The sequence below is a fragment of the Phocoena phocoena genome, chromosome 8 (genome assembly GCF_963924675.1).
Source record: "Phocoena phocoena chromosome 8, mPhoPho1.1, whole genome shotgun sequence".
Taxonomy (NCBI): Eukaryota; Metazoa; Chordata; class Mammalia; order Artiodactyla; family Phocoenidae; genus Phocoena; species Phocoena phocoena.
The window spans coordinates 97,803,127-97,875,215 of NC_089226.1; the positions used below are offsets into that span (position 1 = coordinate 97,803,127).

At 39.1% G+C, this 72,089-nt stretch overlaps 2 protein-coding genes and 1 pseudogene across 2 annotated transcripts; 2 read left to right on the forward strand and 1 right to left on the reverse strand.

Annotated features, from left to right (window-relative positions):
- Positions 1-11,080: 11,080 nt before the first annotated feature.
- On the forward strand, positions 11,081-12,011 carry LOC136126309 (olfactory receptor 4B1-like). Its single transcript, XM_065881347.1, is given in 3 exon segments — positions 11,081-11,216; positions 11,219-11,644; positions 11,647-12,011. Coding segments are annotated over 3 exon segments (924 nt in total). The 5' UTR covers positions 11,081-11,083.
- A 21,973-nt stretch (positions 12,012-33,984) lies between these two features.
- Positions 33,985-34,900, forward strand: LOC136127010 (olfactory receptor 4P4-like; annotated as a pseudogene).
- Positions 34,901-39,785: 4,885 nt separating this feature from the next.
- On the reverse strand, positions 39,786-40,718 carry LOC136126833 (olfactory receptor 4P4-like). Its single transcript, XM_065882301.1, is given in 1 exon segment — positions 39,786-40,718. A coding segment is annotated over 1 exon segment (933 nt).
- Positions 40,719-72,089: the final 31,371 nt, after the last annotated feature.

Consider the following 72,089-nt stretch of genomic DNA (forward strand, 5'->3'; position numbering starts at 1 on the left):
TTCCTACAGTTTTTTTTTTTTTGGCATTCACATTCAGGGATTCCATGAAGTACTAGTTGGGGGTCCAAAGCGAATTGTGGGAAGGAGGCCCTCGTGTTGTGATTTGAGCTCATAGTAATATCTTCCAGGCTCTCTATCATTTTACTCTCATGTCCTTGTTAGATTTCTCTCATTGGTGCTTTATGTTAGAGGAGAAAATTCTACCTAGTTAGGGTCTAGACCATCATTTACCTGTCTAGAGTTTTACATGCAACCCATGGATTATCTTGTAATCCTTGATCCCATGGTAAGGGTTTTATTTGGAGAGGTGCTAGAGGGAAGAAGAGGTCACCAACTACCTGTCTTTCTCTTGAGCAAGAGGGAAAGAGAAAGCAGAGAGAAATGTAAATAAATACCAGGAAGTCTGAGCTAATAATATTAGCTCCTATCTTTTGAGAGCTTCCTATTTGCCAGGCAACCCTGTTAAGTGCTTTATATATTTTATCTTGTATCTAATTGTTGCAACAACAATGCCAAATATGAATTGTTACCCCATTCTAAGAAAATAAGAAAACCTGTTCCCAAGGACATATGCTATGTAGTGACAGAGCTAAGAACTGGCTGCTAACTGCACTGCTCGCTTTTATAACCACTAACCCAGACCCATCTGGGAGGAAAGTGAGTCAGCTCAACTAGGTGTCCTTACAGTATTTTGTTTTCCTCAGTTCTTCAGAGGTCCATGAACCTGAAACTATTTCCTTCAGTAAAAGATCATAATGGCATAGATTCTATGTCCATATCAATATGGACATATCAAGCCAAACATTTTAACAAGAAGTTGATCACGTTTAGCTGTAGTTTATTGACAGTTCTATCCTATGCCGAGACATTACATGTTGGTCAGGACCCTAGAATGATTCCTGACGGTCCCTACAGTGTCCTACATTCTGCAGTTGAGAAACACCAAGACAATGGAAGAGAGGTGGGATAAGTGGCCAGGGAAAGAGCAAGGGCCACATCACATAGACCATGGGAGGGACTCTGCAGCTTTTTATTTTTTTCTATGGGAGCCAGGAAAGACATTGGTAGGGATTCTTTTTTTTTTTCTCCTTTTTTGAGGATGTGAGTGTGAGACACAATCTGACTGATCTTTTAAGAGGATCTTGCTGACTGCTATCTGGAGAATAAACTTGAGGAGAGAAAGTGGGAGCAGGGAGAACAGTTAAGAACATACTGTAGTAATCCAGCCATGAGATAGTGGTAGCTTGGACTCGGTTAAATAGACATACAAGGCACATGGGACTGCATCACTTTGTATGAAACCTGGGTGTTGCTTTTTACCTCTGGGGGCAATTAAGACATTTGATGTTACTTACTTTACTATTTACTCCATTGCCCACGAATAAGAGGCTCCAGGAATTCCCCCTGAGGAGTTAATATTGCCTTCCTATCTCTTCCTCCAATTTTGTTGAATACCAGAAGAAAATGGAGTGGAATAGACCCATGCCTTTTTGGACTATCTTTGTCCTGTCTTAGTGTTCACTACACCAAGACTCTGATGTCTGTTCTGGACTGTAAGGAATATAGACATACTTCTTCACCCAAGGATCAGGCACTCATAAGTATATTGTGGCATGAGACACTGAACCAATAGCTAAGGCTAGGTTTTTCTTGAGCCACATGAGGGCGGGTACTGTAGTACTTTGATCTTCACTAGAAAAATGTCATTCACGTATTATGCTCTTTCCTTATTTGCTCTCCTTTCTCAGGTTCATCCCATACTCATGTTGAGGGAGGCTCTTCCTCCCTTTCTAGATTGGCCTGAGTTTCAGTCTTGACTCAACCACTCACAAATTGTGTTTCTTTGGGTAAGTAACTTAACCTCTCTGAGCACAGTTTCCTCATCTATCAGTTCACTACCTCAAAGTGTTACAGGAAGAATTAAATAAGGAGAGGACTATAACATGTTTACTGTAGTCCAGCACACAGAGGAAGCTGAAAACAGCACAGCAGTATCTGCTGTTTTGGTTGTCGGGTTGACAGTGAACATCAGGTAACCACATGCCTCAGTTTCTTTTAGGCCACCAGCCTCTTTGGGTTGTTTTCGATGCCTTCCTTGTTTCCATTTCCCTGCACCAGTAAGGGATCCCCATCTTGCTTCATCTCTCCTGCTCAGTTGTTCTTCCAGGGTACACACCATCCCCCTTTTATAAAAATTTTGAAATCTGATTTTTATCAGAAGTTTATTTTGATTTTATTATGTTTGATGCTAGTGAGGGATAAGACAGACATGAAAGCTTTGGAGTATAGATTTTTAGAACTGAGAGATGAGCAAAACTGACAATTCATATTCTTATCAAATCCTTTTGAGTCTTACAAAATAGAAGTTTTCTTGAATTTTCTGACATCTTCACATCTCATCCTGCCCCAAACTTGGAGGCTCTAACAAACATAAAAAAAATTTTTTTAACATCTTTATTGGAGTATAATTGCTTTACACTGTTGTGTTAGCTGCTGCTGTATAACAAAGTGAATCAGCTATAGGTATACTTATATTTCCATATCCCCTCCCTCTTGCTTCTGCCTCCCACCCTCCCTATCCCACCCCTCTAGGTGGTCACAAAGCACCGAGCTGATCTCCCTGTGCTATGCAGCTGCTTCCCACTAGCTATCTATTATACATTTGGTAGTGTATATATGTCAATGCCACTCTCTCACTTGGTCCCAATTACCCTTCCCCCTCCCTGTGTCCTTAAGTCCATTCTCTACGTCTGTGTCTTTACTCCTCTCTTGCCCCTAGTTTCTTCAGAACCTTTTTTTTTCCTTTAGTTTCCATATATGTGTGTTAGCACACGGTATTTTTTTTTCTCTTTCTGACTTACTTCACTCTGTATGACAGACTCTAGGTCCATCCACCTCACTACAATAACTCAATTTCGTTTCTTTTTATGGCTGAGTAATATTCCATTGTATATATATGTGCCACATCTTCTTTATCCATTCATCTGTCGATGGACACTTAGGTTGCTTCCATGACCTGGCTATTGTAAATAGAGCTGCAATGAACATTGTGGTACATGACTCTTTTGGATATTGGTTTTCTCAGGGTATATGCCCAGTAGTGGGATTGCTGGGTCACATGGTAGTTCTGTTTTTAGTTTTTTAAGGAACCTCCATACTGTTCTCCATAGTGGCTTTATCAATTTACATTCCCAAACAGTGTAGGAGGCTTCCTTTTTCTCCACACCCTCTCCAGCATTTAATGTTTGTAGATTTTTTTTTTTTTTTTTGGTACGCGGGCCTCTCACTGCTGCGGCCTCTCCCACTGCGGAGCACAGGCTCCGGACGCGCAGGCCCAATGGCCATGGCTCATGGGCCCAGCCGCTCCGCAGCACGCAGGATCCTCCCGGACCGGGGCACGAACCCACGTCTCCCGCATCGGCAGGCGGACTCTCAACCACTGCGCCACCAGAGAAGCCCTGTTTGTAGATTTTTTGATGATGGCCATTCTGACTGGTGTGAGGTGATACCTCACTGTAGTTTTGATTTGCATTTCTCTAATGATTAGTGATGTTGAGCATCCTTTCATGTGTTTGTTCGCAATCTGTATATCTTCTTGGGAGAAATGTCTATTGAGGTCTTCTGCCCATTTTTGGATTGGTTTATTTGTTTTTTTGATACTGAGCTGCATGAGCTGCTTGTAAATTTTGGAGATTAATCCTTTGCCAGTTGCTTCATTTGCAAATATTTTCTCCCATTCTGAGGGTTGTCTTTTCATCTTGTTTATGGTTTCCTTGGTTGTGCAAAAACTTTTAAGTTTCATTAGGTCCCATTCATTTATTTTTGTTTTTTTTTTTCCATTTCTCTAAGAGGTGGGTCAAAAAGGATCTTGCTGTGATTTATGTCATAGCGTGTTCTGCCTATGTGTTCCTCTAAGAGTTTGATAGTGTCTGGCCTTACATTTAGGTCTTTAATCCATTTGAGTTTATTTTTGTGTATGGTGTTAGGGAGTGTTCTAATTTCGTTCTTTTACATGTAGCTGTCCAATTTTCCCAGGACCAATTATTGAAGAGGCTGTCTTTTCTTCACTGTATATTCTTGCCTCCTTTTTCAAAGATAAGGTGTCCATATGTGCGTGGGTTTATCTCTGGGCTTTCTATGCTGTTCCATTTATCTATATTTCTGTTTTTGTGCCAGTATCATGCTGTCTTGATTACTATAGCTTTGTAGTATAGTCTGAAGTCAGGGAGCCTGATTCCTCCAGCTCTGTTTTTCTGTCTCAAGATTGCTTTGACTATTCAGAGTCTTTTGTGTTTCCATACAAATTGTGAGATATATTGTTCTAGTTCTGTGAAAAATGCCATTGGTAGTTTGATAGGGATTGCATTGAATCTGTGGATTGTTTTGGGTAGTATAGTCATTTTCACAATGTTGATTCTTCCAATCCAAGAACATGGTATATATCTCCATCTGTTTGTATCATCTTTAATTTCTTTCATCAATGTCTTATAATTTTCTGTATACAGGTCATTTTTCTCCTTAGGTAGGTTTATTCCTAGGTATTTTATTCTTTTTGTTGCAATGGTAAATGGGAGCATTTCCTTAATTTCTCTTTCAGATTTTTCATCATTAGTGTATAGGAATGCCAGAGATTTCTGTGCATTAATTTTGTATCCTGCTACTTTACCAATTCATTGATTAGCTCTAGCAGTTTTCTGGTAGCGTCTTTAGGATTCTTTATGTATATATCATGTCATCTGCAAACAGTGACAGCTTTACTTCTTTTCTGATTTGGATTCCTTTTATTTCTTTTTCTTCTCTGATTGTTGTGGCTAAAACTTCCAAAAGTATGTTGATAATAGTGGTGAGAGTGGGCAAGCTTGTCTTGCTCCTGATCTTAGTGGAAATGGTTTCAGCTTTTCACCACTGAGAATGATGTTGGCTGTGGGTTTGTCATATATGTCATATGTCATATATGTTATTATGTTGAGGTAAGTTCCCTCTATGCCTACTTTCTGGAAGGTTTTTATCATAAATGGGTTTTGAATTTTGTCGAAAGCTTTTTCTGCATCTATTGAGATAATCATATGATTTTTCTCCTTCAATTTGTTAATGTGGTGTATCACATTGATTGATTTACATATATTGAAGAATCCTTGCATTCCTGGGATAAACCCCACTTGATCATAGTGTATGATCCTTTTAATGTGCTGTTGGATTCTGTTTGCTAGTTTTATGTTGAGGATTTTTGCATCTATGTTAATCAGTGATATTGGCCTGTAGTTTTCTTTTTTTGTGACATCTTTGTCTGGTTTTGGTATCAGGGTGGTAGAATGAGTTTGGGAGTGTTCCTCCCTCTGCTATATTTTGGAAGAGTTTGAGAAGGATAGGTGTAAGCTCTTCTCTAAGTGTTTGAAAGAATTCACCTGTGAAGCCATCTGGTTCTGGGCTTTGTTTGTTGGAAGATTTTTAATCACGGTTTCAATTTCAGTGCTTCTGATTCGTCTGTTTATATTTTCTATTTCTTCCTGGCTCAGGCTCAGTAGATTGTGCCTTTTTAAGAATTTATCCATTTCTTCCACGTTGTCCATTTTATTGGCATAGAGTTGCTTGTAGTAATCTCTCATGATCCTTTGTATTTCTGCAGTTGTTACTTCTCCTTTTTCATTTCTAATTCTATTGATCTGAGTCTTCTCCCTTTTTTTCTTGATGAGTCTGGCTAATGGTTTATCAATTGTGTTTATCTTCTCAAAGAACCAGCTTTTAGTTTTATTGATCTTTGCTATCGTTTTCTTCATTTCTTTTTTAATTTATTTCTGATCTGATCTTTATGATTTCTTCCCTTCTGTGAACTTTGGGAGTTTTTTGTTCTTCTTTCTGTAATTGCCTTAGGTGTAAGATTAGGTTGTTTATTTGAGATGTTTCTTGTTTCTTGAGGTAGGATTGTATTACTATAAACTTCCCTCTTAGAACTACTTTTGCTGCATCCCATAGGTTTTGGGTTGTCGTGTTTTCATTGTCATTTGTTTCTAGGTATTTTTTGATTTCCTCTTTGATTTCTTCATTGATCTCTTGGTTATTTAGTAGCATAGTGTTTAGCCTCCATGTGCTTCTATATTTTACAGTTTTTTTTCCTGTAATTGATATCTAGTCTCATAGCGTTGTGGTTGGAAAAGATACTTGATATGACTTCAATTTTCTTATATTTACCAAGGCTTGATTTGTGGCCCAGGATATGATCTATGTTGGAGAATGTTCCATGTGCACTTGAGAAGAAAGTGTATTCTGTTGTTTTTGGATGGAATGTTGTATAAATATCAATTAAGTCCATCTTGTTTAATATATCATTTAATGTTTGTGTTTCCTTATTTACTTCCAATTTGGATGATTTTCCATTGGTGAAAGTGGGGTGTTAAAGTCCCCTACTATGATTGTGTTACTGTCGATTTCCCCTGTTGTGGCTGTTAGTATTTGCCTTATGTATTGAGGTGCTCCTATGTTGGGTGCATAAATATTTACAATTATTATATCTTCTTCTTGGATTGAACTATTGATCATTATGTAGTGTCCTTCTTTGTCTCTTGTAATAGTCTTTATTTTCAAGTCTACTTTGTCTGATATGAGAATTGCTACTCCAGCTTTCTTTTTATTTCCATTTGCATGGAATATCTTTTTCCATGCCCTCACTTTCAGTCTGTATATGTCCTTGTAGACAGCATATATACAGGTCTTGTTTCTGTATCCATTCAGCCAGTCTATGTCTTTTGGTTGGAGCATTTAATCCTTTTACATTTAAGGTAATTATCAATATGTATGTTCTTATTACCATTTTCTTAATTGTTTTGGGTTTGTTATTGTAGGTCTTTTCCTTCTTTTGTGTTTCCTGCCTAGAGAAGTTCCTTTAGCATTTGTTGTAAAGCTGGTTTGGTGGTGCTGAATTCTCTTAGCTTTTGCTTGTCTGTAACGGTTTTAATTTCTCTGTCAAATCTGAATGAGATCCTTGCTGGGTAGAGTAATCTTGGTTGTAGGTTTTCCCCTTTCATCCCTTTCAATATGTCCTTCCACTCCTTTCTGGCTTGCAGAGTTTCTGCTGAAAGTTCAGCTGTTAACCTTATGGGGATTCCCTTGTATGTTGTTTGTTGCTTTTCCCTTGCTGCTTTCAATATTTTTTCTTTTTATTTAATTTTTGATAGTTTGATTAATATATGTCTTGGTGTGTTTCTCCTTGGATTTATCCTGTATGGGACCCTTTGTGCTTCTTGGACTTGATTGACTCTTTCTTTTCCCATAATAGGGAAGTTTTCAACTATAATCTCTTCAAATATTTTCTCAGTCCCTTTCTTTTCCTCTTCTTCTTCTGGGACCCCTAGAGTTTGAATCTTGGTGTGTTTAGTGTTGTCCCAGAGGTCTCTGAGACTGTCTTCAATTCTTTTTTTCTTTATTCTGCTCTGCAGTAGTTATTTCCACTATTTTATCTTCCATGTCACTTATCCGTTCTTCTGCCTCAGTTATTTTGCTATTGATTTACTTCTAGAGAATTTTTATTTTCATTTATTATGCTGTTCATCACTGTTTTAGTGCTTTAGTTCTTCTAGGTCCTTGTTAAACGTTTCTTGTATTTTCTCCATTCTATTTCTAAGATTTTGGATCATCTTTACTATCATTACTCTGAGTTCTTTTTCAGGTAGACTGCCTATTTCCTCTTCATTTGTTGAGTCTGGTGGGCCTTTACTTTGCTCCTTTATCTGCTGCGCATTTCTCTGTCTTCTTATTTTGCTTTTCTTACTGTGTTTGGGGACTCCTTTTTGTAGACTGCAGGTTCATAATTCCTGTTGTTTTTGGGGTCTACCCCCAGTGGTTGTGGTTGGTTTATGGGTTGTGTAGGCTTCCTGGTGGAGGCAACAGGTTCTTGTGTTCTGTTGGATAAAGCTGGATCTTGTCTTTCTGGTGGGCAGGACCGCATTGTGTTTTGGGGTGTCTGTGAACTTAGTATGATTTTAGGCAACCTGTCCACTAATGGGTGGGGTTGTGTTCCTGTCTTCCTAGTTGTTTGTCATGGAGTGTCCAGCACTGGAGCTTGCTGGTTGTTGAGTGGAGCTGGGTCTTAGCGTTGAGGCGAAGATACCTGGGAGAACTCTCGCCAATTTATATTACACGGGGCCGGGAGGTCTCTGGTGGTCTAATGTCCTGAACTTGGCTCTCTCACCTCAGAGGCTTGGGCGTGACACCTGGCCAGAACACCAAGACCCTGTCAGCCATATGGCTTAGAAGAAAAGGGAGAAAAATAAGAAGGAAAGAAAGGAAAAAAATAGAATAAAAAAATAAAGTTATTAAAATTAAAAAATATTATTAAAATAAAAAACTTTTAAAAGTAATTATATAAAAAAAGAAGAGAACAACCAAATCAACAAACAAATCCACCAATGATAACAAGCACTAAAAACTAAACTAAGGTAAATATAAAAATTGGAAACTGGTTAGTCACATACAGGAAACCCCAAGTTAACAGTTGCTCCCAAAGTCCACCGCCTCAATTTTGGGATGATTTGTTGCCTATTCAGGTATTCCAGAGATGTAGCATACATCAAGTTAATTGTGGGGATTTAATCCGCAGCTCCTGTGGCTGGATGCAGAAATTTCCCTTTCTCTTCTTTGTTCGCACAGCTCCCAGGGTTCAGCTTTGGATTTGGCCCCGCCTCTGCGTGTAGGTCACCGGAGGGCATCTGTTTTTCGCTCAGACAGGACGGGTTAAAGGAGCAGCTGATTCTGGGGCTCTGGCTCACTCAGGCCGGGGGGAGGGAGGGGTACGGACACGGGCCGAGCCTGCGGCAGCAGAGGCCACCGTGACGTTGCACCAGCCTGAGGTGTGCTGTGCGTTCTCCTGGGGAAGTTGCCCCTGGATCCCGGGAACCTGGCAGTGGCGGGCTGCACAGGCTCCCGGGAGGGGAGGTGTGGAGAGTGACCTGTGCTCGTACACAGGCTTCTTGGTGGCTGCAGCAACAGCATTAGTGTTTCATGCCCGTCTCTGGTGTCTGACCTGATAGCTGCAGCTCATGCCTGTCTCTGAAGCTCATTTAGGCGGTGCTCTGAATCTCCTCTCCTCGCGCACCCGGAAACAATGGTCTCTCTTGCCTCTTAGGTAGGTCCAGACTTTTTCCCAGACTCCCTCCCAGCTAGCTGTGGCACACTAGCCCCCTTCAGGCTGTGTTCATGCCGCCAGTCCTCTCCCTGGGATCCGACCTCCGAAGCCCAAGCTTCAGCTCCCAGCCCCGCCCGCCCCGGTGCGTGAGCAGAGAAGCCTCTCGGGCTGGTGAGTGCTGGTCGGCACTGATCCTCTGTGCGGGAATCTCACTGTTTTGCCCTCCACACCCCTGTGGCTGCGCTCTCCTCCGCGGCACCGAAGCTTCCCCCTCCGCCACCCGCAGTCTCCACCCAGGAAAGGGGTTCTAGTCTGTGTAAATCTTTCCTCCTTCACAGCTCCCTCCCACTGGTGCAGGTCCCATCCCTATTCTTTTGTCTCTGTTTTTTCTTTTGCCCAACCCAGTTATGTGGGAAGTTTCTTGCTTTTATGGGAAGTCTGAGATCTTCTGCCAGCGTTCAGTAGGTGTTCTGTAGGAGTTGTTCCACATATAGATGTATTTCTGACGTATCTCTGGGGATGAAGGTGATCTCCATGTCTTACTCCTCCGCCACCTTGAAGGTCCTCCGGAACATAAAAGTTGAAAAATACTAGCAAGAAAAAATTTCAGCAGCAGAGTTGTGGACAGCCAGATACTTTTGGAGGTGGAGCTGACAGGAATCGAGCTCCAAGATTTTCTCAAATGGAGAAAGCAAGCTGAGCTCGCAAGATGGCAGCTGCTGAGCCCGTCCTGGGAGGAGGTCGCCCCTTTTTTTAAATGCCTTTCAATGCCCCGTTTCTTCTCCAGTTTTAGCCAGACAACTTACTGAGGATTCTCTCAGCATATTTTCACCTTGTGTATGTCTTCAAATTCTCATTAAGAGAAAAACTGGGGGGAAGGAAGTAATTAATCTATTTCAGCATGGATGCACAAGAGGAAGAAGGAATAATAAGAGGAATAAGAGATCTTTCGTAGTAGTTTTAAAAGCAGAGAAAATCTTGAGAGTTTGCTCTGCCTCGTTTTATAAATGTGTCATTTAATTGTTTGAAATTGCAAACTTCTTGAGAGTGAGAGCCATCTTTCTTCTTTCATATGTCCTGAATTGCCTAGGCACATGGTAGGTTAATGAAACATTTGGTCAAAGCATTGAATTAAAATAAACCCTTACCTCCTTCTGACAAAAATGTTTGCCAATGGCAGGAAAACTGGAAGACAGAAACAAGCAAGCTTGTGTATCCCCATATATTATATTTGAACTACGTTTGATAGTGAGCTGTATTCTCAACAGCTTCCAGATTTTCACTTTGGTCTCAGATGTCAGAAATGTCAAAAAATGTGTGTAAAAATTCACGAAGCTGTGGGATTGAGTGGAACCATAAGGCCTGAAATAATTCAGAAGATTGTCTAGTTCAGACAAGATAATATCGATGACATTCCTTGGAAAGGGAGAAATATCAATGGGACTGGCATTTCTGGGGAATAAAAGGAGAAAACGAGATTCAGGAGCACAAGTTCACTTGAGAATTTCTAACGTAAAGGCATAGTGAGAATGGGATAATGGTTAGTCATTAATATCTATAGATGGTTATTAATGCTGAAGATGGTAATTATTTTTTCAGTGTGGTTTCCTTGAAACAACATACTAGCTGGAATAAAATGATCTAGTTCTTGTTCCGAATCCATTTCTTACTGGATGGCTTCGCTAATTCACAACCTCTGGGAGCTTGTTTTCTCACTTGTAGTATGGGGATCATAGAATTTTTGTGAGGTAGATTGAATCACAGAGTGGGATACTGAGCACTGAATGAATAAATATTTACTATATTAGCAAACAAATAAATAAATAAACAAACCAGTCAGATATTATGTGTGAAAGAGTTCTATCAACAGGCAAGTGCTAAGTAAACATGAAGGACTGGTGTTATGATTGTGTTTGTTTTGTCACAGGTCTCTTCTCTTAGATCCATCTTCTTTGAGTGGAATCCATGGTGAGTAAAAATAATGTAACCGAGTTCATTTTCACTGGTCTTTTCGAGGATCCAGAGGTGCAGAGAGTGTGCTTTGTGGTGTTTCTTCCCGTGTACTTGGCCACGGTGGTAGGCAACGGCCTCATTGTTCTGAAGTCAAAGCCAGTAAGAGTCTGCATTCCCCCATGTACTTCTTCTTTAGCTACCTGTCCCTGGTGGAAATCAGCTATTCCTCTACTATTGTCCCTAAATTCCTCACGGACTTACTTACCAAGATTAAAACCATCTCACTGGAGGGTTGTCTGGCTCAGATATTCTTCTTTCACTTCTTTGGGGTCACTGAGATCCTCTTGCTTGTGGTGATGGCTTATGACCGTTCTGTGGCCATCTGCAAACCCCTTCATTATATTAACATTATGAATCGTCAACTGTGTCATGTATTAGTGGCTGGTTCCTGGCTTGGGGGCTTCTTTCATTCCGTAATTCAGATTCTCATCACCATCCAATTGCCCTTCTGTGGTCCCAATGTGATTGACCACTACTTCTGTGATCTCCAGCCATTATTCAAGATTGCCTGCACTACACCTCTGTGGAGGGGGTTATTGTGTTGGTCAATAGTCACTTAATTGCTCTGTGCTCCTTCCTCATCTTGGTGACCTCCTACATTGTCATTCTGGTCAACTTGAGGAACCATTCAGCAGAGGGAAGACACAAAGCCCTCTCCACCTGTGCTTCTCACATCATGGTGGTCATGTTGTTCTTTGGACCTGCCATCTTCTTCTACATGCGACCCTCCTCCACCTTCACTGAGGAAAAACTGGTGGCTGTGTTCTACACAGTGGTCACCCCCATGCCGAACCCCGTCATCTACACACTCAGAAATGCAGAGGTGAAAATCGCTATGAGGAGGTTGTGGGGCAAAAAGGAGAACTCAGGGGTGGAGTGAAAATGGGAAAGTGATTTTAAAAAGTGTGTCTGATTATTCTCTGTTCTTGAAATGGATTTTAATTTTAGTGGGACATTCAAGAATGGCAGAAACAAATGTAAAGACTTAATGTTACTGCTAATGTGATTCTCCTTAGTAACCAAACACTCCCCACTAATCCAGTGTAATGATCAAAGGACAGAGATCAGATCGGTTTCATGATATCCAACAATATCATGAGATTAGGAAATATTAAGATTTAAGCTAAGTGAAAATGCAAAGAGAACATTTTGACAAGTGTTTTAGAGGTTAAATCACTTATTCTTATGATCTCCTTCCTTCCTCCTTTTCTTCATCCCTCCCTGCCTCCCTTCTTTCTTTCCTTACTTTTCTTTCCCTCCTTCCTTCTTCATGCTCCCCTCTTCGTTCAACCTCCCTAGCAATAACAACCAACATTTCGTTAAAAAAGGAAACAAAATCGAGGAATTATCATGGGATATTTGGGGAGGAGGGTAACAATCTGATCTACTCTTTCGACATGGGTAAGTGTGTCTTTGAAAATTGCATCCAGGGATTTTTCTCTTCTTCTGGTTGTTTGGGCATCTTGTACCATAGACCATCTGATCACAAGTACCAGAAAAGTCCCTGGAGCAATTTCAGTTCTTGTGACATGTTGGCACAAAAGATAGTCCTTAAATCTTCTCTCACAATGTCTACCATCAACAAATTAAAAAAAACAAAAGGTCACAGATTCTAGCTATCAATAAGGAAAGGTCAAGTCAAACATTTTAACAAAGCTTTATCTATAGGAAATAAATATAGAATGTAGGAAATTCTTGTTAGGCATAACTTGAAGAATGAATGGGTGGTAAGTAATGTCCAAGTATGTTTCCATGCCATACTCTGTACTTTATTCTAACTGATCAGGCCAGGTCCATTTCTTGTCATGCCTATTAGTGTTTCTTGGTGAAGTAGGATGAGACAGACTGTGTTGACATTATTGTTTCATCTCTCAGAAACTCCTTTCACCCAACTGACTCTTATCAATGTGGACAATTTAGAGAATATCATGAAATTTGCCCCTGTTGGCTTTAGGATTACACAGACTGGCTTTGCATTTGCCCTCCATCCTTCCAGCTCTCCTTGAGGATCAGGGGAAATAATGCAGGCAGCTTCCTTGCAGAGCCGTGGAGCAGCATAGTATGCTACAGACCATAAGGGCTTTTCCCTTTCTCCTCAGGTGCTGATTGAACATGTAGGTGAATAGTGGTTTTAAAGGCACCAGGAAATCTTCCCCACTTCCCTTGTTGTCTCCACTAATCATGGCCATGGATGACCTTTAATAATCTCTGAGAAAATGCCACTTCTTTTGTCTGGAATGACTTTACTGCCCTTTTCCATATGGCAAACTCCTATGCATCCTTTAAGACCTAGGTTAAAGTCATCTCCCTTACGAGGCCTTCTCTGACCTCCCTCCACCTTGGGCTGAATTTGTGTCTCCTGTCCATGTTTATTTTTACATGCATTTATCATTGCCCTTATGACTTTGATTATATTATTTTATATACTTTTCTCTCTTTTAAACTGTGAGCTCTCAAGGGCAGGGCTACCCACTACCCCTTCTTCTTCTTTGTGGCTCTAAATATTGTGCATGTAATTGGTAGTTTATACGTGCTTGTTGAATATAGAAACTTTTAGACCCACGTAAAATCCTCTCTACATCAATTCTTGCTAATTCCTTCTGAACACTTTCATGGTGAGGAGCACTTCTCTTCCTGTTAAACTCTGAAGAGCTCAGGCTCTGAAATTCATCAGGCTGTTCCAATTTCCTCTTAGCCACAGTCTAAGACCCAAGCTACCCAACTTCTCTGAACACCTGTTTTTGCACAAATACAATAAGGTTATCAATGGTATGAACTTCATAAGATTATTCTGAATATTATATAAGATAATGTACACATAAAGCTTTTAGAAAAGAACATGATATAGAGCTGTACCATGGACCAATAAATATTAGCCACCATCTTCATTATTCTGCCTCTTCTCATATGGGTCTTCCTTCTTTCTTGAGGAGCTACTTGGAATAAGCCTTGATTGCACCCCAAAAAGCTTTCAAGCATTTGGAGACAGTTCAATCCTTTTGTTTTGAAGCTTCTTTGGGATAAACATTCTCTGTTGCTTAATTGCTTTTTTTTTAAAATTTTTAAAAAAAATTTTGGGGACTTCCCTGGTGGTCCAGTGGTAAAGAATCTGCCTTCCAATCCAGGGACATGGTTTCGATCCCTGGTCCAAGAACTAAGATCCCACATGGCATGGGACAACTAAGCCTGCATGCCACAACTACAGAGCCCGTGCGCCCTGGAGCCCACGCACCACAACTAGAGAGAGGAAACCCGCACGCCACAACTAGAGAGAAGCCCTTGCTCCACAACGAAGAGGCCGCATGCCTCAACGAAGCTCTTGCCTGCCTCAACCAATAACTGACGCGACCCAAAAAAAAAAAAAATTTATTGGAGTATAGTTAATTTACATTGTTGTGTTACTTTCTGCTGAACAGCAAAGTGTATCAGTTATACATATACATATGTTCACTCTTTTTTTAAGATTCTTTTCCCATATAGGTCATTACAAGGCACTGAGTAGAGTTCCCTGTGCTATACAGTAGGTCCTTATTAGTTATCTATTGTATATATAAAATTAATTGCTTTAGAGTGCCTAGCACAGTACCTGGCACATCATATGTGCTCAATAAATATTTGTTAAGTGGATGTTGACTGTCACATGGCCTCCCCATTTATCTTTTATGCTGAATGCTCCTATATTTCGTTAATGTATATTTGAAAGCGTTTGATCCAGAACTAAACTTAGTGGATTTACCCTCTCTTTGTCTTGATGTGTTGCTAGGACTGTAAGATGCAGGCTGTGACAGGAACCTCTTACTCACGTGCATCTTTAGTTTCCACACTGAGAGCTACAGAAAGAACATCGTCAGTGAACTCTGAGTCATTGAATACTGCATGGGCAGATAATATCTACTCCAAATGAATTGTCATAATTCTCAGGGATTACCTCATCTACTGAGAGTTGAGACTTGGTGAGTCTATTGAGAACTAATGACTCGCTTTGTTCTGGTCTAACTGGAAAAACACAGGAAGCAAAGGAAAGCATTTTTTCCATTGTTTTAAGAGACGGAGAGTGTTGTAAAGCTTACGAATGCCTACTAAATTCACAGATGCAACAGTCTAATTATATCACTTATTGTCGAAGGTCATGTAGTTAGTTCTCAGTTGTTGATTCAGTCACAGCATTAAAAAATGTATTTTTTAGAAAATAAATATAAAATAATCTCACTAAAAGAAATTTGGTAGCATGATGCAAACTACCTTGCATATACAATTGCCCCCCCCCATTTATTATTTGTATTCTTTTTGGTATAGGTTTGACTACGTACAACAGAAAATAAGGGCAACTTAAGAGATAGAACTACAGGAGTACAGAGGGAGAAAATCCAGCATGATAGTGGAAGTCCAACAGTATTATCAGAAATTGAGACTCTGACATCTTCAGCATGTAGCTTCAACCTATGTATGACCTCAAGGGACTGCTAATACTCCAGACCTGTGCTGCCCAGTAGGACTCATGCTATGCTGGAGATGTCCTCTGTCTGTGCTATCTAATATGATAGTTAGATAATATAATCTAACTGCTAAAGAGCAGTGGAAATGTACCTAGTGAGACCAAGGAACTGAATTTTAAATTTTATTTAAATAAGTTTAAATTTAAATACTACATATGACTAGTGCATGTCATATTGGACAATACCACTCTAGCATTTCCTCTATATTCCAAGAGGCAGTAAAAGGATGACGGAGGTGGGGGCAGTGGGCGGGGTAGAATAAACAGATCATTTTCTTTTTTAGGAGATTTTCCAAAAGTGCCACACAGCAATTTTGCTTTCATCTTAGTTTATTGAAATTAATCACATGGCAATCCTTAATTGCAAGGGAGTCTGGAAACTATAATCTTATTTTTATTATTTGTTTTTAATTTAATTTATTTTGTCTGTGTTGGGTCTTCGTTGCCACGCGCTGGCTTTCTCTAGTTGAGGTGAGTGGGGCTACTCTTCGTTGTGGTGCACGGGCTTCTCATGGAGGTGGCTTCTCTTGTTGCGGAGCACGGACTCTAGGCACGCGGGCTTCAGTAGTTGTGGCACGCGGGCTCTAGAGCACAGGCTCAGTAGCTGTGGTGCGCGGGCTTAGGTGCTCCGCGGCATGTGGGATCTGCCCGGACCAGGGCTTCAACCTGTGTCCCCTGCATTGGCAGGCGGATTCTTAACCACTGTACCACCAGGGAAGTCCCTATAACCTTTTATTCTGTGTAGAATTGTTTTTAACTAAAATCAGGGTTCTGTTCTGTTCTCAAAGAGGAAGAAGAGAATAGATATAAGGATTGGGACTTATTCTCAGGCACTTGGTTACACATATATTCTCGGAAGACATTCTGTTTTCTGAAGCAGCTGTGGTCTAGATCAGTGTTGCCATGAGAACTATCGGTGATGATGGAAATGTTCTAAATCTATGCTAATACATGGTAGTGCCTAGCCATGTGGCTAATTAGCATTTGAAATATGCTTAGCATAATGGAAGAATTGAATTTTTAATTTTATTTGATTTTAACTAACTTAATTGTAAATCACTACATGTGGCTGGCGGCTACCACATTGGATACGCAGGTCTATAGCACTTCAGTGTTTATTTCTGCAAACTTGTAGCTATTGTTCTGGATCAGAGCAAGATTGCTCCTGTGCCAAGTACCCTGATAGGTCTGTGGTTGACTACTATTACATCTCGTCTCTCACTAACCAGCTCTTCTGACTATCTTGAGGTTAGGGTTATTTTTGTACTAAAAAAAAAAAACCTTTTTCTCTTCTTCTTCTGGGACCCCTATAATTCGAATGTTGGTGTGTTTAATGTTGTCCCAGAGGTCTCTGAGACTGTCCTCAGTTCTTTTCATTCTTTTTTCTTTATTCTTCTCTGCAGTAGTTATTTCCACTATTTTATCTTCCAGGTCACTTATCCGTTCTTCTGCCTCAGTTATTCTGCTATTGATCCCATCTAGAGTATTTTTAATTTCATTTATTGTGTTGTTCATCGTTGCTTGTTTCCTCTTTAGTTCTTCTAGGTCCTTGTTAAATGTTTCCTGCATTTTGTCTATTCTGTTTCCACGATTTTGGATCATCTTTACTATCATTATTCTGAATTCTTTTTCAGGTAGACTGCCTATTTCCTCTTCATTTGTTAGGTCTGGTGGGTTTTTATCTTGCTCCTTCATGTGCTGTGTGTTTTTCTGTCTTCTCATTTTGCTTATCTTACTGTGTTTGGGATCTCCTTTTTGCAGGCTGCAGGTTCATAATTCCCGTTGTTTTTGGTGTCTGTCCCCAGTGGCTAAGGTTGGTTCAGTGGGTTGTGTAGGCTTCCTGGTGGAGGGGACTAGTGCCTGTGTTCTGGGGGATGAGGCTGGATCTTGTCTTTCTGGTGGGCAGGTCCACGTCTGGTGGTGTGTTTTGGGGTGTCTGTGGCCTTATTATGATTTTAGGCAGCCTTTGTGCTAATGGGTGGGGTTGTGTTCCTGTCTTGCTAGTTGTTTGGCATAGGGTGTCCTGCACTGTACCTTGCTGGTCGTTGAGTGGAGCTGGGTCTTGGCGTTGAGATGGAGATCTCTGGGAGATTTTCGCCGTTTGATATTACACGGAGCTGGGAGGTCTCTTGTGGACCAGTGTCCTGAAGTTGGCTCTCCCACCTCAGAGGCACAGCCCTGACTTGTCGCTGCAGCACCAAGAGCCTTTCATTCACACCGCTCAGAGCAAAAGGGAGAAAAAATAGAAAGAAAGAGGATAAAATAAAATAAAGTAAGATAAAATAAAATAAGGTTATTAAAATAAAAAATAATTATTAAGAAAAAACTTTTTTTTTTAAAGTAAAAACAAAAAAACCACGGACGGACAGAACCCTAGGACAAATGGTGAAAGCAAAGCTATACAGACAAAATGTCACCCAGAAGCATACACATACACACTCACAAAAAGAGGAAAAGGGGAAAAAATAATATATCTTGCTCCCAAAGTCCACCTCCTCAATTTGGGAGGATTCGTTGTCTATTCAGGCATTCCACCGATGCAGGGTACATCAAGTTGATTGTGGAGCTTTAATCCGCTGTTGCCGAAGCTGCTGGGAGAAATTTCCCTTTTTCTTCTTTGTTCGCACAGCTCTCGGGGTTCACCTTTGGATTTGGACCCGCCTCTGCGTGTAGGTCGCCTGAGGGCATCTGTGCTTCGCTCAGACAGGACGGGGTTAAAGGAGCCGCTGCTTCGGGGGCTCTGGCTCACTCAGGCCGGGGGGGAGGGAGGGGCACGGAGTTCGGGGTGGGCCTGCGGCGGCAGAGGCCGGCGGGACATTGCACCAGCCTGAGGCCCGCCGTGCGTTCTCCCGGGAAAGTTGTCCCTGGATCCCGGGACCCTGGCTGTGGCGGGCTGCACAGGATCCCGGGAGGGGGGTGTGGAGAGTGACCTGTGCTCGCACACAGGCTTCTTGGTGGCGGCAGCAGCAGCCTTAGCGTCCCATTCCCGTCTCTGGGGTCCGCGCTTCGCCGCGGCTCGCGCCCGTCTCTGGAGCTCATTTAAGCGGTGCTCTGAATCCCCTCTCCTCGCGCACCAGGAAACAAAGAGGGAAGAAAAAGTCTCTTGCCTCTTCGGCAGGTCCAGACCTTTTCCCGGACTCCCCCACCGGCTAGCCGTGTTGCACTAACGCCCTGCAGGCTGTGTTCACGCCGCCAACCCCAGTCCTCTCCCAGCGCTCCGACCGAAGCCCGAGCCTCAGCCCCCAGCCCCGCCCGCCCCGACGGGTGAGCAGAAAAGCCTCTCGGGCTGGTGAGTGCCGGTCAGCACCGATCCTCTGTGCGGGAATCTCTCCGCTTTGCCCTCCGCACCCTGTGGCTGCGCTCTCTTCCGCGGCTCCGAAGCTTCCCCCTCCGCCACCCGCAGTCTCCGCCCGCGAAGGGGCTTCTTAGTGTGTGGACACTTTTCCTCCTTCACAGCTCCCTCCCACTGGTGCAGGTCCCGTCCCTATCCTTTTGTCTCTGTTTATTCTGTTTTCTTTTGCCCTGCCCAGGTACGTGGGGAGTTTCTTGCCTTTTGGGAGGTCTGAGGTCTTCTGCCAGCGTTCAGTAGGTGTTCTGTAGGAGCAGTTCCACCTGTAGATGTATTTCTGATGTATCTGTGGGGAGGAAGGTGATCTCCGCGTCTCACTCTTCCGCCATCTTCCTCAACTCCTCTACATTCTTATAATTATTCTTGAGCTTTGTTAGTGGGAGTAGAGCAGCATTTAGTTTATGATTAGATTATGGTTAATTTTCCCTCACTACTGAGACAATGCATTTCTGAATACTGTACCTGGTGCCTGGTGAATTATGCAGTTTTCTATTCTGATGGGTTGGAAACCCAAACTATTACAGGTGCTGTGTGAGTTCCTAGGACCATTGCCTCTAATATCACTAATCCTGCCTGATATCCTAAAGACACAACATCCTAAAGATCTCAACTCTCCACAAGGTTACCTACACATTAAGGAGTTCTCCAGTAAAATCGTTAATAATACACTTTTTAACCAGACAAATTTGTTCATATTGAAATATAAATATCCAAAACATGGGCAGGTAACTTTGGACAAAAATTGAGGGAAAGGCCTAGCAGACATTAAAATATAGCAAATAGCTCCAATAATTATAAAAATGTGGTATTAGCTATAGAATAAGCATATCATTTAAACTGAACACAAATCCCCGAAATAGAACATAAAGGATAAGAGATTTGGGAATAAGGTTAAGGTGGTATCTCAAATTACTGGACAAATATAAATTATTCAAAAAAGTTGCTGAGACAATGTGTAGCTATCAGGAAACATATTCCTTTTACCATGGAGAAAAAGATAGATAAAAATGTAACCGGAAAATATCTGTCAATATAGTAGAGGAAATTATGGCAAAATTGTTTTTTGACTTTGCAGTAGAGAAGGCTTTTCTAATAATGATGCAAGGACAGTTGGAAGTGAGAGGGTTGCATGTCAAGATTCGGAAAGTGGAAAATTTAAGGACTGAGAACAAGTGAGAAGGAAAGAAGGATGGTAAAAGTGGTAATTTTCTTAAAATTACAGTGAAGGGCTTCCCTGGTGGCGCAGTGGTTGAGAGTCCGCCTGCCAATGCAGAGGACACGGGTTCGTGCCCCGGTCCGGGAAGATCCCACATGCCGCGGAGCGGCTGGGCCCGTGAGCCATGGCCACTGAGCCTGCGCGTCCGGAGCCTGTGCTCCGCAACGGGAGAGGCCACAACAGTGAGAGGCCCGCGTACTGCAAAAAAAAAAAAAAAAAAAAAAAAAAAAAAATTACAGTGAAGAGAAAGACCTGTGCTTTATATCTTGGGAACCTCTTCTAGTCATATGAGTATTTGGGGAAAGACATGAATAATCTAGGACTCTAGGGTTATGGGGTGGGGTGATTGGAGAAGGGGGCATTTGTGATAGCCGCTGCTCTGGGCTGGTTTTCCGATAAGTTTGTTACATTCAGGAGGCAGAGAAAGGTAGCAGTTGGGGAAGTTCTGGGAATCTGAGCCTCCGTGTTGTTGGCATTCTATGTGTTGACATTCTATATGCAAGTTGAGGTTTACATATGTATTTATCTTTGCAAGTGTAAAATTCTCCAAGATGAGTGACAGTCATGAAACTGTGAGTTTTAAATAGCTCAAAGACAATTACGGGATCTTAAGTAATTACATAAATAGGAAAATTGATTGATAGCTAATGTGAATATTAAGAGAGTATGTTGGCTACATACAATATTGGGAAGAATGTTATAGCCTTTCTGAGCCAAGAAAAGTTTTCAAAAATCTAAGTCACTTTGAAATCAGGAAGAATATTCATGGTTAGAGTATGTCAGAATTCTAATCTTCATGTGAGAGTTCGATTCTTAGTACTTATAACAGCAACAAAAGTAACTTTTAAGAACTTTAATTCATTTAAAAATATTTAATTCATTTAGGTCAGGGATCCTTTAAGAAAAAGCACTCTGGAAATTCTTCACACTGGATAGTGGTAAATTCAAAAAACAAACCAATGAACAGTCAAAAAACCAGAGTGTCTTCTGTGCCAGCTCAAAATATCATCAGGGGCTTCCCTGGTGGCGCAGTGGTTGAGAGTCCACCTGCCGATGCGGGGGACGCGGGTTCGTGCCCCGGTCTGGGAGGATCCCACATGCCGCGGAGCGGCTGGGTCTGCGCGTCTGGAGCCTGTGCTCCGCAAAAAAAAAAAAAAAAAATCATCAGGAGGAAAATTCCCCAAATGTACAATAACATACATAGTAAATCATGGTTTTAACAAGTTAAGTTGATAAATAATACAAAGAGTATTAAGAAAAAATGTTATAAAAAATAAGATAGCTGAAGTCATTGATAAAGTTCACATCCAGCCAGGCTTTGGCAACCGGGATGGGAACAGCAGTGCCAAAATATGTTGTGAATAGCAGTTGCTATAGGCCCTGAGGTTAGAGTTTGCCAAAGCCAACACCAAATGACCAAGAGCAAACTAATGAAGACTTCAAATCTAATCCAAGGCCACTCCAATCTGATAGCACATTTCATTAGGGATTCCTACGGCCTAATTGGGGGAGGGGGCTCTGATCCCATGTTCCCAGAAGCCTAAGTCCCCACAAAATGTTCCGCATGGAGCTGGTTCAAACAATCACCCATGATGAGTTAGCTTCACCACACACCACCGATGAGTTAGTTTTACCACATACCACTGATATAACAGCTACGTACTCAGATGTGCTAACATCCTTCTCTGACACCACACACCAAGAATAGAAATCTTGGCAATTGTTAGTTCTTCAGTCATATTCCAATAGCTGGGAAACCGAGGTCAATTTCTGTTATAGAATGCCCTGCTGGGAAACAATGCAGAGAGATCATTCTGGAAATATTTGTGGGTACCAGAAGTGGTACCTAGAGCATCCAGTATCCTCAGTTAGTTCCTTGAAGAGCTTATTTTCCTTCCCTGTAAAGACTGTGAATTTTTAACCTGAACCATCCTGCATCTTAACTTTTCTTTCTCCTCTTCCCCCTTCCTGCCATATTCTGGTAACTTTTTTCAACATCTCACTAAAGGAATTCACTGAGACACCTTTCAGTGGTCAATATTCCATAAAAATCTCCAAACCAAAAAAGTAAATTTTTAAAAATTTATAAAAGTAAATTTCATATACTGTATTTTAAGGGATTGTGTGTGTGTGTGTGTACATGCACATATACCCAATTAAATATTACAGAACTGTGAAAGTCCTATCAGGTAATTTTATTAATTAATTTGCAGCAAGAAAAAAATAGGATTCCATTCTTTTTTTTTTAAACTAATGCTCTTTATTTCTTTTTAATTTTATTTATTTTTTTAACTTTTTTACTATTTATTTGGTTGCGCCGGGTCTTAGTTGCGGCAGGCAGGCTCTGTAATTGGCAGCTCACCAGCTCCTTAGTTGCAGCATGGGGGGTCCTTAGTTGTGGCATGCATGTGGGATCTAGTTCCCTGAACAGGGATCGAACCCGGGCCCCCTGCATTGGGAGTGCAGAGACTTATACACTGCGCCACCAGGGAAGTCCCTAGGATTCCATTCTTTATCAATGAGGTGTTAGGTTAAAAAAAATGAAGGAAGAAAAAAGTTATACAATTTCATTTTGCTTTGTGATCTTATTTGTGCTTGTTCCTGAGATGATTTACTAACAGTTGCAGCTGTGGCTGTGATGTCTGTGTTCACGTTTTGGAAAAGAGGTTAGTATTATAATCAATGATACTATAGGAATGTGGGAAGATTGGGATTGACATATATACATTATTGATACTATGTATAGACTAGATAACTAATGAGAACCTACTGTACAGCACAGGGAACTCTATTCAGTGCTCTATGGTGACCTAAATGGGAAGGAACTCCAAAAAAGAGGGGATATATGTATACGTATGGTTGATTCACTTTGCTGTTCAGTAGAAACTAACACAACATTGTAAAGCAACTATACTCCAATAAAAATTAAAAAAAGAATGTCAATTTGCTTACTGTTTCATATCCAAAAGGAAACCAAAGTGAAAAAAAAATGAGACAAATAAGGAGATATTCTCTCCGAGTCACACCTTGAATGTTCACCAATATTTGAGAGTAAATATGTATATATTAACAGTAAATCTGTGACTGATTTGTGATAGCACAACCATGGAGATTGTATATGGCAGTAACCTATGCAGTCACATCCCTGAAGGGCAGAGAGGTCACAAATGACACTGATGTAGACATTTAGCTCTTCAGCCTTTCAAATGCTGAAGTCTAGGGCTTCCCTGGTGGCGCAGTGGTTGAGAGTCCGCCTGCCGATGCATGGGACACGGGTTCGTGCCCTGGTCTGGGAAGATCCCACATGCCATGGAGCGGTTGAACCTGTGAGCCATGGCCGCTGAGCCTGCACGTCCGGAGCCTGTGCTCCGCAACGCGAGAGGCCACAACAGTGAGAGGCCCGCGTACCGCAAAAAAAAAAAAAAAAAAAAAAAAAAAGCTGAAGTCTAAGCTGATAAATGATTTTGGCTGAAGGCCAAGTCTGAAGCTGAACTTCAGAGCTTACCTGTTTAAAAATCTTCTGCAAGAGACTCACATTTGAGAAACAACTGGCTACACATTAAAAAGGTATGCATAGGTGTCATGTATATAAACAACTGAAACTTCAAAGGGACACACAGCCTTGAATGTGAATATGGCACTGTGCCCATGCCCTGAGTGACAGGAAGGGGGAGAAGAGTGATGTTAGGAAGATGTTCCAGGTAAAAGCAGAGAGTTGGCATGAATTCACGGATGGGGAGAAATGAAAGGGGCCTTCGTCTCTGTTCTTTACTGGGCAGGGCATTGGAGACAGAGGCACCATTCAAAGTGGCAGTTGTAATGTCTTCAGAGAATCTTTTATTATGTTGGGGGAATTGGGGCCTGCGAGTAAGAGCCATTTTCAGTACCTTAATAGTATTATTCTGCTCCAAAGCTTCTTGCCAAGAAACCATTGGTTGCAAAAATAAGTTATCGCTGGGGATTTGATAAACAAAAGTGCCTGTTAGTGTGGAAGTAGTTTTGGCACCAAACGTTCTGAATAATTAAAGCATTGCGTCAGCCTTGGAGACCGAGAGACCGCACTGGAAGGAGACAGTGACTGAAGTTTGCCATATACCTCAGGGAATGCACTTTTTCCTTCCCTGCGTCATGAACCCAAGGCAGGGACCGGAGTTCCAAGCCATCTCTAAGTAAGGCCGATCTAAAATATACATCATAATCATTGCCTCAATGTACCGCATTACCCAAGATATTACACCCTAGAGAAACACTTGGCATTTACATGTAGAAGTCTATACATCAGCAAGTAAATAAATTGGATTCATTTCTATTAAAGACTTTAATTTTTAAGAGCAACTTTAGGTTCACAGTAAAACTGAGAGGAAGGTACAGAGATGCCCCACATACCCCTGCCCCCTACACATGCAGAGCCTCCCGCATTATAAGCCTCCCCTAGCAGAGCTATACATTTTTTCCAGTTGATGAACTTATATTGGCACATAATAACCCAAAGTGCATAGTCTACCTTCGGGTTCTCTCCTGATGTTGTACATTCCATGAATTTGGAGAAATGTATAATGGCATGCATCTATCATTACAGTACCATACAGAGTGTTTTCACTGCCCTAAAAATCCTCTGTACTTCACCTATTCATCTCCCTCCTACCAATTCATACTGAATTTTTGCTCCGGATGCGCAGGCCCAGCGGCCATGGCTCACGGGCCCAGCTGCTCCGTGGCATGTGGGATCTTCCCGGACCGGGGCACGAACCCGTGTCCCCTGCATCGGCAGGCAGACTCTCAACCACTGCGCCACCAGGGAAGCCCCATACTGAATTTTTAAATTATGAAATAAGATAAAGGTACATCTATCTTTAATTAGGCCATCTTTTTGAGTTCTTCACTCAATATAATGAATTTGTCATAGGTTAAAGTACTTGCAGAATATGCTTGCCATTAGAAGGTACCAGGTTTACTTAGGACTCAAGGTCCTGGAAGTTCATCTATTTATAGAGCTCTTTAACAAGTCAATGAGAGAGCAAAGTTGATCCTTTTCATTATCATTTTACCAACAGAAGATATTATTCTACTTGGCTAGGCTTTTGAATCCAGGCAATATTCTAGGGGACAGGGAACAGTGATATCATGCAGTACACTAAGAGCCTTCATTATGATACCTCCCCTAAACTCTGCATGTCTTCTTTAATTAATGTAGGTATGTAAGAGTAGGTGGAATTTTTAAAATAAATATGCCTCTCATTAATAAAAGTATAAACATACACCTCAATTGTAACTTTATAGATCACATATTTTAACAATATGTAATAAATAAAGGCAAGTCTTTCTGTCTCAAAGAAACGCTCTTCCCTTCACAGGACACTGGCTTATCTTACTATTCAAAGAACTGTATTACAAGTGACAAGAAAAGTGGCTAAGAATTGACATTTTTAAAGTGACGTTGAAAAATATGAACCCAGGTTGTTTTGAGGATGATAATGTTATCCATGTTCTTACTTAAAACAACAACCACAAAATAGAACATTCTTCTAAGTAATCCTTTGCTAATCACGTGAAAGTTACTAGATCTGTTCATAAATATTCTAGTTCTTTTCTTCTTTTTTGGCACATAGCTAGAATGTATCTCCTCATCCCTTGTGGAAATTTATGATATTATTTTGTAAAGCTGAATATCGCCACATCCTGCAACCTATCGATTATACTCCTAGGAGACATATTTAAAAATGTTCATAGTTACTGTTCATAGTAGTCTATTCATTGGCTGGAAAATGAATAAACACATTTTAAAATGATCACACAATGGAGTGTGATATAGCAGTGAAAATGAGTCTACAACTATATTCAACAACCAACATAAAACTAGGTAGTGTTGGATGAAAAAATAAAAGAAATTCTTAGAAGTCTGCGTATAGGATGCTAAGTTCTCTAAAATTCAAAGCCAGGAAAAAAATACATATAGATAAAAATATTTTATATTTTAGGATAGTACTGTTCTTTTTGTTTGTTTTGTTTTTCTTGGCCACGCTGTGCAGCAGGAGGGATCTTAGTTCCCTGACCAGGGATTGAACCTGTGCCTGCTGCATTTGGAATGCAGAGTCTTAACAACTGGACGGCCAGGGAAGTCCCTATTTTTAGGATAAAATTAAAATATTGGTTACTTTTAGGGTGAGGAAAGGGACAGAAAAGGGAGGAGGTTAAAAAAATTTAATTATTGTTAATATTTTAGTTCTTGAGATGGTAGTAAGTTTACTAGGATTCATTTTATTATTTACATAAGTGTAAGAAAGCAATAATATAAAATAAGAGAAGGTAAAATTGTTTAGAAATGGATGAATTCTACAGTTGAAAACATTATAAGAATAGGTCTCTTCTGTTTGATGTCTTGGCTTTCTTTTGTGCTCTCTCTATTTTCTATCAGTCTCTCTCTACTTATGGTAAGATCAAGCAGGAGTTCTAGGTCTATATTTTCAGACACAAATTCTTTCTCCATGTATCTTACAATAGTCTCCCATTTCCCTCCAGCCTTTCAGGTTCCCTATTCAGAATTCCAGAGAGGAAATCTGAGTAAACTTATTTTTGTAGTTGAGTTGAATAAACTAAACTCAGGTCACTGGCCAATCCATGGAGTAACTCCCCAAGTCAGGTGTCATCCCTGGTACAATCTGCTATGATTTAGAGATAGGAGGCAAAAAGGTAATGGGAGAAAAAAAATGTGGCAACTTATCACATTTGTATAGTATGGACTGTTAGCCAAGCACGATGAGAAAAATGAGCAAAATATTATAGTATCTAATCAAAAATTTACCCAGACATTTTAGGTAAATTTCACTTATTTTCTTTTTGGTTTTTTTTTCCTAGTTTTGTTGAGAGACTATTTACATATAACATATGTAAGATTTGTGATGATTCTATACAAGTGTATATTGGGAAATGAGTACCACAATAAGCGTAGTTAATGTCTCCATCCCTAATATAATTACTTCGTGTGTGTGTATGTGTGTGTATATGTGTGGTGATAATAGTTAAGATCTACCCTTTTAATAACTTTTCAGTATATCATACAGTATGTTAACTACAGTCACCATGTTACACATTAGATCCCCAGAACTTATTCATTTTTCAGGTGAGAGTTTGTTTTCTTTGACTAATACCTCCCCATTTCCCCTATACCCCAGCCCCTGGAAACCACTATTCTACTATTTCTATGAATTCAGCTCTTTCAGATGCTGCATATAAGTGAGAACATGCAGCTTGTCTTTTGCTGTCTGACTTATTTCACTTAGCATAATGCCCTCGAGTTCCAGCCGTGCTGTTGCAGAAGGTACAGTTTCCTTCATTTAAATAATATTCCATTGCATATAAACACCACATCTTCTTTATCCATTTTTCCTTTGACAGGCACTTAGGTTGTATCCATATTTGTCTGTTGTGAACAATGCTGTAATGCATATGGGGGTAAAAATATCTTTTTAAGATAGTGTTTTCTTTTCCTTGGATATATACCCAGAAGTGGGATTGCTGAATCATATGGTAGTTCTATTTGTAATTTTTTGAAGAACCTCCATACTGTTTTCCATAGTGGCTACATTGATTTACATTCCCACCAACAGTGCAAAAGGCTTCCCTTTTCTCCACATCTCTCACAAACACTTGTCTCTTTTAACCCTTCCTATAGGAAGGCTTACACTATTTTAGAACTGTTAAATTTCAGTAAATGTGATAGGTTAATGGAGGCGGGCTAGTCTGCATAAAAAGAGACTGTGTCACCTCAGTTGTCTTCTGTGTCATTCCTTAGTGCTAGTGTTTAAGAATCTCCTTACAAACTCTCACTTCAAGTGATCTCCTCTATCACACCTGTTACAATAATGTTTCTTCTTCATCTTCCATTAAGCCCTCTGTCTCCCTTTCCCATAGACCCAGTCTCATTTAAGCTGGAGGAAAGGAAAATTTGACATCAGGGAATCATACTCTGATATGTAGGTTAGTTTTTTTAAAGTATTTTTTTTTCTTTTGCAAGAGCTGAAAGAGGGGGAAAAAGTATTCAAGTTACCAGTGATAGAAAAGAGAGGGAAGGAAATACACATAAAACAACCGAATTTTGTTATGTAACCACACTAGTTTATATAGAGAACTGTCCTGGCATTTCAAGAATTCTAATAGTCTCTGATCCACTCTTTGTATATCTTCAAATCTACATTTACTTGCCATTCTGACAATGTCTTATCAAATAACGTTTTAACTTATTGATAAATGTCACTGACAATTTTTCTTGTTATTGTTACATCATTTGACTCACTGTTTTGCTTTGTATTTTAGTACTATCAACTGTGTCTTTTACACATGTAAGTTGCTTATTCAAGGCTCAATGTTGAACTTATCATATTTTTACCAGCATATTATATTGATACACTTGGCTTATCTATGTGTGTGTGTTTGTGTGTAGACTGTATAGTAAAAACAAATCTTTTTTCTTCTAAAAGCCTTCAGCTATTTTAAAGAAAACTGTAATGGAATTTCTATCACCTTTAACCTAGGATTCTTTGCTACAGTTAAGGTATATTGATAACAATTCTTGACGCTAAGTTTAAACTAAATTTAGATAATAAACTAAGCTGAACTTCTAGGTAATAAAGCTAGAAATCAAGCTATTGTTCTGATTGTTTTATATTTCTATTGCCGTGTAACAAGCTACCACAAAAGCGATAGCAACACCCATTTACTCTCTCAGTTCTTCTTGTCAGGAGTTTGAATAAGCTGGTTTCTCTCATTGATAAGGTTACCATCAAGGATCTACTGGGCTGGGCTCGTTTCTGGAGGTTCTGGGGAAGAATTGCTTCCAGGCTCATTCAGATGGTTGGCAGAATTCAGTTCCTCTGATTGGAGGACTGTGGCCCTGATTTCCTTGCTTGCTGTCAGCTGGGGGTCACTCTGAGCTCCTAGAATTTCTTGCACGTGGCCTCTCTGTCTTCAAAGCCAACAATGGTGCATTTAATTCTTCCTGAGTGTACTCTGAATTTCTGTAACGTCCTCTTCTGTTACCAGCCAGGAAAAATTCTTTGTTTTTAAACAGCTTATGGGATTACGTAGAGTTCAAATAGAACTCAAAGTCAACTGATTAATACACTTAATTAAATTTTTGAAATCCCTTACGACATGTAATTTAACATAGATGTGATATATTATCGTATTCACAGTCCCAGGAGCTAGGGCAGGAAATTTTATGTTCCACTGGGCCTCCAGGGAAGTCCCTGTCATCGAATCTTATATAATCAATTCCATTATACCAATTGTCTCCAGGCATGAGCGTGTAAATCTCATTCTCTGCCTCAAGCAGAGAACTGAAATTTCAATTTCACATAGTTTTTCATAGTGAGCTATTGTCATGTTTCCTCTTTATATATCATTTTCTTCAGCCTTAAGATTGTGAGCCGAATGTTTTGTCTTTTAAATATTTCCCAGTTCCCTATACTAATTTCTTTGGAAATTGCATCAGAAGTTTCTAATAATAAAAATAAAATAGCAATAATACTAATAACAATAATAGAAAATACATATCACTTATGTATAATAAAATAAATATATATTCTTATCGTATTTATAAGTGAAGAATCTGAATCTCAGTGAGATAAGTATCTTTCCCAAAGTCACATCTTGTATTCAAGTTCACGTTTTCTGGCTTCAACATCTGTGGTGGTATACATCAAATCATCCTGGACATTTGGCATCTCACATAAAAATTGCTTCTTCTTCTTTTGAGTGCTTAGATGTATATATAATTAGTTTTGACACTGTTGCTCTGTTGCTTCTTTCTGCCATCTTCCTGTTACCATTCACATGCCCACATACCACACACATACACTCATGAAAATAATCATTCCCCCTTGCAATGTTTTTGACATTCAAAGCACAAAAATTAAATTGTTTAGATGGTGAAGCACAATTATAAGTTTAGTTCAAGAAAAATGTAAAACTAAATCCTTTAAACTGCATGTTACTTTGCCATCATAAAATAATCAAAACTATGAATATTATCTTAGTAATTTATTTTGTTGTTGCTATTAAAATTCTATTAGAACAGACTGTATAATTTGGAAACAAATGTATAACTTGAATCCTCACTATAAAATTAAAACTTTAAACATGATTTTGAAATATTCAGCATATTATTTTATTATCCTATTTTAAACTGAATATCCAGAAATATTGACTAAGTATTTCCTATGTGTCAATTGTGGAGTACTTGCTTAAGGTAGTGTTTGCCATGTTTCTCCATAGTAAAACTGCTATCTTTTCCTCTCCTAATCTATTCTTTGGAAGTGAGATACTAAATCTAGTTTGCCCTCAAGGGAGACGTGAGGAAATAAAGGTTCACCTCCTAAGGTGTTAGTATTTCCACATATGTGGAGTTTTTTATGTAAAAAAGATTTATTTCTACTCTTGCATTTATTTATTCATTTATTGATTGATGCCACTTTATCTATATTTGTTTTATACTTTAGATTTTAATCCACTGCTGCATTATTTATTTTGTTCACTTTATTCCACCTTTGCACTTGGGGGGGCACTTTCATTTTTGTCCATGTTTCTCCTTGACATGACCACATTCTGTTGTTTCTTTGAACAGTTATTGACTTCATAGCATTGAAAGATACTCAAGAGTTATCTTCTATTTTCTCTGCCTCAAACCTAGAATCAGCCATTTTTCCTGAGTCCTGTTTCCTTTTTATTAGAGAATAATATTTAGAAACCAAGATACTGGCAGTGGATTTGCTGGGTATGCTTATTGCACCTGGGATGTCATTATGTCTGTGCCTCCCAGCAGGCAAAACTAGGTAATGTTGGCATGTCTATTAGCTTTTCGTGCACATATATCTACAATTGGTCTGTACTATCCACCTGTGTATATGTGTGTATTAAGCTAAAAAATTAATTTAAACTAAAATCTGTGTGTATCTCTGTGTCAAAACTGGTACCACAGGGTTCTTTCTAGCCATCATTTTTACCACACACTATCCAAACATTAAAAAATTTTTTAATTGCTGTAAAGATAACTGACTGAAACAATAACAGCAATAAAGCATTAGCTGTTTATAGTGTATGGAAACCTAAAAGGTATGACCATAGGGACACAGCAACTAGAGGGAGAAACTGGGAATATTCTGTTAAAAAGTTCTTTTACTACACTGGAAGCTAAATTACATTATTTGAAGATGTAGGGATAGATCTTAAGTTATATAACTTAAAAGTATATTGTAAACTCTATGTAAACGACTAAGTTTTCAGAAGAGGTATAATTATTCAATAAGGAAAATAAAAAGTAATTATAAACAAGTACTCAGTGAAAGCCAGAAAAACCATGTTAAGAGAAAACAAGGGGCAAAGAAGAAATACATCAAATAGAGCTAGCAAGATGGTAGACTTTAATTCAAATATATCAAAAGTTATTTTATGAGAGAGTGATATAAAAATGTTAGTTAAAAGACAGATATAGAAAACATTAAAGGGTGGAGAACGATACACAGTGAAAGCACGAATTCAAAGAAAGCTGAAAAAGATACTAATTTCAGATAAAGTAGACTTCCAGAAAGGAAAGAAGCAGGGGTAAAGGGGAACATTACTTACTGATAAAGGGATCCAATTTCTGAGAAGACAGAACCATTCTACCGTGTATTCTTCTAAAAACAGAGTTTCAAAACTGATAGATCTTATAGAACAGTAGAGAAATACACAATTACAGTTGGAGATTTCACCACACTTCCCTCAGTAATTGTTAGAAAGTAGGCAGGAAATCACTAAGGCTAGAGAGTCCTTGAAAACAGCACTATTAAACAATTTGACCTAATTGACATCCACAAAAACATTTTAGGGCTTCCCTGGTGGTGCAGTGGTTGAGAGTCCGCCTGCCAATGCAGGGGACGTGGGTTCGTGCCCTGGTGCGGCAAGATCCCACATGCCGCGGAGCGGCTGGGTCCGTGAGCCATGGCCGCTGAGCCTGCACGTCCGGAGCCTGTACTCCGCAGCGGGAGAGGCCACAACAGTGAGAGGCCCGCGTACCGCAAAAACAAACAAACAAAAAAAACCATTTCATCCAAAAAAAGCAGAACATGCATTTTTCTTAAGTGTACGTGGAACATTCACCAAAATATACTATATTCTGGGACATAAAACAATCCTTACTTAACAAATTTAAATTAATGGAAGTTATACAATGCACTTTCTTGGACCATACTAGGATTAAAGTAGAAATCAACAACAGAAAGTTTTATGGAAAATCTCTATATTTAAACAATAAATTTATAAGTAACTCATGGGTAAAAGTGGAAGTCTGTAGGAAATTTTAAAAATTAGAAGTAAAGAAAAATACATCACACTAAAATTAGTGAGAGTAAGTTAAATCCATGCTTCTAGGAAATTTAAAGTACTGAAGATATACATTAAAAAATCTAAAATCAATAATTTCCATTTCCATCTTAGGAAGTTAGAGCAAGAAGAACAAATGAAACCCAAACCAAGGTAAAGGAAGAAAAACAATAGAAGGGAAATCAAGTAAACTGTAAATAGAAAAGCAATACAAAATATCAAAAAAAAAAAAATTAAAAGCTGGTTCTTTGAAAAGAACAATAAAATCGATAAGTCTCTATCCAGGCTAACCAAGAATAAAAGAGAGAAGACACATTTTGCCAGCATCACAAATGAGAGGGGACGTCACCCCTCATCCTGAAGACATAAAAGGATAATAAGGGGATACTGTAAACAACTTCATGCCATAAAAGACAAATTCCTTGAAATACACATAGTGCCGAACTCACAAAAGAAATGTATAATCTAATAGCTTTATATCCAACAAATAAATTGAATTTGTATTTAAAACTGTGTGAAAAAGAAAACTCCTGGCCAGATAGTTTCACTGCTGAATTCTACCAAACACTTAAGCAAACAATAATACTAATTCTGGGACTTCCCTGGTGGTCCAGTGGTAAAGAATCTGACTTACAATGCAGGGGAGGCTGGTTCGATCCCTGGTCAGGGAAATAAGACCCCACATGCTGCGGGGCAAATAAGCCTGCGCACCACAAATACTGAGCTCACACACCTCAACTAGAGAGGCTGCGTGACACAAACTACAGAGACCATGCTCCCTGGAGCCCATGTGCCACAACTAGAGAGAAGCCTGCACGCTGCAATGCACCACAGCGAAAGATCTCGTGTCCCTCAACGAAGATCCTGTGTGCTGCAACTAAGATCTGACGCAGGCAAAAATAAATAAATAATTTTAAAATAATGCTAATTCTATACATTTTCTTTAATTGTAAAAGGAACATTTCCCAACCCATTTTATGAGGTCAGCATTACCCCAATACAAAAATCAGACAAAAGTACTGCAAGAAATGAAAACTAAAGACTTATGTGTCATGAACATAAGCATAAAAATCTTTAACAAAACGTTAGTAAATCAAATCCAGGAATAAAAACTAATACATCACAGGTAAATAGGTTGTTCTGAGATTCTTTATCCCTCGAAAGCTCCAATATAATCTATTCTCCTTGAACGCCTCACTCTCTGTAACTAAATACAATAATTTCTGCTTATCTGTTCAAGAAGGTCCTGGAAAGTAGCTTCACCTGACAACTTGTGGTGTGACCTATCTATAAGTAATAATTAATATTGTTATTCATTGGATGTCATTTTTTGGTAAATTTAATATTATTATGCTGCTATTTTAAAATACAGATGCATGATTTTTCTTGTCAGATATTTGAACCATCTGTTTATAATATATGTCAATCTGAAGTATATGGAGATCCAGAGCAACGTCTCAGAATTCATTCTTTTGGGACTTTCTTATGACCAGAACATAAGAACATTTTGCTTTGTGCTCTTCTTATTCTGTTATATTGCCTTGTTGGTAGGAAGCCTTCTGATCCTAATCTCCATTCGGTGCAGTTCTCTTTTTCACCAACCAACGTACTATTTCGTCAGCCACTTATCCTCCATGGACATCTGCTATACCTCCAGCATTACACCCAAATAATTGGTGACCCGCTAGTGGAAAGAAAAAACATTTCCTACGGTAATTGCATGTTACAGGTCTTTTCCAAGCACTTGTTTGGAATGACTGAAGTCTTAATTCTTACAGTCATGGCCTTTGATCGCTATGTTGCCATCCGAAAGCCTCTCCACTACGTGATTATCACGAACAGGACAAGGTACAATCTCCTAGTCTTAGCTGCTTGGGCTTGTGGGGCAGTTCACTCCTTTCCTCAGTTTTCTGTGATAATCCAGTTACCCTTCTGTGGTGCTAATAAAATTGATCGCTATTTTTGTGATATTTTTCCTTTGCTAAAAGTTGCCTGTACTGATACCTACATCACCGGTGTCATTATGCTTGTCAATTCAAGAATGGTGACCTTAAGGACATTCGTGATTTTATTTTTTTCTTATGTAACTATATTATTCACTTTAAGAAATCACTCAGCTGAAGGAAAACGCAAAGCCCTCTCTACTTGTGGGTCTCATGTCACTGTGATATAGTTTTATTTTTTGGTCCTTCAATATTTACCTATCTTAGACCACCCACCACTTTCCCTGAGGATAAAATATTTGCACGATCTTACACCATCATCGCTCCTATGTTCAATCCCTTAATCTATACACTGAGGAATTCAGAAATGAAAAATGCCATGAGAAAAGTTTGGTTTCAAACATTATAGCTAAACTTCACATCACATATGTAGACTAGGTCTCAATATCTCTGAGGGTTTAGAAATTTCCCATCAGTATACTTTGCCATAGATATAAACCATAGCTCCAATTTCTCCCTAATAAATAGTTATGCCAAAGTTCATAATTATATTTTCCTATTGCATCAGGATCCAAAGCACTGAGGTTAGACATGGGACACAGGGACTATGAAGAAATGTGTATATAATGCTCATTTTTCAGGACAGGGCAGAATTAGGTAGCTGAGGGAGGCTGAGGTGAGCTGCAATGGGAAATACATGAGAACACTATGGCCAGAATTAAAAGTACAGCAAGTAGACCCAGGATTTGTGATTTATTTTTTCTGAGGAAAAAAAAAAAGTCTTGTTAAGGCATTGGAATTTCTAGTTCATTCCTAGAAAAGACTCCTATTCTTTAAAACAGTCCTTTTGGGAACCCCACATGCCCCCATGAGTTCTCTTGCCAGGTTCTCAGATAGCTTCTTGATTTATCTCTGTATGGCAAACCCCTTTCTAAAAATACATGCTTTTTTTCTGACTGAATTTCGTATATGTATATTGTAGAAAATCTAAAAAAGTATAGAGAACTATAGCAAAAAACAAAATGGTCTCATAAATTCATCCGTATAAAAATATTTACTGTCACCTATCTCTAAAAAGTCTAAGTTGGATCCAACTCAGGATAGAGAATGCATATAGCTGTAGTGACAGACAAACCAGGAAGTCTTTGCCCTCAGTGAGGCTGGAGACCAAAGGAGAAGACAGACAATGAAACAAACAAGAAAACAAACAAATGTATAACTACAATAGTGTTTTTTAAAGAAAAGAATAGGAAGCTGTTAGTCTTTTTAACTTACAGAAGCTTTACTCAATTGTAAATCTTTGACATTTTTATGTTATACAGATATTTATTACTTGGTTGTCTCCTGAATTTTACTTTACATAATTCTGTAGGACAATTGTATTTTCTCATCCTTTTTGTACCTGAAAATGTAGTCTCTATTATATTTGTTCAAAAGCTGAAATCACATGATTGAATTCATCTTTTAAAAAATTTACTTTGTCTTTATTGTTTGCCTGAAAGCTTGTCAGATCTTTCATTTATCACCGAATTATTTTAAACAGCGGGTATCTGTGAATGGATCTATTTTTATAGCTTCTTTCTAATTTCAGCAATATTTTAAAGTTTATCATTGTCAAAGGATAAATTTTAAAAGAGGATGTAAAAGTGGTTTTTATACAAATAATGAATGAACATGTCAAAGATTTTATTTAACTTAGAATTTAATGCAGAAACCAGTAAGGTGTTACCATTGTTTCAGACAAAAACAGTGTACCACACATTTATAGTCAGGAAGGAGTGCTGAAATGAATTTATAAGTGGATGCAAAACTCGCCCAGTACCCACAGGGCTATAATCAATTGCATTTCACCGAACAAATTTGTATTTCTATGGCCAGGAGTTGTTGGCATTGCTATTATTTTCTATGAGTCAACTTCTATATTTTTGAGTTGTAAAATACCTTAGCCAAAGGTAATGAAAGGTGGATGAACTGAATGCAAGAGCTAGTAAGGTCACTCACTAAATTGCAAAGAATCTCATCATGCTTTCCCTATAGTTACATGCGATATTAATGATCCAGTTGGAGAGAGAAAAATGGCTGATGCAGAGAAAGGTGGGAGAATCAATGAAGTGATGTTCTTGAGAAGCTGAGAAGGGAGATCAAAGGGCAAAAGTGAAGGAGTTAAATTAGAATTCCCTGCTTAATGATTGGTATTACCAAAGTCTTTTTGCTCCAAGTATTTGTTTGTTTATTTATTTATTTGTTGAAGTATAGTTTATTTACAATGTGTTAGTTTCAGGTGTACAGCTCTTACCGAGCCCAAGCTCGTTCTGCTCGCCGCATGACAGGCCAATGACTCGGAGACGAGGTGTTGAGGCAGGGAGTACGACCTTATTCAGAAAGCTGGCAGACCGAGAAGATGGCAGACTAGGGTCTCTGAAAAACCATCTTATCGGGGTTTGGATGCCAGTTTCTTTTATAGCACAGAGAGGGGGAAAGGAGATGAGGAAGTAAAATAAGAAGGCCATAAGTTTTGCAAATATCCGCTGGAATGGCCAGCCTTGGTGAGAAGATGTGTTAATTTCTTCTTTCTTGCAGCCATCCACATGTGGACAGGGTCAGATATCTCCCTGTGAGCTGAACAGAGGCATTTTAGTTTAACATTCAAGCAGAGGGGCAGGGTTCCCTGAGGCAGGCCATTATGTGTGATTATAATAACAAAAGCAATGAAAAGCAAAGGTTTTAAAGTCAAAGAAACAGATTGAACATGGAGTCCAATTTAGCTCTTCCCTGTTACACAGCCACATGACTCAGTTCATATATGTATATGTGTATATATATATAATATACATATATATGTTTTGTAAATAAGTCCTTTGTATCATTTTTTTTAAGATTCCACAAGTAAGTGATAGCATATGGTATATGTCTTTCTCTTTCTGACTTACATCACTTAGTATGATAATCTCTCAGTCCATCCATGTTGCTGCAAACTCCAAGTGCTTTAATTATCCCTATTCAAAACTTTTATTCCAAGGATAAAAATAAAACAGAAACATTTGTATTAATTTTTGAAGTTTTACTTTTCAGTAATACAAGTCTGGTTGGCTGGAGGATAGGGCTTCTGAAACAGAGGGGAACTTTGAGGCTTGGTGGGTCTTTTTTTTTTTTTTTTTTTTTTTTTACGGTACGCGGGCCTCTCACTGCTGTGGCCTCTCCTGTTGCGGAGCACAGGCTCCGGACGCGCAGGCCCAGCGGCCATGGCTCACGGGCCCAGCCGCTCCACGGCACGCGGGATCTTCCCGGACCGGGGCACGAACCCACGTCCCCTGCATCGGCAGGCGGACTCTCAACCACTGCGCCACCAGGGAAGCCCTTGGTGGGTCTTTTTATGAGAGACCCTGCTTATTTCACACCAGAAAGTGATCTTTCATTTTCCAGCTCTGATATATTCTCTGACATGTATACTGTGTGAGCCCTACTCAGGAGTTTTGGGATAGCTGTCAAGACTTAGATTTAAAGCAACAACAACCAGAAGTATGTTAGGATACTTCTGTAGAATTTCTAGCACATAATATTTTCAGGTTTATTTGCTGGGCATTTTAAACTGGGTAACACAACTATGCTATTTTTCTCTTTATATTATGCACCCATTTTAGGAACCCTTAACAACAATAACTCTTTTTTTTTTTTTTTTTCGGTACGTGGGCCTCTCCTTACTGTGGCCTCTCCCGCTGCGGAGCACAGGCTCTTGACACGCAGGCTCAGCGGCCATGGCTCACGGCCCCAGCCGCTCTGCGGCACGTGGGACCTTCCCGGACCAGGGCACGAGCCCGCGTCCCCTGAGTCGGCAGGCGGACTCTCAACCACTGCGCCACCAGGGAAGCCCAACACTAACTCATTTTTATTTAGTATGGCTTTCTATACAATTTGAAAACATTCTCATGCAAGTATGTTATGTCAGTGAAGTTTTTAAAGACCTCTGAGATTCTCCCCATTCCCCAACCAATTGTCCACTGGCCTAATTTTGCTCCTAGCCATTTCTGATGTTGGGTGACTTTCAATTCCTGCTGAAAAAGCTGCCTTTAACTTGTACAGTGCCCAAAAGATGTACCCATTGATTTTAACTGATATTTTCTACTTGCCCACTCTAAGAAAAATTTAATTTCACCGGTAACAGGAACCTGATGTTAATATGTGTTCCTTAACTTTTTCCCATGCTTATACTCCCACTGCTCCGGAGGAAACTTATTGTCAGAATGGTTACTTTTCTGGTGCATAACGGGGTTGGGCAATAAAAATAGCTCATGCTTATTGAGCGCTTACTCTGTGACAGGCAGTGTTGCAGCCCTTCACATATCCTCACAAGACTGTGACTGTTGGGCTATTATTATCATTAATAGAGGCTTTGTTGGCTATATGTCCCACTCCTCATAATTAGTAAGCAATTCTGGCTCCAGAACTCATGCCCTTAACAAATACACTATAAGGTGCTAGAATCAGAGAGTTGCAGTTCGCTTGTACATGAACAGAGCTGATAGATAAAGCTCATTAGAACAAAAGAAAAGAGTTTGACGTGGGGCTGAGGCATGTGAGAAGTTCCAGGTCGCCACTGGCTACAAATGATCAGAGTAGAAGATGAATTTTTTAAGAAATATTGTGGCAGGTCATAAATTTGATCTTTTATAATAGTCTCTAAGTGATGCAAGTGAAAGATTGGAATTATCTTTTTTTTTTTTTTTTTTTTATGCGTTACGCGGACCTCTCACTGTTGTGGCCTCTCCCGTTGCGGAGGACAGGCTCCGGACGCGCAGGCTCAGCGGCCATGGCTCACGGGCCCAGCCGCTCCGCGGCATGTGGGATCTTCCCAGACCGGGGCACGAACCCGTGTCCCCTGCATCGGCAGGCGGACCCTCAACCACTGCGCCACCAGGGAAGCCCTGGAATTATCTTTTAAATCATGGTTTGGCGGCTGGAATTAGCTTCCTTGAATACGGTCACATATAAGAACGAGCTATATGGGCTCTCAGTGTTGATCTGTATTGCATGGTGGCTTTGATAGTCTGCTGCTAAATATGCAAACTGGTTACACAGCCACACAATCAATGGGGCAAAAGAGATATAAATAATAAAGCTAGAAGAGACATAGCAGAGTGCCTGGACAAATCCTCGGAATTGTAAATTTCGCTCATATTCGAGCCTATACATGTTGCTAGACACAAATACATAGACAAACATTATGCATTTTAAAGTTTTCAGAGTAGAGAAGTCTTATATTCAACAAGCTCAGTGGTGAAAATCAGGGATATCTTTCAGTTCATTTCCTTTCTTCCTGTAATATGGCACCATAGTTTCTTTATGGCTTTCTTCATCTCCATGTTTCTCAGTGTGTAGATTAGAGGGTTGAGCATGGGAGCAATGATAGTATAAAAAAGAGTGAACACTTTGTCTTCTGGTAAAGTAGTTGCTGGTCAAATATAAATAAAGAATAAAGGAGCAAAAAAGAGGGCCACCACAGTGATGTGGGAACTGCAGGTGGAGAGAGCTTTGCGGCGATTCTTTACAGAGTAGGACCTGACAGTATATAAGATCATAGCGTATGATATCAACAAGACCACAAAAATCACCAGGCTCATCAGGCCCGAACTGGCAATGACCAGGAGACCGATTCTGCTGGTGTCAGTGCAGGCCAGTTTCAGCAAAGGATACACATCACAGAAGTAATGATCTATTTCATTGGGACCACAGTAGGGTAAAAAGATGACCAGGAGAAACTGACCAAAGGAATGCAGGAATCCCCCAGCACAGGAAGCAGCGATCATGGCACCACACTTCTGTCTGGTCACGATGACAGTGTAATGCAGGGGCTTGCAGATGGCCACATAGCGGTCATAGGCCATCCCTGTGAGGGTGAAGACCTCGATCCCCGCGAGGAAGTGCATGGTAAAGAGCTGTGTCAGGCAGCCATTGTAGGAAATGGTCTTCTTTACTGCCAGCAAGTCAGTGATCACCTTGGGGGTCACAGTGGAGGCATAGCAAAGGTCTGAGAGAGAGAGGTAACTCAGGAAGAAATACAGAGGCTGGTTAATAAGTTGACTGCAGGTGATAGAAATCATGACAAGTAGTTTTCCGATCAAAATTGCAATGTAACAAAGCAAGAACAGTAAAAAACAGACGACTTCAATTTCCTTTTTCTGAGAAAGTCCTAAGAGAATAAATTCCGTGATGTTATTATTATTTTCCATGACTCAGAGCAGTTTGTAGCCAGCTGAAATTAGATAATTATCAATTCTTATAAATATTTAAATATAGTGTTGCATATCATTCCTCGTCATGGGGCAGATCATAATGGAAAGGGTCCAAAAGTTGAAGAAAATGATTTGATTTTTATTTAGGAAGTCTTTCCTGGAGTTCTTTTTTTCCCTTTCTTGAAGACGTTAATTACTGGTTAAAATCTTAGGTATCTGAGATGAAGGCTGACGTTGTAGAATGCAGTATATTTACGTAACCATGCTATTGGCATGTATTATCAAACATAACTGGATATTATGCCCTGGTAGAATTCAAGAAATGGTACTGTAGAAAAAAAAATCAGATCTCTCTTTCCTGTTCTCACTGTTTATTATTAGAAAATACACACAGAAATGAAATATCGAGTGAAAATACAAATAGTGCAAATATATGAAGTATAATATGTAGATAACATTATATGTGAGAAATTTCCTGCCGTCTCTCCTAGGTGGAAAGGGGATAGATAGAAAAAAACCAGCAAATTTGGAATCATGAGACATATACACATGGCCAAAATCGGCTATATTTCTCTTGTGCTTAATTTATAAATATAATTAATTTACAAATATGCTTAATTTACAAATAAAATATTATATTTTATAGTCAACCAAAAGGATAACAAGCAAAGTATAATGATCTCTATTTTTGAAAACATTTATCATCTCAGACTTTTAAAATATTTGTCTTTGACATTCAGCAAGGCATTCAAGGATAATAAAAAGTTTTGCTTGAATTTTAGTCTCATACGATGGCTTACTCACTTGCATAAATTGGCTTCTTTCCAATTGATGTACACAAACTCTTCAACTCGTCTTAATAATCAGCCATCCTGAAAATGCATGCTCCTTTCTGTCCCTACATCATCCATCTTAGTATTTCAGGCTGGCTTTTCTTACTTTCATTCCTGTTATTTCTACCTTCTCCTCCTCCACACATTGCTGTAAAGTAAGACCAGCTCTAATCATGTGTTAATAACTATTACACCTTAGGATAATCAAAATCTTTCTACTGGTAGAAGTTCAAGAATCATAGGCTAAGGGAGAACTACTGAGAGACAATCATTCCACTAAATCACACCATAAATTCTCTACTTCAGCTATGTAAAACACTGGACCTTAGTATTTAAAATATTTTATTTTGTTTACTCCTAACTTCAGAGCCAATATAGTCACAATTTATTTTCAAAGCTGTAACACTCCCCTCCTTTTTTTCCTTTCAGTGTAATTACCATTCAACTTTGTATACATAAAGTAGGATTTTGAAGAGGATAAAACATAAATCAATCTAGTGTATGAGAGTTATCATCAATGACCACAAAATGACATTTTGATATGCTTCATACTGAATAATGAAGAGGGGATATTTGTAGTGGTCAAACAAGCCATCTCATTCAACTAACAATTACATTTTAGGCTTTTAAAATTATTCCCAATCATTTAAAAGAATGCAGCGCTCTACTCTAACTCCTCCCTTAAATTATATTCTTCTGATTTGGTGGGAAACACTGGAAATTAAATATTCAGCCACAGTTTATTCTTTATTTCACACTTCCTGCATGAACTGATCAATTAACTTTTCTCAGCCTTTTTTTTCCCTCACAGGTTTTCCAAAATCCTGCCTCTGTGAGATTCTTTATCAGATAACAGGTCAAATCATATTTGAAAAAGACAATGTAAATGCCATTTTGAGAAAAGTGTGTTTGCAGGCTGAAAGTGGAAAATCAATGAAATGATTATGAATTGTCAAGAAAATAAACAAAGGATTTTAAAATGCAGATTATTTTGTTTATCAATATTTGGATATTTCATACAAAACACAAAACTCTTTTAAAAATTGTAATCGTGTAAATGCACTCAGTCTAGTATATTAGAAAGAGGGGGAAATGTGAAAAAAGACCTATCAATTAATTTACTTTTTAAAATACAAAATCTATATAATGCATGACTCAAAAACTATAATCTATATTTCTGAATAACTTGAGAGTATTTTCCCTATTTTTAATTATTTCTATAGAAAATAAGAAAGTATGACTAATATATCTATAAGAATCATTTTATATTTTCATATTTTAAAAAATAAATAATATCAACTTAGAAGATATTCTTTAAAATACTGGACTATTTGGAAAATGAAACAAATATTGTCTCCTTCATCTTGTTGTACTATTTCCTAACTTCGATTTATAACATGCTGCATCCCTTTTTTATACTTCAGTTTAACCATAAGTAAGCTGTGGGAGTTAAACTAGATCTTTAAGGACCGCCTCTGGACCTGAACTGTCCATGGTTCTGACAAAAATTAGGAGGTGTCAGCAGCTGGGTGTTGATAACTACTTATTTTCTAAACACGTCAAAATAAATTTACAACTCACCTTCGGGTTATTGTTTCTGTTATCTCCCTTAAGATTAACTGATCCAGTCTCAGAATCACAGCAAAGTTGGTCTTTTCCCCAGAAAGAAGCAGAAACTCCTGGAGCTATCCCTTTCTTTGGATCGTTTATAGCCTGCTATTTTAAATTCCCTTTATGCAGTCCAGGTATATAGAAATCTCCAGCATCTGTAGTTCAAACTTACATATCCTTTCCTGGAATTCCTAATGATTCCCTGCAGCAGTGGAGCTGGACTTGTTTCCAATCAATCCTTGTTCAATCCTATCAGAGTGTATTAAACTCCTACTACTTCCAGGTAGATTTCACTATAGCCCACCATGCAATGAATACTCAAATATTCTAAGTCTTTTGGTTCTTAGAACTATCTACCTTGCTTCATATTTTTTTTCTAATTATTGCCAGATACTGTTAAATGCTTTAGCTTATCTCTCTAAGGAAATCTTATCTTGGTGAGAGTTAGGGCCAGTGCCTCATTTTCTCCCTGACCTGGACATAATGAAAAAAAAAAATTAAAATTTATGCCATTCAAATCTATGTAGAATAGTGGATGCCTGACTCTGGGACAGATTATGTGAACTTTCTAAGCCACCTCACTTGTTTAATCTTTAAAGAAAGGAAAATAAAACTCATCTCCTGTTGATGTGAGGAAAGTTCTAAATTATTAATTACTATGTGCCAGAAATTGTGCTAGGTGGGAGAAAGACTAAAATTACCAAGGTAGGCTTTACTGAAATTCTCATTTAGTGAGATAGTTACCGAGTTCTCCCATAGTAAGATTGTGACTGGATAATGAAATGATGAATTATGAAAGAGTCAATGAATTAGATAATGCATTCATAATTTAATCAATCAGATGGCACTTTGTCTCATCAAGAATTAAATTATTAATTCTATTCCTTTCCTCATTATATCCCCACCTTATACGTTGATTGTTTTAAGTATTCAGTATGTATTTGCCAAATTAATGAATAAATGTAATTTAAATATTTGATAGAATGAAATGGAAATTCATTTTAATTATATGTCGTTATCATTATAATTGTTTTGTCATGTATTTGAGATGTTTATAATCAAATTTACTTCAGAATGATAGAGACACAGAAAGATCCACTTAGAATGGTTCTTCTAATTTTGACTAGTATTCTGTTAGCAAAAATCATTTGGAGGTCACATAAACCCATCCCTGTAACCTTCCCGCATTTCTTACTCCCCTGGTGTACTTGGAGACTAGACTCTTGAGAGCAGGCTTTTATGTTAAAACTCGGTCACTTTCCCTAAAACCGTGGTGGTCTCCAACCTGGATGGTCTCCAAGATGTACAGAACTAAACCTGACCATGCTTTATTCTCCACCCTTTCACTCATTCTGAGGGATTATTTAGATCATCTTCATTAACTTCCTATTTTAATAAATAGCTCAATTTTGGTTGAATTGTAATAGAATAAGTGATGTTTAAATACAGGAATGAGAAACTCAAACTATAAATATGACACATTCAGACAATTGATAGGAAGTAGGAATAGAGTGATTTAACATACTCTGTACTTCTTGAGTTTTTCCTTTTCAGATTTTCTATATCCTTCACTGAATATAAATCACTAACTTTCTGCTTTGTTTCCCCTTAACATTCCCCAAGTTATGAAAAATATTTATCATTGTCATGTTTTTAATTATTTTATACAATTGGCATAGAAAGTGTAAGTTATCATATATGAATTCTATAAAACATATGTAGCCACAAAAGATGCTCTATATTACCAAGTAGATAGTTTCAAATGCTGACTGTATATAAAATATGGTTAAAGTTTTCTAACAAACATTAGCCAAGGGGGAAATGGTCATTAAATTAATATTTTAATAATAAATTATAAAAATATATTTCTTATTGACCTAAGGACAGTGATTAATTGTGGGTTGATTAAAGAAAACTCATGTCCAACTCACCAGATATTTGGCTTAAATCTAAGGTACATGTAATGTTTCACTGTACCATACTTAGAATTAACCAGTAAATTCAATGAATATGTAGTAATAAGTCTCACTGTGCAAATAATTCTGAAGAATCCTGAAAATAGAACTTACCTGCTCTCTAAGGTAAGGTGTGCAGGTTTTTTCTTAAGCAAATTCAAGAGTCTTTCCCCAGTTTTATTTTAGTATTTAAGAGAATAAAATGGTACCTTCAGCATTTATGTTGGCAACTATTCTTTATTTCTTTTACATAGCACTTTTATTATATTCTACGGTGAAAGTGAAAACAAAGACAACACATGGTTCCTGTCTGATTTGTAAACAATTTTACCTGGGAGATATGTAACTTGCAGACATTTATGGCAGTATCTCTGTGAGTTTGGAAATTCCCATTGGGATAACTTCACCAAAGTGAAGTTGAACTTTTTTTTAATATTATTCAAAGACCTAAAAATAATTATATCAATCAAGTCATATTTTTCCTCTGAAACCAAGTACCGATCAGTTTCTGTTTTAATATGGGGACGATTATGAGAAAACTCTAATGACCTGGAAAGAAAGTTTGTAACACTCACACCTCAGAAAGAAGAGAAGTAGATAGAGAAGAAAACTGAGTTGCAGGTAAAAGGAAAACATTAATGTTGCCTCAATTCAGTTTGTGGAGGACGCTGAAGCTCCCAGCACACATCTCCTATAGTCTAATAAAAACTCTATAAAAAGCTACCACAGTCTGTTGTCCTTCCTCTCTCAATGTCCTTGGCTATTGATTTTTCTGTCAACAATTCATCCAAACAATCTCCTTACATACCTCATCCCTGTAATGGAAGATAATACCAAGTCTTTTTGTGATTACTTGTTTATCTTATTTCTTGGTAACGTTCTGAGACAGTATTTTCTCTTCTCTGACAGCATTTTATTCAAGCTCCACAGAAAACATTCCTCAAATGTGTTTACATTTTAAAAAAATGGCACTTTAGGTGCATAACTCAGTGGCCTTAATTACATTTACAATGTTGTGCAACCATCACTACTCTATATTTCCAAAACATTTTCATCACCCCAAACAGAAACTATGCACCCATTAAGTAATAACTCCTCATCCCCTTTCCCTCTGCCACTGATATCCGATATCCTTTAATCTACTCTGTCTCTATGTATTTGCCTATTATATTTCATGTAAGTGGAATTGTTACCGAGTTCAAGCTCGTTCTGCCCGTTGCACGACAGGCCAATAAATAGGAGACGCCAATAAATAGGAGACGAGGTGTCGAGGCAAGGAATAGTGACTTTATTCGGAAAGCTGGCAGACGGAGAAGATGGCAGACTAGAGTCACTGAAAAACCATCTTATCAGGGTTTGGAAGCCAGTTTCTTTTATAGAACAGAGAGGGGGAGGAGATGAGGAAGTAAAGTAAAAAGACCATAAGTTTTGCAAATATCCCCTGGAATGGCCAGCCTCGGGGAGGGGATGTGTTAATTTCTTCTTTCTTGCAGCCATCCACAGGTGGACAGGGTCAGGATGCTTCCCTGAGCAAAGGCACTTCGGTTTAACATTCAGGCAGAGGGGCAGGGTTCCCGGAGGCAGGCCATCGTGTACAGACAGTATCCTTTTAGTGAACAGAAGCAGCAGAAAGCGAAGGTTAAAGTAAAAGAAACAGATCCAACATGGAGTCAGATTTGGCTCTTCCCTGTTACAGAATCATACAATATTTGTTTCTCCCATCCTTTTTTATCTTGTAATTTAATCTTGGTTTCTCAAAAAATCTTGATTTTTCTTTGATTTCTTTCTTGAGTCCAATCAACTCTTTTTGGCATAATCTCTTTTTTCTATTCATGTTTTATTTTATATTTATGACATATTTTTAGTATTTCCAAATGAGTTTTTTAAGGAGATTTAGTTCAATGTAGAGTATTCTAGTTTTCTTCTGCTGTGTGTGTGTGTCTGTGTGCACATGGTATTATTTTGGGGACATTTTCATTGTTTGGAATGTTTTGACACATTTTATGTTTTTCCCCCTTTCCCCTTATAGTAGAATTATATGGATACAGATTTTTTTGATAACTTAGGGGACTAAGTTGTGGGGTTTGGGTGGCTTACAAGAATTCTACTTAAGGTTGTTTTCTTCTGTAGTATAGTGAAATGAAGTGTGTGTGTATACACATACACACATATGTATACTCACACATACTTACACATATATGTGTGCATACACCTATATCGATATATGAATCCCTCTATACGTAAAATGCGTGGCTGCTGAGAGGTCTTGATGATCCTTTGTGTGTGTGTATGTTTCATCTTGTTTCTGGAAGATCCTTCACATAATTTACTTATCTTCTTTCTCTTTAAATTTACAACTCTAAAGGGTACTGTCATCTTTTTCCTTTTCTCCTTTCTCTTAGAAAGAATTTTCCCCAAAGTTTTCACCTCAAATCTTATACAATTACTAGCCTTTTTACTGTAGCCAATGCTGTTTCTTATCAGACTTTTGACCTGTTTTCAATTATTGGTTATGTAAGTGGAACTTTATGATTGATTTTACCTGTGTTGTCCCACTAATAAGATCTCCAATTTCTTTTCTCTTTTCTAAACTGTTTCTTCAGATTTCTTCACTATACACACATAGAATTATGGTAATTTGAGGCCCAGAGATAGTCCTTTTTCCTTCTGATGAATATTTATCTACTTACAGGCAAATTTCGCTTCAAGGGGTTGTCTTTTTCACAGTGATGCAAAAAGTGTGGGCTAGTCATTTGATTTCCCTGGTCTGAAAAGTTTCAGGGAGGTTGGGTGGGAAGATTAAATTTTAGGTGCTATCACTATATAAAGGTCTTTTTCTAGATCTTTCAAGTGGAATGTTTTATCTATTTTCATTTTATTGATATCAATATGCAATACCATATAATTTATTTTGACAATCACCTAGAGTATATCTCATATAGTAATTCTGCTATTGTGGGCTATATTATTCCTTTGTAATATTTTAATGGCATGCTTTTACATTTTTAAATGGACTGCCTTATTTATACTTATATTTATTAGTGACCAATAAATGATATTTACATTTTTATTATTTTTATTATTGATAAATTTGTTGTGTTTTACTCAGGGGTTAAAATATAGTCAATTTTTGGGCTTCCCTGGTGGCGCAGTGGTTGAGAGTCTGCCTGCCGATGCAGGGGGCACGGGTTCGGGCCCCGGTCTGGGAAGATCCCACATGCCGTGGAGCGGCTGGGCCCGTGAGCCATGGCCGCTGGGCCTGAGCGTCCGGACCCTGTGCTCCGCAACGGGAGAGGCCACAACAGTGAAAGGCCCGCGTAAAAAAAAAAAAAAAAAAAATATATATGTATAGTCAATTTTTAAAACTGCTTAGGAACAATTGAAACAAATTCTATTCCTTACTACTAGGATTCTGGGATACATGCGATTGTGATATTTGGGATTACAGCTTTAATTACTAAATGTTTGTTGTTGTTGCTTTTTACTTTGAATTGAGAGTGTTTGTTTTTTCTCCTCTCATCTCCTATAGTATATGGTTTATGGATATTGTTGCTTTGTCATTGGATATATGCATATTAATAACTGTTATAACTTCATTATGGATTCCTGTTTTTTTGTAATATAGTATTTGTTTCTTTTAATACATTTAAAGTTCTATGGTCTTCATTCTCCTTTATAACACGTCATGATTTTGGCATATATATGATAAAGGTATATATGTATCTTTACATATATGTATATATGTTTTAATATGCAAACTATATATATGTTTTAATATGCATACGGGAAAGTGCATGAACAGCACCACAAGTTTTCACAAAGTAAGCACACCTTTTAATGAGCTTGGAGACCAAGAGATTACTATTATGAAATGAAGTTCATATCTTATGGCAAGACAAGAAAAATTTAAACATAAGAAAATCCTTCTCTGGCCTTTGGCCTTCTCTCTTCCCCACTGTGCATTGTGTATCTACATTATGCATCGATTAAACCTCCCCCTATCAGCAGGAATACATGCTCAACCATAAAGAGAAAGGTTCTCCCAGCATCAGCAAAACAACTCCTTAAAAGACAGCATTCTTTCTTGAGCTTGTAAGGGGTCACATGACCCACCATGATGACGCTTAGATCTAGATTACGTAAACTGTCAATAATACATTATCTGATGTACAGCAATCTGTCTTTAAAAACTTACATAACTGTGCCTTGATTTCTAACTGGTGGAACAGTTCTCAGAGCTTTCTGAGATGCTCTTCCTGGGTTATAATCCTCAAATTTGGCTCACATAAAATTTTCTAATTCTTAGATCCACTGATTAATTTTTTGTTGACACTATTTAAACTTGTAATACTAATGTTTTACCTGTTTGTAACTTTATATAAATAAAACTGTACATAACATTTTTTTGGTATCTGGCTTCTTTTGATCATCATATGTATAACATTTATTCATCTTGTTGCTTGCAAATTTCTTTGCTGTATAGTTTCACTGTATCAATATACCCCAAATTTTATACATAAAATATTGATGGTTTTCTAAGTTTCTTTTTGGTTTTGTTTATTTATTTTTTTACTTTTCAGTAAAAATTATGAATAGCGGCATTTTGAAGACTCTTGTTATATTTTGGTGAACATAAATAAATGTTTCTGTGAGGTATAGACCTGGGTAAAATTTCTCAGTAGTAAGTTAGGCATGTGCTCATCTACTTTAGACATTGTAAAAATAAAAATATATTACAAAGCAAAGTCTTTCTAATGAAAGCCTGTGCATCACAATATGAGACATTATAGGTTTAAAATCAAATAAAATTACTGAAGATAATTTCATAATGACATACCTGTTCACCTTCTAAGAAGAGGTTACAATTCAAATGTCAATGCACATTTGGATCTTCAGAATACGTAAGGAAAAATTCCAGAGATACAAAAGAAATAGACAAGTCCTGTATCATCATAGGAGACTGTATGTAACCTATGTTTTCAATTGATGAGTAAACAAGCAATACAATGTCTAAGGTTGTAGAAGTTTTAAATGACATAATTAACATATTTGACCTAGTTAATGTTGATAGAATATGACTACCAACAAACGTAGCATACATGTGTTTTTCACTGCACATTAGAAATATACCACATTTGATTATTTGCTGGATCATAAAGCAAGCCACAGCAAATTCAAAGGACTCAAATCATTCAGAATAGTTTCTGTTCACGAAAATGAAATTAATTTAGGAATTGCTAACTCATTCTTTAGTTTTAATTTTACTGAATCTCTTTGTTTATGAGTTTCTCATGTATATAGGATAGTGTTGGGTTTAACTTTGTCATTAAATCTATGAATATAATCAATATGTTCTGGTTCAGTTCTGTAATATTTTATGTCATATACATGATATTTTACATCATATACATTCATACATATGTATATATGTGTGTGTGTATTAATAGATAAATATCTTTTCACCATTTTGTTTGCTCTTTACTTTTAGGAAGGTTTGCATTTCTGTAAGGATTTTAATAATTATACTAATATCTGTACGTGTTATTAATCACCTTTTTATTTGTGTTTTTACTTATTATAAAATGAATTGAAATGAACTGCTAATACTATTTATTACTCGAACTGTGTGATTGTATAAGTGACCGAAAGCCAACACATCACTCCTAGTTCAGAACTGAAAATTGGAAAAACAAAGATAAAAATCACAGGTGAGTTGATGCTTGAATGTGGTCGAGGGATTTCCCATCTTTGAGCATGTGTTTCCTTATTCCTGAGAGATGAAATTGTTAACTAAAAAAAAAAAAAAAAGCACAACCTAAAAGTTGAGAATTATTTTTTATTCTATGGACTTCAACCTCGAAGACAGCCTGTCAGATAGTTCTAAGAGACTGCTCTGAAGAGGCAAGGAGAAGCCAGGATATATATGCATTTTGCAACAAAAACCAGGTAGTTGGAGCATCAGAAGATTACCATTAATTATAGAAAACCAGATAGCTCAAGTTAATGAATTTAGCGCTTTTCTGTGTATGGGAAGACGCAAGAGTCTGGGCTCCTTGAAATCATTCCTTTGATATGCGCCTTAACTGGAGCCAGTATCCTGTACTTTTCCATCCTGAGTCCCCTCAGGGTGCAACGTTTGTCTCCAGCCTGAGTTCCTTCAGAGCTCCCCTGTCCCCGGTGGGAGGTAGGGGTGCCCGTAGTGGCTGATGGCTTGATGGCCTCAGCATCCTTTGTTTGTTGATATGACAGGTAACGTTTTTCCTTTACAGAAGAAAACATTTTCAAGGTTGTATTTAAACCATGAACATCTTGTTTTCTGTTTGTTTCTGTTACTCTCTCTAAAGCAATTAATTATTCGTGCCTTGATTTAAATTATGGTATCACCCTGCCATCTAGTGGATATTCTATTTTATCACTTGTAAGGGAAAGACAAGTTCATACTCTGCTACATTTGCAGGGGGATTTTATACTACTAGACCCTGTGAAAAAAATTCTACCAATTACTATGTACTTTTGCTGAGAATGAGATCAAAAATAGACAATAAAGAGTCAGACTGGGAATGTTGGGGGAAAACCAACATTTCTTTCTCATTATGTCAAGCTAGGATAAACTTAAGGAAAAAAGAAGAAAGAAATTGCTTCTTGCGTAATAGGAAATAATACTGGACTTAGATTTAAGAGACTCATTATCATATTTACCTTAGCTCTTTAATCTCTTCTGAAATATGTGTCAGACTGGAGACCCAGATTAGATCAAAGAAAATTGCCTGTAATCACACTGAGTTATCCTAGAAACCAGAGTCCTAATCATGGGCTACACTTCATACTTTCCATTCTCAGAAGTGTCTATATCTAAATACCCGTATCTATCTATAACTATGTATTTATGCATAATACTGGATTTGAGAGGCTATTTTGAATTGAATTTCTTATTTTTTTAAAGTATGCTGTATTTACATGTGCTTACAGGAATGGTCTCCTCAATTATAGGCAAGGATTCATAAAGCTTGCATTGAACTGAATCCTTATTCGTTAAGATGGTTAGAGTATACTATTTAATTACTGTAATAGGTATTTTATTAGATGGGCAGTTAAACCAACATGTTAGATATGTATAAATTATGGGTTTTGAGAATTGTACATATAATTTTAAAACAATAGAGTATTTTGAGAGCACCAAACATAAAGTGATCTAGTGAAAGCTTTAGACAAATGTAACAATTAGACACAGAATATGGGAAATGCAGAGAGACATTGTGAAGTTTTATTTTTTGTCTGCATTCTTCCTGAAGAGCCACCCCCTTCCCTTCATTTACATTAAAGTTTATATCTCTATGGCCCCTTCTTACATCCTTTTAGTGAAACTAAACAACCCAGAGACTCTGAGTCATTCATACTATTCTGTTTCTGGACACTCTGGAGAGAAAGTCCTTTTTGGTTGTTGTTGTTCTGAAACTGGTTTTCCTGTGGTTTGTAAATTAATTCATTTAAAGTTAAATTTCTCTCTTGAAGACACAGAAAAGAGGCCAGTGTTTCTTTCACATTTTAGCCTTTAGATATTTGAAAACACTGGTAAGGGTCTCCTTTTGTTTTTCTTCTGTATTCCAGAAATCTTCACGTCCTTGATTGGTTTATTAGATGCTCTAGTTCCCATATATACATCTCACTGTTAATTACTTCACATTGCAGGTGCCTATACAATTATTAATAGTTACTGGGAACCATTGATTTACCTGCAGTGAGATGCTGTCAAGAACATAATGCTCACTTCTGAACTAAAATGAAAATGGAAGTTACTTCTTTCTGTTTACATCAACTACTAATGGAACCTAATTGAATGCCATGAGTATAATATTAAAACTGAATCAATTTCATTCTTAACGTCTACAACTTTTTACAACCATAACCTCTTTATTATTACATACTTGTCCTGTTGTCATGGAGCTCTATTACAAGGTCAACAACCAGCACTAAACCTAATTGCATTCTTTACACAGTTTGGATCCTCTTGTCCTCCGATCTTATCCTGTACCGGTACCTGCATAAACTCTACTTCTAACTGATAAAAACTTGAACATTCAAATTCTTACCTTGGCTCAGAATGTCTTCTCTGCTTAAAATGTCTTTTGGTTTTCTTTCTTATCCCTTCAATTCTAACTTAACATTATAGTTCAACTCCAAGTTCAAAATCCTATTGTGATTTTGTTAACCAGGAAATATCTTGGTTGTTATTCAAGTATCTCAACATGTGAAGAGCACCCTTAATACACTTGACAAAAGCTTAAAGAAAAATAAATAAACAAAACAAAAAATGTTATGCACAGTGACAATGCAGAAAAGTGCAGTATCTCTTAAAGCAAATTATTATTTCTCCCACTACGTTATAATTACATGAGAATAATCACATTATTATAAGCCACAATTTGGAAGAAGGCTAGGTCCCTGCACCACCATTCAGAGGACACCTGCCTACTGCTCTAGAGATATTTTTGGACCTTGAACAATCAAGAAATACATTCTACTGCATGGGTTGACAAACTGTGACCTGCAAACCAAATGTGGCCTACTGTCTTTTTTTTTCTTTTTTTTTCTGCGGTACGCGGGCCTCACACTGTTGTGGCCTCTCCCGTTGCGGAGCACAGGCTCCGGACGTGCAGGACCAGTGGCCATGACTCACGGGCCCAGCCGCTCCGTGGCATGTGGGATCTTCCCACACTGTGGCACGAACCCATGTACGGAAACACAAAAGAGCCCAAATAGCCAAAACAATCTTGAAAATGAAAAATGGAGCTGGAGGAATCAGGCGCCCTGACTTCAGACTATACTACAAAGCTACAGTAATAAGACAATATGGTACTGGCACAAAAACAGAAATATAGATCAATGGAACAGGATAGAAAGCCCAGAGATAAACCCACGCATATATGGTCACCTTATCTTTGATAAAGGAGGCAGGAATGTACAGTGGAGAAAGGACAGCCTCTTCAATAAGTGGTGCTGGGAAAACTGGACAGGTACATGTAAAAGTATGAGATTAGATCACTCCCTAATACCATACACAAAAATAAGCTCAAAATGGATTAAAGACCTAAATGTAAGGCCAGAAACTATCAAACTCTTAGAGGAAAACATAGGCAGAACACTCTATGACATAAATCACAGCAAGATCCTTTTTGACCCACCTCCTAGAGAAATGGAAATAAAAACAAAAATAAACAAATGGGACCTAATGAAACTTCAAATCTTTTGCACAGCAAAGGGAACCATAAACAAGACCAAAAGACAACCCTCAGAATGGGAGAAAATATTTGCAAATGAAGCAACTGACAAAGGATTAATCTCCAAAATTTACAAGCAGCTCATGCAGCTCAATAACAAAAAAACAAACAACCCAATCCAAAAACGGGCAGAACACCTAAATAGACATTTCTCCATAGAAGATATACAGATTGCCAACAAACACATGAAAAGATGCTCAACATCACTAATCATTAGAGAAATGCAAATCAAAACTACAATGAGGTATCACCTCACACCAGTCAGAATGGCCATCATCAAAAAAATCTAGAAACAATAAATGCTGGAGAGGGTGTGGAGAAAAGGGAACCCTCTTGCACTGTTGGTGAGAATGTAAATTGATACAACCACTATGGAGAACAGTATGGAGGTTCCTTAAAAATCTACAAGTAGAACTACCATATGACCCAGCAATCCCACTACTGGGCATATACCCTGAGAAAACTATAATTCAAAAAGAGTCAGGTACCACAATGTTTATTGCAGCACTATTTACAATAACCAGGACATGGAAGCAACCTAAATGTCCATTGACAGATGAATGGATAAAGAAGATGTGGCACATATATACAATGGAATATTACTCAACCATAAAAAGATAGGAAATTGAGTTATTTGTAGTGAGGTGGTTGGACCTAGAGTCTGTTATACAGAGTGAAGTAAGTAAGAAAGCGAAAAACAAATACCGTATGCTGACACATATATATGGAATCTAAAAAAACCCCCAAAGGTTCTGAAGAACCTAGGGGCAGGACAGGAATAAAGACACAGACGTAGAGAATGGACTTGAGGACACAGGGAGCGGGAAGGGTAAACTGGGACTAATTGAGAGATTGGCAGGGACATATATATATATACTACCAAATGTAAAATAGATAGCTAGTGGGAAGCAGCCACATAGCACTCGGAGATCAGCTCGGTGCTTTGTGATTTCCTAGAGGGGTGAGAGGGAGATGCAAGAGGGAGGATATATGGGGATATATTTATATGTATAGCTGATTCACTTTGTTATTCAGCAGAAACTAACACATCATTGTAAAGCAATTATACTCCAGTAAAGATGTAAAAAAAAAAAAAACACAAGTGATTTAACGGATTCTACTAGGAAGCATGCTATCTACCCTGCTCCAGTTATTGTGGGTGCTAAATGTCTTTATTTCTTTTAAAAGTATCCGATGATTCAGGCTGGCTGTTTCACAGAATCTACTTATTTTGGTGAATTCCTGGTCCTTGAAAACACGCATTATTGTCATTATTTACTACCATAATATGAGTCAGCTTTCTCCCTCGCCTAAGGGAAGTGAAACTTGTAAACACTTTCTGGAACCCCAGCTTATGTTTACCCAAAGAGTGGAAGTGAATTCCAGGTGTGATCCACTTCTTTTTCAAGAATGTCTGGTTGTACCTATGCATCACCTTTCCCTGACCATTTCACCCCATCAGGATACTACCAATGGCCATCAAAGAGCCAATATATTCCTAACTGTATTCGTTTGATAGGGTTGCTGTAACAACTATCATAAACTGAGTAGCTTAAACAACAGAAATTTATTGTCTCACAGTTCTGGAGGCTAGAGTCTGAAATCAAGATGTTGGCAGGATTGGTTCCTTCTAAGTTGTGAGAGAAAGATCTGTCCCAGGCTTCTCTCCTTGCCTCAAATATGGCTGGCCTCATGTTCACATGGTGTTTTCTCTGTGTATGGGTCTGTCTCCAAATCTCCCCTTTTTATAAGAACACCAATCATATTGAATTAGGACCCACCTTAATGACCTCATTTTAATTTGATTAAAGTCTCTTTGAACACCTTATCTCCAAATAAGGTCACATTCTGATGTACTGGGGGTTAGGACTTCAACACATGAAGTCTGAGGGGGAACATAATTCAACCCATAGCATCATCTAGAGGCAAGGCTGCTCAACTCTTCAGGACACTGAGAATCTTATAAACATCTAGTCTAAAGCAAATCCAGATCAATCCTGTATTCCCTCTTCCTTTCTTGGTAGATGAGTCTCTGTGTGGCAATTGGATGTGTCATGACATTCCAGAATTATTGGAATTGCATCTTCTCCTGGCCAGGATGCCTCCCACGTCCTTCAGAAAGAAGTGGGCTCTGATTAACAAATCCGGACTGAAGACTCAGAGAACTGAGCCCCAATACATTCTCAGGGGTCTGACAAGCATAAGGAAGATTATAAGAAGGTAAGAGATTGTTATTATAAAAAGTTCAGTTTCAAGCTTAAACACAACCTACAATAACACCAAACCTGAAATCTAAAATTCTGTAATAATAACCAATAATGATAATAATTACAACAACAATTTACTGAATAGTTACTACATGCCTGGAATAGGTACTTTATGTGCATGGTTTTACTTGATCTCAGTACCACTGTATAAGGTTGATACTTTCAGTTAAATCTGATATGTATGTAAATAGCCGCACACAAATCCTGGCACATGGTATGTGTTTAATAACCAAAAGCTAATATACATGCCCATTTTACAGATGAAAACACTGATCTTCAGAGACACCTAGGATTGCACTGACAGAGATGTAAGCTGTATTTGAATCTAATACAGGAGTATGTTAGACTCCAAAGTTTAGATCTTATCAACTAAACTATGCTGTAGCCCATATCTATCCCTGTGTCACAGAAGTTCAAAATTATATAAAACTCCAGAAACATCCGTCGTGTCCTCTGTCCTTTATGAGTCACTGAACTCTTTTACAGCACCCCTATTTAGTCTCCAGAGCTTGAGAATTACTTTTTTAAGATTAAACTAAGACTTCAGAAATGGGATTTGTAAGCTTCCTCTTTTTCCAGGGCCCCTTTCCCCCCCCCACACCCAGATAGTTCCAGAAGCTCTTTATAAGCACCCCCTACCACCAATGCCCCTTAAAACTCTTATCATCAATATAGAAGACACTGTGACATCAACTGGTGAATATACCAGATAAGACCTTAAGATCTCCCAATAAATTAGAGTCGGCTGATCAAGGAAGGGCCCTCTACTTGGCTAGTTTCCACGTCAAATGCTCTCCTTCAACTCACATTAGAATTACCATTTACTTTCCCTGATTTCTGCACCAGAGATATGTACAGTGTCCAAAACTGTGCAAAGGATTTTACATACACCATCTTGTCTGACCCTCACAGCAACTCTATGAATTCACCCTGTGTTGTTGAAGAAAATGATACTTAGGTTAGTCAAACGGCTTTCCAAATCCCTCAGTCAGGAAATCTCAAGCAAAGATGGACGTTTAGGGGTTTTTGTATTATTCTATTTTCTTTCCACTACAGCTCGTTGCACCTGTGATTTTTAACATTCCTTTTCAACTCATGTCTATGATTATATTACAGAAATCTTACTTAATCATCCCAACTCAACTTTCGATCTGACTTGACATTCCCTAATCGATTTTCAGAAATTCATTTCTTCAACAAATGTTTTTGGAATGGACACTCTGTGTCTGATTCTGAGTTGAGTGGGGACATAAAAATGAGCGAAACAGACATGACTTCTCCCTTCATGGAGCTTACAATCTAGCATTAGTGTCACAGCCGATCCAGAACTTAGCTGAAGAGGCTAAAGTCATTGCATCAAAGAGGATATGGTTCAACCACACTCAAAAATGTGAGATAAAGGGCCTTTCACAAGGAAAGTAAAAGGAAGTCAGAGTTTACTTCCTGAAAGTGTTCATTAGGAAGATTTGGGGCGCTTGGAGAGATGATTCAAGAGGCTAAAGTCAGCCAGCTTTAAAGAGGGTAACTAAAGGCTTCCCTGGTGGCGCAGTGGTTGAGAGTCGGCCTGCCGATGCGGGGGACACAGGTTCGTGCCCTGGTCCGGGAAGATCCCACATGCCGCGGAGCTGCTGGGCCCATGAGCCATGGCCGCTGAGCCTGCGCGTCCGGAGCCTGTGCTCCGCAACGGGAGAGGCCACAACGGTGAGAGGCCCGCATACCGCAAAAAAAATAAAAATAAAAACTAATAATATAAAGAGGATACCTAGCCTTCTGTTTGCAACAGTTAAGTAAGTGTGTGATGATTAGCTCATTAAGAGAACATTCTTATCTTCCCTTTTTAACATGTGAAATTTTAACTGAGTCAGACATAGGAGGTCTGGAGTCTATATTTTTGTAACATCTTATTCATAACAATAATGAGAGCCAGAGTCAGTCTGACTAATGTACCTAAACCACTGTCTACACTGGGGAATAGGCCCCAGGCCATTGGTGTCTGGAGCACTCGTCAACAGTCCCCTATCTAAATCTCACAGGGTGGTCATGTTTTCATTTATAATAACCTATCAAAATGATTGTTAGAATTCTTTGAGAAAATGTAGTCAAATACACTATGAAAATTCTTCTTATATAATCCCTCCTAAAAGCCCTGTGTTAAGATTTTCTTAAGCTCAAAGAGGTACCATTTTAGAGTCATAAGGAAGTTTCTACCATCTGGTTTGAAAATAAAATTTGCCTTTGCAAGTGTCTATTATTTTTGGAAGGAGCTCTTTAGTGCATTTAGCTTTGCGCATGTTAGGTGAGCATTCATTCATTGTTTGCTAGCTTTTGAGAGGAAGACCGGAGTGGGATCACTTTAGGTTGTTGGCTCAAATAGGTAAATACTCCGAGGATTGAAATGGATTCTGTTTCAGTTTTATCCAAAGGCTCAAATAATAAAATCCAGACATCGTTTCTTTGCATCTCTCAGCTCTGCCTCTGTCATGAGTCACCCTCAGCCTCAAGCTGGTCTCCTTCCTGATGGTAAGTGGCTGTAGCAGCTCCAAGCCTCACGTGACCAAATATGGTGATGGACAGAAAGCCTTTCTTTCCACGAATCCCAGAAGATATCTCCTCAGAGCTCACCGGCTCTGCTTGGATTGTGTGCCCCTCTCTGAAACAATGGCTTAGGGGAGGACTGCAGATAGAACCAATCATTCCCAAGCACAAAATAAAATGAGCAGAATGGTTTCCCAGGGGAAACTTAGGGCCCTCTTACTAAAAGAAGAGAGACTGAATACTGGACCACAACTGATAGATGTCCATTTATTCGGGGAAAGATAAATTCCTGTGCACATCATTTTAATACAGGGTAGATTGAGATTGGCCAAGTAAAGGTGTAGGCAAGAAGGCAAAGAGCAAGGGGCAGAGAGAGGTTGATTCTGAGGAGAAGGATCTGGGAAGGTCACTTAGACATGAGCACAATGGGAGCTGGTCACTCAGTTTCAGCTTCAGGAACCCTGGGTTCCAGGTCCTGCTCTCCCGCTGGCCTATCACGCCAGATACACCAACTCAGTTCTCCTCCATAGAGATTCCTCACCTACAAAATAAAAATGGTCATCGTAAACTCTTAGGCTCCTCCAGCTCTGACCTCATAGGATTCTCGCTGTGGCCTCCACTGTTGGTGCCCTCTGCCCTCTGCCCTCAGGTGTCCTGATGCCTCTGCATTCCTTACACTGTGGTGCCTCAGCTGGTCCTGCCTTCTCTGTATTCTGCCCTCTCCCCTGAGATCAACCAGCAGGTAACTACTGTGAGTAACTGCCAGCTGAGTAATGAAAGAATCTTTGACGTGGGATTGTCATTTGCATTTTGACAAAAGCCTTCTAGAACTTATGCTTTAACACAACAGATTTATTAGAGTGATGGAAATTTAGGTATTTTGTTTTCAACCAAGTGGACTGTGGGTCCTTTCTGAAATTATCCATGAACATGGCTGCCTTCACATACAATTAGCCCTAGAATAATTAAGGAAAACCAGACTTGGAGAAGCCAAGGTTTCAGACTTTAATAGTCATATAATGTATTGGGCAGTGAACATATTAAAGAATTTGTTGTACAAACGTTGGTAATTCCTCTTTGACATAGGAGATTTGAGTTAGCTAAAGTCATTTCCCTGAAACAAACATGGAGACATTGAACTGTGTGAATTATGAGGCTGTGCTTCCACAGAGAATAAGTATCTGGTGTGACTTGGAGAGAGCACGAAGAAACAGTGGAGGAGATGTGGAGGGAAGCTGCATTCCAAGTCCCTGTAATAATATGCCACTGACCTTCAGCACTGACCTACAGCACGGCTTCCTCAAGACACAGCCTGCTCTTCCCCACCTCTGGGGCTCTGTCCACGTGATGCGCCTCTTGGAATGTCCTTTCCTGCCATCCCAGCTCTGCTCTCCACACTATCCTCTCTTCCTTCCAAATTTCATTATAAATGTTGTCTCCCATAGGAAGTCTTGCCTGATCTCTCTGCTGTAAATGATACGAGCACCCCTGAACTTGCACAGCACCTTACCTCCATCTCTACTACATCAGTGATGAGAAAGTGCCCTGCTGAAGGAGATCTCTGCTCAAACTGCACGGTCACAAAAAGACTTGGCTCCGGCATTATGGTAAGCCTCATTCTGGACCTTGTTGAGAATTGGGCCTGGTTAATGCCTGCCTAAGTGACAGAAGGCTATGATAAGGTCCAGCAGCAAAAGGGACTTTTCCATCCCTTTCTGTGCCTGTGATAGGCAACCTCTGATCCCTTCCTCCTGGTATGCATGGCCTGTGTAATCTCCTCCCCTTGACCCCTTGAGCATAAGTAGGACATAGTGACTCCCTTATAGTGAACAGAATATTGAGAAAGTAATGAGACGCTGAGATTAGCAAGGTTAGGATTAGGAAAAGACTCTGGCTTCCACTCTCAATCTCTGTCTGTCTCTATGTGTGTGTCTCTCTCTCCCCTTCCTCTCTCTCTTTCTCCCACTCTCCCTCGGAGGGCAGCCAGCTGCCATGTTGTGAGTTTCCCTATGGAAACACCTATGTGGCAAAGAACTAATGTCTCTGGCCAAAGCCATGTGAATGAGCTTGGAAGAGGACATTCCCCCAGCAGAGCCTTGAGATAAGACCACAGACCTGGCTAACACCTAGATAGCAGCCTGTAAGATACCCTGAGCCAGAAGCTCAGCTTAGCTTCTCAGCTAATCCACATCTGGATTCTTGACCCATGGAAACTGCAATATAATAAATGTTCCTTATTTTAAGCCACTAAGTTTGGGGTTAATTTGTCATACAGCAGTAGAAAACTCATACGGTAACTAATCAAATGTGCCTTCCAGAATCCTACAATTTTTGGAAAAAACTTTTCCTTCTTCCCCTGTATCTGTCCCTCACTCTACAAATCACTGTTGGCCTTGTTATTCTTCAGAAGTCCACACTTTTTCAGGTAATATGTTGGTCTAAGGAATTAAGCTCAGAATTTGATGGTCCCCATGAAATTGACTCTTTTCCAACAAATTGTATAGGTATCCGAAACTCAGAAAAATTCTTTCTTGTTAAAAACGTAGTCCAGGGAAGTTGGACTATTTTATAGATAAAATATTTTATATCTATATTTCTCACATGATTCTATTTTCTGACCCATCAGTTCAGATAGATACATATTTCATATTAATAAGCCTGGACTCTATGAGAAGAAGAACAAAGTCTATTCAAATGTCTTGAAGCAGCTGGGAAGTGAAAGCTTCTTGTGAACCCAGCAGATTCCCAAGTGAATCACTCTGGGGGCATTAGCTGACATTTCGAGCATCCTTTTCAGCTATTCATCATGTTCTTCCATAAGCCCCAGCATGACCATCATTGGTGAGTGGCTTCGGTAGCTGAAAAGCAGGGGGCCCAGCCCCGTAGGAAGGGTCCCCAGGGTGCTTCTTAACTCATAAAGGTCACAGCTGCTGCTGGAAGAAGAGATACTATTGTCATTGACAGGGACTCTATTAATATCTCACCGAAGTCCTATAAGGCTCACTTCTGTGTCTGAATCCCTCACTGGTTTGGTATCAGACATTAGATCAGTTCACTTCAGCCTTCAAATTACTAAAAATTAACCCGTGGATCCTTAGTCAAATCAACGCCACAAAACATTTATTGTATATCTGTCTGCTGGGTGCAGTGCAAGTTAGAGAGCAGAGAATGGTGCAAAGATGACCAAAGCACAGAGGTTTTTCCCACAAGTTCAGAGTCTGCACAGACCTGAAAAAAAGGCTCAACAATAGCTCTACAATCAATGACCTCAAAGAGCACCAGAGCTGGAAGCTGAAGACCTAGAGTCTTAATTACAGCTGTGCCAGCCTCAGTTTTTCCATCTGTACAACAAAGAATTTGGGCTAGACCACGGATTCTGTAGGAGGCAGGATTCTAGGAAGGGCTCCCAAGATTCCCACCCCCTGGTGTTACATGCCCTATGCAACCCTCTCCCAAGAGTGTGGGAGGGATACATGTACGTGATGGCATCTCACTCTCGTGATTAAGTTATGTTGAAAGGAAGAAATGAAGGGATATTTAAAGATGTAGTTAAGGTCCCAAGTTAGTTGCTTTTCCAATAAATCAGAAGGGAGATGGAAAGCTAATATAGATTTTAGAGGGCCATCTTGCCTAATTGTAATGATTGAGAATGTCTGCCTGGAGCATCATAATGAAAAGTATTCAAATTTTGCACCTAAGTTCAGCTACAAAAATTGTCGTCACTGATTAATAATGTCTGCCATGGGTATTTATCAGTTAGGACTCCTCTGACTGCAAGCAACGGGAAACATCACACCAATTGGCTTAAGGAGGGGGAAAGAATTGTTAGACCTGGTATTTATTCAGGAAATACTTACTGAACCCTACCGAGTGGTGAACATTGTTCTGAAGTTACCACAGAAGTGAAGTCCTTACCCTCACAGAGCTCACGTTATAGTAGCTTATTACAATGAAAAGTCCAGGGACAGAGTTGGCCTCAGGCATTGATTCAGGAGTTCAGTGTATAATCTCCATGTTATAGCCACTTCAGGCTTCAGGCTTATATTCTCTCTGCTACACATCAAATGGGAAAAGATTATTCTTCATCTGGTTACTCAAGCAGATAGTCCAAGATTCCCTCTTTTTAATGGTCCTGATTGAATAGGCTTGGGTTGTACATCCATCCCTAAGCCAATCACTATGCCCTGGAAAGAGTGGTGTCCTACTGGGTTAAGCTGGATGTTATGGACCTCATGTGTCCCTTCTCCCTCCAAATTCATATGCTGAAGCCCTAATGCTCAGTGTAATGGTATTTGAGAACTACATGATTCAATAGATATGAAACACTTAGAACAGTGTCTGACACATAGTTCATGCTTAATATATGTTAGCTATTGTCATTATTATTCATACATTCACACATTTGTTGAGAGTATATGTTCCAAGAGCTATCTTAGGTGCTAGAATTGCATAAATATATATATGTCAGTCTCTTCCATGGAGAGCTCAACACAGATTTTTTAATTGCAAAATGAGATCATTATTAAGAGAAGAATGAGAAGAGAAGAATGAAAATGCTGTGGGAGCCCAGAAGAGGGAGCCTAACATCGGAAGAATGAGGGAAAACTTCCCAGAGAAGGGAATATTTCAACTGTACCTTACCTTCATAAGCCATGTAAAGAAGAAGACTGAAGAGAATTAGAGAGGTGGGTAAAACAATTGAACATTTAAAAACAGCTATATCTTAGAAACATTGTGCAGAGTGAAAAAAAAAAAGAATGAGATTTATAACACTAAACAATTTCTATAGTATAAAGCCTTGGACACAAAATGACAACCTGCATTTTGCAAAACTATACACATAAAAAATGCTTATGAAACATACTTAATAAGAGTAGAGAATTGGGATTAAAATCACAAATAAAATTTTAAAAGAAAGAGAAAGCAAGGTCATGAACACTCAATGGTGATAATGTATCATCAACTTAAAGCCAGAGAGGGAGGGAGGAAGGGGGTACACCAGGGAGAACAAAGAGACCAAACACAGAACATGTGAGAATTTGCATCTGAAATTCTGGAAGAATCATATCACTGCTGGTAGGATAATGCCTCCGGTTATCTGATCTGAACTCTCAAAAGGAATGTTACAGACAGGATACACATGCACGTGTGCACGCACACACACGTCTAAATGTGGAGAGGAGCCTGCTCTACCTTACCTGGCCCTCTTATGCACTTAGAAATAAGTACCTCTTCCCCTGAACAAACACAGACGGAGCTCAGGAAGCAAAACCCAAGCCGGATTTTAGCACCACTCATGCCCTCAGCCGGGCACACCCGTGCAGGATGCAACTACACGACCCTAAGAGGTGGCCCTACAGTAGTTATTCCCTTTCATCAAGCCTCCAGACAAAAAAAGAAAAACTGAACAGCTCTAAACTGTATACAAAATGGGCAAGCAGAAGCACAGAAGGTGTAGATGGTCAGAGCACTCCGTATCGGCAAATCCAAGAGTGCCGAGCCTCAGAGCGGGAAAGCTGGCTGCCAACCTCAGTCTCCAGCATCAGAGCAGCCCTGGGCTTGGGAAAGGCTGTCTCTTACAAAGCAAGAAAACATCCCATCATCTTCAGATGGAATGTCTACAGAGCTACTCTAGGAATGTCCAGGTCAGCAAATGACTCTTTAGCCTCAACTGATTTTCCCTCTGCCCAAGACTTTGACCCAAATACTGCCTTTCTTTCTCTGGCGTGGGATCTTCATGGAGGAGTTTTACCCTGTGACCTAACGTTTGAAGAATGGGACGATGTTAACTTGTGGCAAAGGGAGAAGGGAGTGATGGAGGATGGGATGTAGAGGGGTTACCAGTAACAAGCAGCCTGAAGTACTGAAGAACAAATAATGATCAAAGTGGTTTAATTACTTGAAAAAAAGAGTTCAAATTTTGAAAAGGAACTTTGCATCTGACAACCATGGTGCAGTGTACAGTGTACAGGACTAGAGCTTTTACATCTATGAGTCCACAGGATCTTCACAACAATCCTTTAGAATTAGGTGCTGAAATCATTAGTACTGGAGGAGGAAGAAGGGAAGGGCCATCACAGGCGAGGGGTGGGAGGGTTCCAGTCTAAGGTAGAGAGGTCACGGCCAGCTCCTTACCAAAGGACAAAGCCTTTTTAACTGTCGCGGGACAGGACAGGCAATATCACATGGGTATTAGGTCACAGAGCTGCAGACAAATGGATCTGTATTCTAGTCAGCTAGAGGGGACTTGGACCAGTCTAGTAACCATTCTAACTTTATGTCCTTAAATGGGATGTAATAATAATATTCACATTGTACGGTTGCCAAAAGGGGTAAAGGTTTATAAAGTGCTTAATGGAATGCCTATCACATAGTAAGTGTTCAATAAATAGAAGCTATTATTCACATATTCAATAGGTAATCCTGAGGGTTTACTTTGAGACAATCACTGATCTAAGCCCAGAGATACAATGTTAAACAACAACAACAAAAGACATGGTATTTGTACCCATAAAGTACACAGCCTAGTGGCGCAATAGGCAATAATGAAATAATCACCAAAAATATTAGCTGTGAATTATTCTAAGTGCTATAAAATCACACAGAGACGAAAGTTTGTAAAACTGGAAATAGCACGAAGTGAAGGAATCTGAGATTTATTAGTCTAGGGATATCTAATCTAGAAAGGATCAGGAAGCAAAGCAAACTTTGAGTTGAGATGTGGAACGTGCATAGGAACTAACAAATGGATACGGAAAAACGCTCTAAAGAGAAGAATCAGCACGTGACAAGTGCCTGTAACGGGAGCGGGCCTGGTGCAGGCCAGGAAATAAAAGATGAGCGTGGCTAAAGCATGGGGGTAGAAAGAGTCGTGTAAGATGAAGCTGGCATGAAGAGGGCTGAGTAGGCAGGGGTTGTGCCCTATGGGTCCTGGTGGGAATCAATGAAAAGCCACCGAGGATTTTCATTTGATTAAGGTTGACTTGTCAGGAACATGAGACAAGGTGGGATAACATGTTCATATGAGGTTTTGACAAGATGGCTCTTGCTATTTATGTGGAGAATAGATGAGAAGGAAAAGATAGAATGGATACCGGGAAACTGTTTTGCAATGATAGCAGTGGTCCAAGCTAGAGATGATGATGGCTTGGGATAGCAATAGAGGAAATAGCACAAAGTGAAGGATTTTCTGAGATTTATTTAGTAAATTGAATTGACAGGACTAAAGGATGGATTGGGTATGGAGCGTAAGGAAAAAGGAAGAATCAGGAATGTCTTGCAGGTTTTGGGAAGAGCCAGTTGCTCACATCGGGAGCGCTGGAAGAAGTCCCAATTTGGGGGAATGATAATACATGAATTTCTTTGTGGCCAAGTTGAGACTAAAACGTCTTTGGGATATCCAAGTAGAGATACTCTGCAGATATATGTTTCTAGAGTTCAGAGAGAGGTCTAGGTTATGGATATGTACTTAATAGTCATTGCCATGTAGAAGGCATGAATGAGATCATGTCGGGTAAGGATACAGAATATTTTTTTTTAAGTGGCTTTAGACTACACCCTAAGGAATTCCAAAATAATGATTGGGTAGTGGAGGATAAGTCAGCAAAAGAAAGTAAAAAAGGAATATTCTAAGCTAGGAAGAAAACCAAGAAAATATTCAGCACAGAAGCCAAGTGAAGAGAGAGTCTGAAGGAGTCAACATTATTCAATGCTGCTGAGAATTTTGTAAATTGTATCATAAATCACAGGTCTATTTGTTATTCAACAGCTTAAAATTGCACACCTTTAATCAAGATTTTAAAAATTAAAGGCTTAAAAGTTTAAATTATTTGCCTAAGTTTATGCAGTCAGGATGTAGTGGGCAGGGTTTTCAATCTAAATCTTGCACCAAAGCCCATTTTATGAAGGTTCTCAAGCTCTACTGTCTTCCTTGGGGATTAGATATGAAGGTTCCTCCCCACGGCACTGTGATTTGCAAAACTAGAAGAACCTGACACTCAGAGCTTAGCAACAACATCTGTATCCTCTCCTCCCAGGGACTGCACATCTCTATAGAAGAAAATCCTCCATTGTCTCTCTGTAAGTAAGTAGCAGAGAGATTGGCAAAAGAAACATGATTTAACTCAGTGGTAGCTGTGATTTCATCTTGAATCTAGACTGGGATCAAGTGCATCTGGGAAACAGGCAGAACTCCTGACCACAGTCTCTTTTCAGAACAGCTGCTGAGAATCTATAGAAAAAATCTTTTTCTATTTTAATGGATCTTTATTGGAGTATAATTGCTTCACAATACTGTGTTAGTTTCTGTTGTACACCAAAGTGAATCATCCATATGCATACACATGTCCCCATATCCCCTCCCGCTTGAGCCGCCCTCCCACCCTCCCTATCCCACCTCTCTAGGTCATTGCAAAGGAAGGAAGGAACCCAACACACACACACCAAAAAAAAAAAAACTTAACTCAGAAACAAAGTCTTATTCACAATTCTGAGTCCAGCAGAGTAGCTATTACTCAAAATTCATTCCCATCTCAACCTGCTAGGTCCCAGGAAAATACTGGATGTCAAGTCTGAAAGACCCAGTTTTATCAATTTTTCCCTCCTTTCAACACTCAGCTTCTCTCTCAACCCCTACCTTAGGACTGTTAAGATCATTTTACTATGGTCTTATCCTTGTTCATGTCAGATACCCTGTGAAGCCCAGGACTCCCAGCTCACCCCCATCCACTAATTCTCATGCCTGTCTGGTTCTATCACATTTTCTGAACTTATCTTCTACCTTTCTCCTTCTGAAATCATTTCACTATGACTCTGGAACTCAAGATCTCTTATCAGCAAACTCCCCTGTATCCTCAGCCTCTTCAGTAATATTCCCCTTCACCTTCATGCTCTAACTGAAACCTGGCTCTTCCTTGAGGACACTGCAGTTATTTCTAATGATGGCGCTCTTCTCTTCCACTCCTGTAGCACTGGAGCTGGATTTGGGGTACATACCCTCCTTATTGCTTTATTGATGCTTCAAGATCATTCTCTCTCCTTCCTCATTAACAAAATTAAAGCTCTGACTCTCACATCGTGAAACTGTGCCTACACTACCCCTTGAGGTTGCAGTCACTTTCCCCACTCCTCCAAAGCCAAGTCACTACTCTTCAACTCTTAAGATGTTAGCTTCTGGTCACTGTCATTCTCCCCCACACAATTCCTGTCATAGGTCTTATAGGTCAATATCCCCATAGAAAATCCTTCCCATATTCTGGCCACTCAGTATTTTGGCCTCCTCTCCACCATCAATCTTGTCCTTTTCTGGTCCTGCTCCAGGCTTATTTTTTTTTAATTTATTTTATTAAAGTATAGTTGATTTACAGTATTGTGTTAATTTCTGCTGTACAGCAAAGCGATTCAGTTATACACACATATACATTCTTTTTCACATTCTTTTCCATTATCGTTTATCACAGGATATCGAATATAGTTCCCTCTGCTATACAGTAAGACCTTGATGTTTATCCATTCTATATGTAAAAGTTTGCATCTTCTAACCCCGAACTTCCAATCCATCATTTCCCCACCCTCCCCTCCCCCTTGGCGACCACAAGTCTATTCTCTATGTCTGTGAGTCTGTTTCTGTTTCATAGATAAGTTCATTTGTGTCATATTTTAGATTCCACATATAAGTGATATCATACGGTATTTGTCTTTCTCTTTCTGACTTACTTCACTTAGTATGATAATCTCTAGATCCATCCATGTTGCTGCAAAAGGCATTATTTCATTCTTTTTTATGGCTGAGTAATATTCCATTGTACATATGTACCATGTCTTCTTTATCCATTTGTCTGTTGATGGACACTTAGGTTGTTTCCATGTCTTGGCTATTGTGAATTGTGCTGCTATGAACATAGGGGTGCATGTATCTTTTTGACTAGTTTTTTCCAGATATATGCCCAGGAGTGGGATTGCTGGATCATATGGCAACTATATTTTTAGTGTTTTGAGGAACCTCCATACCGTTTTCCATAGTGGCTGCACCAATTCACATTCCCACCAACAGGGTAGGCCTGTTTATCAATATTTGAAACCCTCGTCTAACCACTAATTCAAACACTTCACTCTCTACCTTCTGAGCCTCAACCTCAACAGTTCTTTGACTGCACCCAAAACTTTATGTATTCTGCTACTTTTTCACTGCCCCTCATATCTCGTTTTCTCCTTATCTTCCATGGTCAATCCATCATCATCTTCTTGCATACACCTTCAATTCCATTGTCTCTCTCTTGCTTTGTCATATTTACTTGGCTAAATCAAAGTTCTAATTCAGTCCAACTCACTGGCTTCTCTGCATTGGTATCCATTCAGCCAGTAGAAGGACATGCTCCCATGCTGGCTGATACCACTTTACTCTCTCCTTATTCTCAAAGCTCCAATTGCTGTCTGGCAACGGTACTATATTTCCTTAGCCTATCTACTCTCTTGGACAACTATTTCATCCCCTCTCGTCTCTCCTTAAACCTCTAACATTGCTGCTTCATCCTTACTCATAGCTAATGAATTTGATCATTTCACATAGAAAATAAAAAAGAACTTCCACAACTTTCCTTCACCACATCCACCCACCTGCCTGATTCTGGGCCCCTAATACTTCTGCCATCCCTGTCACGCTCGTGATCCTATGTAAGATCAACCCCTCGATTTGTACACCAAATCACATCTCCCTTTACCTAGTCAAGGACATTGTTCTTCCAATTTTCCCTTCTCTTTCTTGTGTCTTCAGCTCCCCCCTTTCTATTGGATCATTCCCATTAGCATACAAATATGTTATTCTTTCTCCCAATATTAGTGTAACAACCCCTGCCCCCCCAAACCCCTTTCCTTTCCATTCCTTTTCTTCTCTTTAGAGCAAAACTCATTGAAAGGGTTGTCTAAACTCACTGTATCTAAATTTTCTCCTTCCGTTCTCTCTCCAATGAGGCTTTTGTCAAAACTGTCTATATCAAGGTCACCAATAACTTCCACATAGCTAATTCCACTGGTCAATCCTCAGTCCTGATCTTACTCCATCTTTCATTAGCAACTTAACTAATGATAATCTTATCCCTCAAGCACGTTCCCACTTGGGCTCTAGGACTTTACACTTGCCTGGTTTTCTTCTGACCTCTCTAGCTGCCATGTCTCAGCCTGATTTGCTGGCTCCTCCATATGTCCCAGACCTCTAAATGAAGGCAAGTCCTAGGGCTCTGTCCTTGAACCTCTATTTTTATCCATATACGCTCAGGGCTTTAATATCATTTAGATGCCTGTAACTTTTATATATCTAACCAGAACCCCTCCCCTTTAGTCTAGATTCTTATACCCAGTAGACCACTGTATATCTCTACTTGAGGGCCTACTAAATATCTTAAATGTAATATATCCATTACAAATCCCCAGATTTTCCCCCGTAAAACCTGCTCATCCCACAGTATTTTCTGTACCATTTAAGGGTAAATTCATCCTTTCAGCTGCTCAGGTCAAACACACTGGAGTCATCCTTAATTTCTATCTTTTCCCACATCCAATCTGTCAACAAATCCTCTCAGATACAGCCTCATAATTTGTTTGTATCTTCAAGCTATATCCAGAATTCTATTGCTTGTTACTATTTCCACTGCTATGACACCGATCTGAGCCAAGCTGCCATCAACTCTCCCCCTGTATCATTGCAATACTCTTCTACCTGGTCTCCCTCCTTCTGTATATGTCCTACAAGCTATTCGCCACACTGTATCCAGAGGATCATGTTAAAGCATGAGTCAGTCCCTCTGCTTAAAACCCTTCAAGGAGTCCTAATCCAAGCTTTCTACCACGTTCTCCAGAGCTCTGCAAGGCTGACCCATCACCTCTCTGACCCCAGCACCCACTACTCTCTCACTCTGCTTCAGCCATGCTGGCCTCCTTGCTGTTTCTCTAATATGACAAACTTGCTTCTGCCTCCGTATCCTTGCTCTGGGTATATTCCCTCTGCCTGGAATTATCTTCTCCCATATTTTGGCCATCCCCATTCCTTCACTTCCTCCAGATCTTTACTCAAACATCTCAAATGTTGACTTCTCATTGAGGCTTGCCCCGAACACCCTATCTAAAATCCACCCTCCCACATGCACATTTCCTATCCCCTGTGTTAGTTTTATATTTTCCTCCTTAACAGGAGGAAAATTGCTCTAACTTCCTATATATTTCAGTTGTATTAAGCCATGAGCTTGATGTAGACAGGGATTCTTATCTGTTTCCTTTATTATCATCTCTCTGGAGCCTAGAACAGTGTCCATTGCACAATAAGAGATTAAATGAATAAGTGAATGAATGAGGAAACTGAGTTACCAGGAGGCTTAGTAATTTCTCCCAAATTACAAAATTGGCAACCAGTACACATCAAAGCCAGAACTCAGGTCTCACTTCAGGACCCCCACGCTTTCAAGATGGAGACTTACCCAACCCAGGGTGGAAAACACCCCATCCCTGTTTGCAGGAGTCTGCCCAAGACTCCCATTCTTCCTGACTTCTTGTGAAACATTCATAATGCCATGAAATAAGCTTTCCCAGTGCCCCTGCTGGGACTTCCCACTCATGTCTAATTTAGTGAATTCAAACAAACAGGACAGAAAAGGAGCAGCTGCCCTATGAGTAGAGAAGCAAGTGAAGAACTTCCTAAATTTCAAGTTGCAATTAGCAATTCCAGAGAGCAAAGGGGTATTAGATAAACCAAAATGGCCATTGTCAGTCCTGCTGTAACTATTAAACCCACTAAGAAGACTATGCCTTATCTCAACTTACAGGAAATAAAGGCCCATTCATGGAAATTGAACTTGATATAACCTCTCCTTCCGGGCACATTTACCTAGAAATTCAATGC